Source organism: Erinaceus europaeus, chromosome 10, assembly GCF_950295315.1.
Source record: "Erinaceus europaeus chromosome 10, mEriEur2.1, whole genome shotgun sequence".
NCBI classification, from domain to species: domain Eukaryota; kingdom Metazoa; phylum Chordata; class Mammalia; order Eulipotyphla; family Erinaceidae; genus Erinaceus; species Erinaceus europaeus.
The window spans coordinates 12805263-12877351 of NC_080171.1; the positions used below are offsets into that span (position 1 = coordinate 12805263).

The 72089-nt window shown below is 46.5% G+C and overlaps 1 long non-coding RNA gene across 1 annotated transcript; it reads right to left on the bottom strand.

The window, feature by feature from the left end:
* Nucleotides 1-22756: 22756 nt before the first annotated feature.
* LOC132540828 (uncharacterized) lies at nucleotides 22757-43146 on the bottom strand. The gene is made up of 3 exons (XR_009551951.1): nucleotides 42606-43146; nucleotides 41452-41525; nucleotides 22757-23280 (listed from the first exon to the last, which is right to left on the bottom strand). It is a non-coding gene; the product is annotated as an uncharacterized LOC132540828 (long non-coding RNA).
* Between the last annotated feature and the right edge of the window lie 28943 nt (nucleotides 43147-72089).

Here is a 72089-nt window from a genome sequence, read left to right on the forward strand (position 1 = left end):
CCCCCACAACAGCCTGGAGTCTCAAACGGAACAACAGATGAGAATGGTGACATACACCCGCAAGTGTGAGGCTCGAAGCTGCAGAAGTGGCAAAGGATGAGGTCACTGGAGAGGAACCCGGCAACTCGGCGGCCTCCTGCAGCAAAGAAGCAACACTGTGGTCTGCCTCAGCCCCTGCAGCTGGTGGAAGCAGGGGACCTGTGGAGGGTTAGTCAGGATGGATGGTCTGACCCTTGCTGGGGCAGAGGGTAGCCCAGAGACGCCACCCAGCAGATGCCATCAGAGCAGAGAGCTATGAGCTAGGGAGAGCCCACCACCACCGCCCACCCTATTTCTAGGTTGGCCGACGCCACTCTGGAGTCTGGGCAAGGGGTCCACCCAGAGACCCGTGTGAGTATCTCATTTTTCTGGCCTTGGTGCTACCATCCAAGGTGACTGAGTCCTAACCATTCCACATCTCTTTTATGATTCCTCTTCTGTCTGGCACTTGCACCTGCCCTCCCCCCCCACACACCGGTGCTCCTCCCTGAGTCCTGGCCAATGTGTTTGTCCTTCTGCACTGGTCAGAGGCACACAGTCAAGCTTCAAGGAGACTGCTTGGAGGTTGGGGCCCAGGAAACTCCCTCCCCCCAGATTGGAATCTTGGCTGGCTGGCTGGCCTTAGGCAGCTTGCTAATGCCTTTGGTCCTCTGTTTCTCCATCTGCAAAATAGGGATTATAAATACACTCATCTCCCTGGGCTGAGAATTTATGGCCTAATGTGCAGAAAGGGCTTTGCCCAACTCCCGGGGAGGATGGGTAGGGCGAGAAGTTCCAACTATTTTCAGCAGCACCCGGGCCTGGAGGCACCACTCTGGAGTGGTTCCAGGGAATGGTAGAGACACCAGAAATAGTTAGGAATCTGTGGTCCCTTGACTCAGGGTTATACATGGTTTCTCTGAGGCTTCTGAAGGAACTAGCAAACGGCTAAAGGTCCCACACCTGGGGGCCCCAAATCTGGGAACTACTGTCCAAGGGGAGATTTAGAGTTTTTTTTCAACTCTTAACACCACTTTAACTGTGCTGAGGTTCAGCCAAACTTCTTGAAAGGGTCAGTGTGGCCAGAGGCATCTGGGCCAGTGGTGAGTCCAATGCAGCCCCAGGAGGGGTGAACACATCCCAGAATCCTCTCTCCCAGGTCCAGCCGCCCTAAGGAAGAGCCACACATCAGAGGGAAGCCTGCAGCTTCCTGCTCTACCTGGCCAGAAACTGGGTCCCATGCTGCCTCCAACCAATCTGATCTGAAAGGCCTGGGGTGAAGGAAATGGTGATTACAAAGTCTGGAAGCCCCCTTTGCAAAGAGGTCATAGAGCCTGTGTCTTGAGTCCCCCAAGGGCCTTCTGAGAAAAGAGAGAGAGAGAGAGAGAATGCTATTGTTTCTTTTCTTTCATTTCTCCTTCCCTCCCCCTCAGTCCTTTTTGAAATCATATATATAGCCAAGGATCAGGAGGGCTATGAGCAGAAACCTGCCCATGAAAGGCAGACTTCGCAGCAGAGCCTGGAGGAATTTGGAGGACAACATCCAGGGAGGTCCCCTCAGTGAAACCAAGCTGACAGAGCAACCTGAGACCCTTCCCTTTGTGACCTTCTTCTCTTCCTTCCTTCTTTCTTTCTAGAACTTTTCATTTATTTGATAGGACAAAGAGATTAAGAGGGGAGGGAAAATAGTGAAGAGAGAGACACCTGCAACACTGCTTCACCTCTCATAAAGCTTCCTGCCTGCAGGTAGGGGCCAGGGACTTGAACCCAGGTCCTTGTGTACTCAACCAGGTGTGCCATGGTCTGGCCTTCTGTCTTCATAGCCCTAAGACATCCAGAGCAGCCCCCCTGCCCCCCCCACACACACACCTAAACAGAGGGAGAAACAAATCCCAGGGGGTCAGGCAGTGGTGCACCTGGTTAAGCGCACACACTACAGTGCACAAGGACCCAGGTTCAAGTCTAGTCCGCACCTGTAGGGGGAGAGGAGCTTCACGAGTATTGAAGCAGGGCTGCAGTTGTCTCTGTCTCTCTCCCTCCCCCTCCTTAATTTCTCTCTGTCTCTACCCAATAAGAGATAAATAACTAATTAAAAAACAAAAAAGAGGGGGCCAGGCTGTGGCACACCTGGTTAATTTCACACATTACAGTGCACGACGACCCGGGTTCAAGCCACTGGCCTCCACCTGCAGAGGGGAAGCTTCACAAGTGGTAAAGCAGGGCTGCAGGTAACTGTCTCTCTAGCTCCCCTTTCCTCTCAACTTCTCTCTGTTTCTATCCAACAATAAATAAATACATATTGAGAGAAAGAAAGAAAGGAAGGAAGGAAGGAAGAAAGAAAGAAAGAAAGAAAGAGAGAGAGAAATTAACTAAAAATCTAGCTTGCTTTTCTTGAGTATTCACTACCAGTAATTCGCCAATATGGTGTGAAAACATTGTCTGTTATCCCACATGGTTTTACGCTAGCTCTCCAAAGTAGGCACTTTCACTGGACTACTGCCGGGCTGGCTTCACGGGCGGGAGACAGACGACCAGGGATTCATGGGCAGACTACTGTTACTATCCCCATTTTACAGAGAAGGACATGAAGGTACAAAGAGATTGAGCGAATCCGGTTGTGTCTGACACCGGAGCCCTGGCTACACCGTCCTGCCCAGGGGCCACAGAGGCAGTGGTCAGTGGAGGTGCCGGGGGTTCTGTCTAGGTCACCTCACTCCATGCTCAGTGCTCCTCCCTGGACACCCTTCTGTTTGTTTCTGTGGGGTCAGGAAGGATAACAATCTGGGCTGCGTCCAGACAGGGGCAGGTACAGAAGGAGCAGTTCTAGAAAGTAGAAGGAGACAGTGACACACACTGTGGATTGCTTCAGCAAACCTCCAAAAACAAATAAGTGAATGAAAAGCTCTTTAGAGATGTCTGGGTCCCCTCTTTGCTTTCCGTTTTCTTTTCTTTTTTTTTTTTTAATAAATTAAGTTTTTATTTATTTATTTATTTTCCTTTTTGTTGCCCTTGTTGTTTAACATTGTTGTGGTTATTAATGTCATTGTTGTTGGATAGGACAGGGAGAAATGGAGAGAGGAGGGGAAGACAGAGAGGAGGAGAGAAAGACAGACACCTGCAGACCTGCTTCACCGCCTGTGAAGCGACTCCCCTGCAGGTGGGGAGCCGGGGGCTCGAACTGGGATCCTTACGCAGGTCCTGGCGATTTGCGTCACGTGCGCTTAACCCGCTGCGCCACCGCCCGACTCCCTGCTTTCCGTTTTCATGCCACTCATTCTTCCTCCTTTCAGGAGTTAGCATCTCCTGAAAACGGATGTGCACCAGAGGCTGCGGCACGTGGTAACAGACAAGATCGGCACCAGCCCCTGTCCTTCTGGTTTAAACTCCACTGACCTCCACAGCCCTGGTAAGCTGTCCCCAAGCTCCTGATACCCAAGCCACACTGCCCTTTCTGAACCCTGGTTCAGTTCTCTTACTGAAACCCGACCTGGCTCAGGTGCACTCCTCCACACCCCGATCCTTCCTGGGACACCTTTTCTGGTATTGCCGACTGCACAGATGTGTGCAGAGAAAAGTGAAAAGTAAAGGGGAGGTGTCCACAAACTGCTTCAGCAGAAATTTAAAGAGGCAGTAGACCTTAAACTCAGTTGGAAGACCACTTTTTTTTTGCTTCCAGGGCTATCGATGGTGTTCAGTGCCAGCACTACAAATCTACAAGCCTTTCCCTTTCTTTCTTTCTTTCTTTCTTTCTTTCTTTCTTTCTTTCTTTCTTTCTTTCTTTCTCTTTCTTTCTTTCTTTCCTTCTTTCTTTCTTTCTCTTTTTTTCTTTCTCTCTTTTTTCTTTCTCTCTTTTTTCTTTCTCTCTTTCTCTCTTTCTTTCTCTTTTCCTTTCTTTCTTTCTTTCTTTCTTTCTCCCTCCCTTCCTCCCTTCCTTCTTTCCTTCCTTCCTTCCTTTCTTTTTGCTATTTTATTCAACAGGACAGATAAATTGAGAGGGAGGGGGCCGGGAGGTGGTTAAGCACACATAGTATGAAGCGCAAGGATGTGAGCAAGGATCCTAGTTCAAGCCCCCAGCTCCCCACCTGCAGGGGGGTCACTTCACAAGCAGTGAAGCAGGTCTGCAGATGTCTCTCTCTCTCTCTCTCCCCCTCTCTGTCTTTCCCTCCCCTCTCAATTTCTCTCTAATGGCCTCCAGGAGCAGTGGATTCATGGTGCAGGCACTGAGCCCCAGCAATAACCCTGGAGGCAAAAAAAAAAAAGGAAGGAAGAAAGAAAGAAAGAAAGAAAGAAAGAAAGAAAGAAAGAAAGAAATTGAGAGGGAAAGGAGAGACAGAAAGAGAGAAAGATAGACACCTGTAAACCTGCTTCACCACTTGTGAATCAACCCCCCCACAGGTGGGGAGCCGGGACTTGAACCTGGATTCTTGTGCTTAATAGGGTGCACAGCAGCCTGGCCCCAAGAGGGTCTATATATTTCCAGGGCACTGGGATATACCTGGCAGAGTGCTCACAGTGCCATCCTCACACAGGTTCCAGCCCCTGGGCCCCACCTGCAGGGGGAAGCTTTATGAGCAAAGGAGCAGTATTGCAAGTCTCCGTCTCTTTCTTTCCTCTCTCCCTCTCTCTCTCTCCTTTCTACCTCTATCTCTACCTTTCTGCTTCTGTCTCTAAAAAAGAAGAAGGAGGAGGAGGAGGAAGAGGAGAAGGAGAAGGAGGAGGAGGAGGAGGAGGAGGAGGAGGAGGAGGAGGAGGAGGAGAAGAAGAAGAAGAAGAAGAAGAAGAAGAAGAAGAAGAAGAAGAAGAAGAAGAAGAAGAAGAAGAAGAAGAAGAAAAAGAAGAAGAAAAAGAAGAAGAAGAAGAAGAAAACCACTGGGAATGGTGGAGTCATCATAGAGACACCAAGCCCCAGTAATAACCCCAATAACAAAAAAACAAACAAACGTTTTGCGCCCAGGTAAGTGCACTTAGTACTAAGCGCAAGGACCTTGGTTCAAGCTCCTGGCTCCCCACCTGCAGTGGGGATACTTGAGGAGCGGTGAAGCAAGTCTGCAGGTGTCTGTCTGTCTTTCTCCTTATCTCTCCTCCCTTCTCAATTTCTCTCTGTCCTCTTGAATAAAATGTTGGGGGGAGACCACTAGCAGCAGTGCATTCGTAGTGTCTGTACTGAGCCCCAGTGACTGGAGGCAAAAATTAATTAATTAATAATAACTAGAAGGAGAAGGAGGAGGAGGAGGAGAAGAAGGAGATGGAAGAAGAGAAGGAGGAGGAGGAAGTGGACAGATGCTATAAGTGAAGTTCTTCCCCAGGTAAGAATCTTTTGGGGGGGGGGGCTCGGCAGTAGCACAGTGGGTTAAGCGCACGTGGCGCAAAGCACAGGGACCAGTGTAAGGATCCCGGTTCGAGCCCCAGGCTCCCCACCTGCAGGGGAGTCGCTTCATAGACGGTGAAGCAGGTCTGCAGGTGTCTATCTTTCTCTCCTTCACAGACGGTGAAGCAGGTCTGCAGGTGTCTGTCTTTCTGTCCCCCTCTCTGTCTTCCCCTTCTCTCTCCATTTCTCTCTGTCCTATCCAACAACGACAATAATAATAAAACAACAAAGGCAACAAAAGGGAATAAGTAAATAATAAATAAATCTTTTTTAAAAAGAATCTTTGTGGGAATTCCCTTGCAGTCGCAGTTTTCAGCCCACAAAGTCCAGTTGAACGCTAAAGCTGAGCTGGTGTTCTTGGATTGGTCCAGTTCTACCCTAGGTGGTGCCGCCGCGGTCTGACATGCTGAGCCCCACTGCCCGGCGGTGCTGGCTAGGCTTCAGAGTGTTCTGCTCTGGTTCCCACCCTTGTAGCGTGGTCACCAGGAGACAGTTGCTTGGCTGTTACTGGGTCACGGTGTCCTCTCCACACAGTTTGTTATTACTATTGTTTTATTCTTTTAGAGTTGAGGGGTGGGGCATTAGCTGTCTTAGACCCTGAGGAATTGCACCTGACGTTGTGCAGTTTCCATGAACCTGTGTCTGGTATCTCAACAGCTTTCCCTCGGTGATTTTCCCAGCCAACCTGGCCTGTGTCCCCAGGCCCTAATGCCCAGTCCCTCACACTTGCGCCAGGCTCCTGGGACTGCGTGGTGTGTTTGCGGAGCTCTTGGGCAGTTCTGCTCAGCCAGGGAGATTCTGGGGCAGACGGGGAGTTCCTCAACACTGCACACTCATGGGGAGTAGGGATTACATCCTACTATGGTTTTCCAGTGCTGGAAGTTCTGGCACAGATCATATCCTTCCATTTATCCATTCATTTGTCCATCTGTCCATCCGTTCAAGAAATATGCACTGAGCACCTATGATGTTCTGCTACTGAGTTTATAATCATGAACAGAACAGACCGAAGTTCCTGCATTCATTTGCATTCTGGTGAGAAATTACGAGGTGGACAGACAAAAGACTGAATGATTATGCCTCGAACCCTTAAAACCCTTCTCTAGGTCCTATAGCTAGAAAAAGGCACACTTGAGAACTGTGTGTATAATCAGAGGATCAAATATTTATCTAAACTAAGTGAGCTCTTAGAGGAAGCCTACCTTCCTCTGTGGTGTGTGTTTAAAAATCACCGGAAAGAGACTGTGTTGGGATTAGTCTTTGCGAGGCAGTCCTGCTTCAGAGCTCCACACCCACTGAAGTGTTAGTCTGAGGCTTGCAGAAAAAAATAAAATAAACTTTAAGAGTCACAGAAATGATTCCATTTGAGGAAACACCAGGCCCAGGGGCAGTAATAACAAAAATAATCACAGCAAACACTTGCACTGCACAGACTGGTGCCAGCCCCAGGAGAAGTCCCTGGTTCCCGGCAGATGACAAAGCTGTGTCGGAAGGAAGGGGAGGCTGTGAGAGGAGGTGACCCTGACTGCGGCTGCCCGGCCCTTGAGATCAAGCTATTGTTCACTTGGTCTCCTACTGCCCCAATCCACAGCTAACTGGCAGACCTGGTGCCTTTGAAACTCCCAGAGAGTCAATGGGAGAAAAAAAGTTAATTATTATTTTTTTTAATTAACTTTATTTATTGGATAGAGACAGGCAGAAATCAAGAGGAAGGAGGGTGATAGAGAGGGAGAGAGACAGAGTGACATCTGCAACACTGCTTCACCACTCAGAAAGCTTTCCCCTGGCAGGCGGGGACCAGGGAGCCCAAACCCCGGTCCTTGCACATGGTAATACATGCACTCAACCTGGTGTGCCACCACCCTGCCCCCGGCCCTTTACTTTGGTGCGATACAGCAGACCCAGTCCAAGTTCTGCTTTGTGTTTTTCCTTCTGTTCTTATTTTTCAACTTCTGTTTATGAGTAAGGTCATCCTTCTCTTTCTGCCTTATCTCACTCACCGTGATTCCTTCACGCTCCATCCAGAATGAGGTGAAGAAGGTGAAATCACCATTTTTGTTTGTTTTTAATTCTTATATTTATTTATCTTCCCTTTTTGTTGCCCTTGTTGTTTTTTCATTGTTGTAGTTATTATTGTTGTTGTTATTGATGTCATTGTGGTTGGATAGGACAGAGAGAAATCAAGAGAGGAGGGGAGACAGGGAGGGGGAGAGAAAGATAGACACCTGCAGACCTGCTTCACCGCCTGTGAAGCGACTCCCCTGCAGGTGGGGAGCCGGGGGCTTGAACCGGGATCCTTCCACCGGTCCTTGGTCCTTGTGCTTTGAGCCACGTATGCTTAAGCCGCTGCACTACCGCCCGACTCCCAAAATCACCATTTTTAATGAGTAGTATTCCATTGCATAAATAGACCACAACTTAGCCACTCATCTATTGTTGGACACCTGGGTTGTTTCTAGGTTCTGTCTATTACAAATTGTGCTGCTATGAATATAGGTATACACAGAGGCAGAGAGAGAGATAGGAGAGAGAGAGAGAGACTCCAATACCAAAGTTTACTTCAGTGTGATAGGGGCAGGCTCAAACCTGGATTGTACACACATAGTATCCCATTGATACTATCCCATTGAGCTATTTTGCCGGCCTCTAGAGATATCTTTTACTCCCTGAAAAGATTGTCAAGCATATTTACTGAGCACCTGTGACAAACCAGACTGTGTCAGGGTTTGCAGTGGACTGTCCTTCCCTCACTGCTGAGTGCTATGCAAGGCCATGGCCAGGCATGGAGCAGAGGCTGTTCAATCCCAAGGCTGCCATGCAGCCTGACTTGTTAAAATATTTACATGTTTCTGGTCTAGCTGGTTCAGAACAGCTGCCTTGAGGGCCCCTCTCCCCCCTCTCCAGCTGTCTCAGGCTCTCTCCCCAAACTTCCCCCACCTTCCTGAGATCCAGTTACTCTGGGACTGATACCAGCACAGCTGGCGGCCCCTCTTCCCCCAAGTTCTCAGCTCTCAAGAGTAGCCTGTCCTGAACTGCTTAGTCAGTGCCTGATAGATGTTGTGCATATTAACTATTGCTCAGTCTGGTTTCAGGGCAAGCAGTAGTTCACTTAGCCCCTAGCAACCTTGGGGAGGGAGAGAACCGTTGATTCTCTCAGACTCCTCTTTCCGGTTCCTTACAGGCTCTGCCTTGCAAGGTTCCTCCCTGACCACTGCCTCTTCATCCTTCTTTGTGTACTCAAACCTGACCCCTGTGGTGGCTCCATCCCTCTCTCCAGAGCTGACCACAGAGGCAACCAACTGTCTGCTGAGCTTCCCCTGGAATGCTAGCTGTGTCTTCAGATCTCGGTCTTGGGGGTCTCACTCAGTCTCCCTCTCATGTAGTTACTACCAGGTTGTTCTCTGCAGATGGACAGACGTCTCTAGTATAGTTCTCAAGCTGCCCCTCCACATTCCTCATGGCCCTCAGCAGAGAGTTTGAGCTCCCAAGGCCAGCACTCACGCCTATCCTAACCTCTCTCCACTAGTAGGCCTGCTCTGGCAGGAGATGAGTGTGGGTGCCCACCACCTACTGTCTCCTTCTCGGTCAGGACACACACCCACACAGGCTCCCATTCACATATAGACACTGAAAGGCACCGATACACTCACTCCGGTGCACCCCAAGATAGAAACAAGCATCCCGTATCTACACGTGTTTAGATGTAGTTGCAATATTTTGCAAAACAAACATGCAGTTCTCAGACCCAGGGAAAGTGTAGTGGAAATACACTGAGTTGGCATGCCTCAGGCTCCAGAGGTCCCAGGTTCAATTCCCAGCACCATGATACTTAAGAGCTGAGCAGTGCTCTGGGATTTTATTCTCTCTCTCTCTATCTATCTCTATCTCTTTCTCTATCTCTTTCTCCAAAACACTACTCAATTCTGGTTTATGGTGGTACAGGGGATTGAACCTAGGACCTCAGAGCCTCAGGCATGAGAGTCTGTTTGCATAACCATTATACTATCTACCCCCCCCCAGCAACACTTTTTTTTAAAGCAAAGAAAACATGAGACTGTTAAATTTTAATTTCAGATGAACAGCAAATTATTCTGAAGTAGAATCACGTGGCAATATACATCTGAAACATTTCAGGGAACAACACAGTGCCTCAGCAGTAGACCTGCCTTCCAGGCATGAGTCCCTGATTTTGGTAAGAAGGGCTGGTACTCTAGTCTTTACCTCTCTTATTAAAATAAAATCAAACTTAAAAAAGAAAAAGAGTATTTACCATCTATCTCTCTGAAATTCAAATCTAATGAAGCATCATGTATTTTATTGGGGAATTCTACAAGTAGAGAAAGGCTAACACAAATACTGACCCCACACAGAACATGGAGTATACACCTACCTTTAAGAGTCGCGCGCGTGAGTGTGTGTGTGTGTGTGTGTGTGTGTGTGTGTGTGTGTGTGTGTAAGCTCCCTTTGTGCTCTCGTGCCTCCAAGACCAAGGGGCACCTGAGCACCTGCAGCCAAACCACAGCAGGGTCATAGCATTGCCCTGCCCCAGAGAGCTCTTCAGGGAAATGTTTACTCCTTGAATAAAGGCCTAATTGGCAGGAAGTCCTGCCTGTCCAGCTCCTGGAATGCTGCATGCCCAGCGCAATCCCGGTGGAAGCCAAGTTCCCATTAAGCTGGACACCCTGGTGGCAGGGCTGGCAGTGGGAAGAGGGCTCTGTGGGGCCTCAGCCTCACTCCCTGGTGCTTCCCACAGACTGCCAGATATTTCAGTGCCTACAAGCTCCACTTTCAAACAAGACCTTCTGGTCATGATCAGAAGCCAGAGACCCGGCAGTGGTGCAGCCTGGTGAGCACACATACGATTGTGTAAAGGGACCCAGGTTCAAGTTGCAAGGAGGAAGTATCACAAGCAGTGAAGCAGGGCTACAGATGTCTCTCTCTCTCTTTTAATTTTGTATTATCTTTATTTATTGGGTAAAGACAACCAGAAATCAAGAGGGAAGTGGGGGCTAGGGAAAGAGAGAGACAGAAAGACACCTGCAGCCCTGCTTCACCATTCACAAAGCTTTCCCTCTGCAGGTGGGGACGGGGCGGGGGGGGGGGGGGGGGGGGAGGGGGGCTCGGACCCGGGTCCTTGCACACTCTAACAAGTGCACTCAACTAGGCAACTAGATACACCACCACCAGGCCCTTCTCTATCTCTCTCCATCTATATCTTCCCCCTTCCTTCTCAATTTCTCTGTCCTATCTAATTAAGTAATGAAAAGAAAATAAAGTAAATAACAAAGAATCAGAAGGTCTGGAAAAGCAGCATATTTGAAGCTAGACAGTGTAGGGAGGTTGTGGGGATGTGGTGGAGCCTGGCAGGGTTTGAGAGGTGAGTCCGTCCTGTTAGTCTCTCTCTCTCTACGGAGGGGTTGAGCAAAAGGGGGACACAGGAACCTCAAAAGGTTGGCGGCCATGTAAGTCTTCCCTGCCCCACAAAAACATCCTGCGTCTTCCCGCCTCCGGAAGCCGGCATTCCTTGAAACATTAAGCCTGCTCTACCCTGCATTCCTTTTATTATCTACATATCAGTCTTCTGCTTTGTCTTACAAATGACTAAAGGTCTCCTTCCTAATTCCCCATAGGATTTGCTAATCCTACCAGTTGCACCCCTAGCAACAGTTGCCGGGGAGGTCCATACCATTCCCGGCCCCTTTTGCTTTTTTTCTCCGCCCCCTTTCCTAACCATGTATGGTATTGTCAAGCCACTTCCGTTCCTGTCTAGCCTCTTCCATGTCCTGAGCTGGGGGAGGGCAGGCATGCAGACCAAGAGGCTGACAACGGCCGGCCGTTTTGGTTTGCGCCAAATGGCTTAACCAGGTGTGCTACCACTGGACTCTGGGGCGTTCGAATGAATGAAGATTTGTACTGCCTTGCCGGCATGAGCTTAGTTCCTGGATCATCTCTCGCGTGACACTAGCCCGACAAGACAGGATTCAGTTTAAAAGCCTGACTTTGAAATCCCTAGGCACTATGCCTTTGGACAAATCACCTAGCCTCTCTGAGCCTCCATGAACTCATCCACACAGTGGAAATGCTCCACTGATAAGCCAAGTCCTTGGTGTTCTCAGAAGAATTATTAAACAACAGCATATGTGTGGAATATTTGTACAAAGCTTTGGATAAAAAATTAGTGATTATCAAGGCAGAACCTGGACTGGAGTTGGTGTACTGCACCAAAGTAAGAGGCTCTGGGGTATTCGGGTCCTAGAGCATGATGGCAAAGGAGGACCTACAGGGGGTTGAATCGTCAGGTGAAAAACTGAGACATTTTACACATATACAAACTACTGTATACGACTGGTGACTATAAGCAATTAATCCCCCAATAAAGAATTTTTTTAAATTAGCGATTATAAGGGGCCTATGAGGTGACTCTGTAGTCAGCCACATGTCTCTCATATGTGACACCCAGGGTGCAGTCCCCAACATTACATGGGATACACCAAGGACAAGAACAAACACAGAGCTCCATGGATGGCAGAACACTGTTTTGGTGTCCACATGGCTGTCGCCAAACCCAACCCTGCCCCTAAGAATAGAGCATTTATGGGAGCTGGGAGATAGCGCAGTGGGTTAAGCGCACATGGTGCAAAGTGCAAGGACCAGTGTAAGGAGGCTCGAGCCCCCAGCTCCCCACCTGCAGGGGGGTCACTTCACAAGTGGTGAAGCAGGTCTGCAGGTGTCTCTCTTTCTCAACCCTCTCTGTCTTCCCCTCCTCTCTCCATTTCTCTCTGTCCTATCCAACAGCAACAACAGCTATGACTACAATAGCAATTACAACAAGTGCAACAACAAGGGCAAGAAAATGGGGAAAATGGTCTCCAGGAGCAGTGGATTGGTAGTGCAGGCATCGAGCCCCAGTGATAACCCTGGAGGCAAAAAAAAAAAAAAAGAAAGAGAGAGAGAAAAAGAATAGAGTATTTAGAAATCAGTCCAGGAGGTTGGTGTAGAGGCATTGTAACTCTTGAGGTCCTGGGTTCACTCCCTGGCACCACATTAAAAAATTGTTTTTATAAAGAAAGGGGAAAATGGCCACTGGGAATGGTGGATTCATAATGCTGGCATCAAGCCCCAGTGATAACCTTGGTGGCAATAGTTTTTTTTTTCTTTATTTAAAAATTATTGTTATAAACTCTTATTGTCAGTTACAAACTTTTACTGGCAAAATATAAGACATGTTTATTTCAATTAAATTCAGAGATGGAGTGTCCCCTAAAGTGCTTATAAATGATTTAAACATTTTAATTGTCTTATTTTATTTTCTTGAGAGAGATACAGAGAGAAAGAGAAAGAGAAAGAACCAGAGCACTGCTGAGTTCTGGTTTAGGATGGTGCTGGGGACCGAACCTGGGATCTCAGAGCCACAGGCATGAAATCCCTTTATTGCATAACCATCATGCTGTCGTCCCAGCCCTCCCCTAGAGTTATAAGCACAGAAGAGGAGAAAGAATAAAACACTGTAACAATTAAGGGAAGTGGGAACGAATGTTTGTAGGTGATAGATAGATGTGATTTTTTGGAATAGAGTTTGGTGATGGCTTCCTGGGTGTGTGCTTCTCTCTGAGTTCATGAGAGTGTGTACATTAAATATGCAAAGACTTTCTGTCCATCATGCCTCCACAAAGTGATTTTAAAGTGTTAAAGGAAGGTGTTCGTATCACTGAATGCTGTACAGTCATAGCCTTAATAGGTTGGGTTCTACATTCAAAACAGACAATGAGAGGCTTCAAAACACTTAACACTTAAAAAACTTTTTTTTTTTTTTTGCCTCCAGGGTTATTGCAGGGATTTTGTGCCTGCACTATGAATCCGCTGCTCCTGGAGACCATTCTTTCATTCTTCCCCATTTTGTTGCCCTTGTTAACATTGTTGTTGTTCTTGTCATTGATGCCATTACTGTTGCTGTTGGATAGGATGGAGATCGAGAGAGGAGGGGGAGAGAAAGATAGACACAGCCTGTGAAGTGACCCCCTTGTAGGTGGGGAGCCGGAGGCCCGAACCAGGATCCTTAAACCGGTCCTTGCGTTTTGTATCATGTGTGCTCAACCCAGTGCTCTACAACCTCTCCCCCAAGTTTGATAACTCTTTTTTTTTTTTTAGGATTACATATTCCCACTGAGAATGGAGGACCACTAAGACAGAATGATGGCCAAGACAAAAAGGAACTTCTGAATGATTCAAACATATTGGCAAAGCTTTATCTACAATTGCCAAGGAGTGGAAGCAACCTAAGTGTCTCTCAATAGACAGCATACATAAGTTAGGGGACGTAAAGTCAGTGGAATACTACTCTTCAGTTCAAAATGATGATTTTTGTATCCTTCAGAACAAATGGATAGGACTGGAAGTGATTGTGCTTGGTTAAGTAAGGAATGAAATACAACTGCTGGGTGGTTTTGCTCATTTTTGGACTGTAGGAAATTGAGACACATGATAAATTACTTACTAAATAAAAAAAAGTCTCCACCTGCAAGGAAAGAAGCTTCACGAGCAGTGCAAGCAGTGTTGAAGGTGTCTCTCTTTCTCTCTTCCTTTCTATCTCCCCCATTAAAAAAAAAATCTGTAAATATTTAATTTATTTATTTATAGGATAGAGACAGTTAGAAATCGGGTAGGAAGGGGAGATAGGAAGAGAGACAGAGAGACAACTGCAGCCCTGTTTCAGCACTTGTGAAGCTTTCCCCCTAAAGGTGAGGACCAGGGGCTTGAACCTGAGTCCTTCTGCATTGTGACATGTGAGCTCAACCAGGTACGCCACCACCCAGCCCCCACCCCAAATATTTATGTGGCATTGCACCTTTTAGAGTAAGAGTAGTTCTAAGTAAGTTTGCCAGTTAAATGTGTCTGCTGGGGCTTCCTCGCAATTTTATCCTGCTCAAGTCTCCTTCCAGACAGACTGTGTGGTAGCTTAGCAAGTCAAAATATGTACTGGCAGAGAGAGAAGCTAACATAACATTGGAGGACAGAGAGGAATCCATTCGGAGAAAAGCAGGAGAGGACTGTAGCTGGAAGGTTTACCGAAGGCCAAGGATGAAAAATTGAACAGTGGACCGTGAAATCATTTAGGATTGGGTAATAGAAGTAAACCTCACCCCCACCACCACCAGCTCTAGACCAGAGGGTTGGATGGGCGGAATTAGTGTTTCTCCACTACCTTCTTTGTGCCTGACAGTGTGCTCTATGCACGGGAAATATTAGAGCTTTATGATTCTCATGTCAACTCCATGAAGTAGAGTCAGAGGCCCAGAGAGATCAGGTAAGTTATCCGAGGTCACAGAGTGAGGAGTCAGATCCCACCTCAGCGTTCATCTTGGAGCCACAGGGAGGCTGCGTCTGGCAGCTGCACACTGACCACCACGTGTTCCAGGCCAGCTTGAGTGGAGTGAGGCCACAGCTAGCACTGAGTTCCCAACAGCTCTGGCTTGAAGGCCTGTTGATGAGGACCGAGGTGTCCAGATGGCCTGCCCCACACAGGGTGGCTTTTCTGATGACTTCCCGCTCCCCACCCCTCAAAGGCTCCCAGTTCCTTGGGAACATCCTCAGCGGAGGAAGCAGCTCCAGGTCCAGCTGCAAACAGCTGTTTCCTTCCTCCTCTCTGCAGTGACTCATGCTGAAAGACAGTCGCTACTTTCCTTAGATTCCCAGCCCCCAAATCCTCATCTGGGAAAGCTGCCTTAAACTCCCTGAACACGTGACTCTGGGTGGCTGGCACAAAAGGGGGGTGGGGAGGGAGGGGATGAAGATGTCCAAAGAGAGCAGGGTCCTGAAACAAAGAGGAAATTCAGGGCGGAAGACCAGGGTTGGTTTTTGTTGTGTTTTTTTTTTTCCTCCCTGGCAAGGCTCCTACTGCCATCTGGCCAAGGGGCTGTTATTCAGACCTCTGGATCACGGTCTGTTTGTTTTTTAGGAGTTTGCGGCTGATGGTTTTAATCAGCTTCCCTACAACCAAGTGTGCTGGTTGCCCTCAGCTTGAAAGCCCCTGCAGCCTGTGTGCCCCCTCAGTTGGGCTCCCAGGCCAGCTCACAAAGAACCAGTAACATCATCTTCTAAGCCTCTCTCAGCCAAGACAGAGGCTTTATCTTTGGAAGCTTAGGCTGGTCGGGTGGTAGCGCAGCGGGCTAAGTGCACATGGTGCAAAGCGCAAGGACCTGCATAAGGATCCTGGTTCGAGCCCCCGGCCCCCCACCTGCAGGGGAGTCGCTTCATGGAAGCCTAGGCTGGTCCGCCAGGTGTTCAGCTGGAGAGACCCAAATACAAGAGGGGATTTGGGAAATCAGAAAGCCCCTCACAGCCAGACCTGGTGGCCAGACCAGCTCCAGTGGCGTTAGTGTTGTCATCTCAAGTCAAAAAAGGCAGCACTATGACCATGGACTGTGAGCTCAGACTGACAGGGACTCAGAGGTTACCCAGGCTCCTGTGCTGAATATGAATAGATAAGGGCCCTGGGTCAGACTGATGGGGTTTACAGTTAATGATATTTAAATACTTTCCTCATATTTGGGAGCTACTCTTTGCCCTATTCCAGATTTCTAGGCCTATTCTCAACTCTGACACCATCTTCCCAGACAACCCTTTTAGTCCACCTGCATGTTAGCTATCAGGCTCAGGCAATAATTACTAAAGTCATGGGCCCTTAGAAACATACCTAAAATAGACTTCCTAGCTTCTTCCTACACAAAGACCCCTAATTCATCTGCTCTAGTCCTACCTTTGGGTTCCTGTTTATTAAATAATTTTTCCTTCTTTACATTTTACCACCTTTCAGTCACAGATGAAAAGTTGCAGATGCTACTAGAACTGTTGTTAAAATTTGCAGGCTCTTGCTGGGCGGGTAACAGAGACGCGGAGACAACGGCTGGGCAGGGAAGCTGTATTTCTTTATTCAGGAACAACGATTCATAAACTAAGACAAACTAATCACCAAACAGAACTCTGCTGTCTCTTTACGGCGGCACAAGCACTCTCCCTTACTCTGCAACTCAGGAACTCTCCAACTCTGGCACTCTCGAACTCTGAAACTCTTCCACTGTGGAACTTTCTCTTACTCTGTAACTCTCGAACTCAGGAACTCTCGTACTCGGGAGCCCTCTGAAACTCTGGCACTCTCGAACTCAGGAACCCTCTCTCGGGGTTCCTTGGGGCGGGGCCAAGCGGCCCGCGAAATTAACTGGACTGATCTAATTCTCTTGGCGGGGGAGGGCTAGAACAAACCAATGTAAAGCATACGACATAGGACCCCATCCTGACTTCCTTGGGCAAAGGACCTCACCAGTATGTCCTAGAACTTCACCTCTCTAGGGCGCTGCCCCACTAGGGAAAGATAGAAACAGGCTGGGGCTATGGACCCACCTGCTAACATCCATGTCTAGCAGAGAAGCAGCTACAGAAGACACACCTAACCTCTCTAGAGCGCTGCCCCACTAGGGAAAGATAGAAACAGGCTGGGGCTATGGACCCACCTGCTAACATCCATGTCCAGCAGAGAAGCAGTTACAGAAGACAGACCTAACCTCCTTCTGCACTCCATAAAGAATTTTGGTCCAAACTCCCAGAGGGATAAAAAATAGGGATGCTTCCAATGAACAGGATGGGGCACGGAACCCTGGTGGTGGGAACTGTGTGGAATTGTATGCCTGTTGTCTTACAATCTTGTTCATCATTATTAAAGCACTTAGATAAAAAGGCAGCAACAACCTTTTTGGGGTGTCCACACTATTCAGAAATGCAAGAAAGACCTGAGCCTGGGATTCAGTGCCATTACTCCTGCTTTGTGGTAACTGGTCCTCCATCTCTTCAGGGCCCTGGGACAGAGAAGCTCGGTGACCCAGGGGTATTGTGTGCAGATGCAGATACACATAGTAATATAAGTAAAAAGCCTAGAATTCCCTTGTAAGTGGGCAATTCCACCACTCTGGGCTGACTTTTTTCCATGGGAAATTCTTTTTTTTTTTTTAAATTATTTTCCTTCTCTAAATGTTTTATTTACTTACTTATTAAATAGACACAGAGAGAAATCCAGAGGGAGAGGGGAGACAGAGAGAGAGACCTGCAGCACTGTTTCACCCCTTATGAAGCTTCCCCCCCCTACAGGTGGGCATCCTGGGGCTTGAACCAGGGTCCTGGTGCAATGTAACCACCATCTTGCCCTGGGAAGGTCTTTAAATGTTATTCCTTGCCATCTTTCAGTCCTTGAAGCATATACTTCATGACCTTTCTCTGCTGCCCAGTTGGAAGGATTGGAGAGAATATGGAGGCTTCTCACTCTGGGAAATAGGAGGCAGAATAATTGGGGGGGGGGGGTTCAGGAGGGGGTTTCTCCTAGAATTTAGGAGAAGAGACCCTGAGTTCCATGAAGTGAGAGCCACTGCTGTAACCTTTTACCCAGAGAGTAAAACTTGAAGAATCAGATCAGCTATGAGCTCAGCTACCCAGTCACTCAGTTTGCTGTGGACATGAGTCTGCCCTCAGGGTCAGAGTGACAGACTCCGCGGTGGTCATCTATCAGGAGGGGAGACCATCTCCCCCACCATAAGCGTGGTGCGCAGTTCTGTGTTCAAGTTAGCTCCTCCCACGTCTATGAATCTAAACCATGTCGGCCTCTACATTCAAAACTTTAACTTCTGTTAAAAGTTTCATATTTCAACCTCTCAGAATATTCTACTTCTGTTTTCTGAAAATGAGAAAATCAAAGAGTCTTCAAACGACTTACCTGGATCTTGTACTCCTCTCTTCATAGCTGAACAGCTGAGGTGGCCACAGTTTGGGGACCCCTTTTGCTTTGTGAGTGAGAAGGAACCCTCTGCCCAGTTGATTCCACCCACCCCCTTATTACCCTTGGGAAGCTTTCCCCTTACAGGTGGGGACCAGGGGCTTGAACCTGGGTCCTTGCACATTGTCATGTGAGCACTTAACCAGATGCACCACTGCCTGGCCCATAAAATTAGTTTTTAAGCACCCCACCTTGGTGATGAAGGGGTCAGAGAAGGCTTCAGGTAGGACATGTCCAGCTGAGTTTAGAGATAAGGCAGCAGAGGCCAGAGTGGGGCAGTCACTGAAGCTCTCCTCCTGCAGGTGGGGGCCAGGGGCTTGAACCTGGGTCCCTCCGCACTGTGATGTATGTGAACGCTTAGCCAGGTGATCCTGGCCCTGGCAGTCACTTTTTCACTGAGGTGGCAGTGACTTCTATCTTTATCATAATGTGTTCCTTCTAGGACTTTGTTTATTTTTTAATTCCTTAGTTTTTATTTCTGAACTGAAAAATCAAAGTAAAAATCCTGTTCTATGTTGAGAAAGAAAGAAAGAGAGAAAGAAAGAAAGAAAGAAAGAAAGAAAGAAAGAAAGAAAGGAAAAAAGAAAGAAAGAGGGAGTCCAGTGGTAGTGCAGTGGGTTAAGTGCACGTGGCATGAAGCATAAGGATCCTGGTTCTAGCTCCTGGCTCCCCACCTGCAGGGGAGTCGCTTCACAGGTGGTGAAGCAGGTCTGCAGGTGTCTATCTTTCTCTCCCCCTCTCTGTCTTCCCCTCCTCTCTCCATTTCTCTCTATCCTATCCAACAATGACGACATCAACAACAATAATAACTACAACAACAATAAAAATCAAGGGCAACAAAAGGGAAAATAAATATTTTTAAATGTATTTTTAAAAAAAAGAAAGAGAAGAAAAAAGAAAGAAAGAAAGAAAGAAAGAAAGAAAGGAAGGAAGGAAGAAAGAAAGAAAGAAAGAAAGAAAGAAAGAAAGAAAGGAAAAAAATAGAAAGCCGTGGATTCCCCTTCAGCAGAACACAGAGCCACCTAGCAACAGCCTGGATGTGGAGTCTTTAACCTCTGACAGAAGCCTGGCTTCTTCCTGCTTCTTTGGACAGCTCTGAGGTACTGCGTCCTCAGAAAAAGCAGGCAAATGGATACCCCCTGCTCCTCATGGGGCAGGTGGGCATCTCAGGCAGGAGGAGACAGCGACTGGAGGTGGAGCTGTTTTGTGAATGGGAACCTGAACCCTGTGCCCAGGAGCCAATGGATCCCACCCCACCCACCCCACCCCTGCCTTACTCTGGACAGATCCACTAGTTACCCCCCTACCTAAGTTGGAATAACTGAGAAAACAAAACGAAATCATTCTTAAGTCCCTTTTTGCATGTCTATAATTTTTGGGTTTCTTCTTCTCCTCCTCCCCTCCACCCCCTTCGTTTTTCCTCCAGGATTATCTCTGGGGCTCGGTGCTGGCACTACAAATCCACTGCTCCTGGCAGCCATTTTATTAGACAGACAGAAATTGAGAAGGGAGTGGTCGATGGAGAGGGAGAGAGAGACCCACAGACCTGCTTCACCGCTCATGAAGCACTCCCTCTGCAGCCAGTAGCTTGAGCCTGGATCCTTGCTCAGGTCCTTACTACGTGTGCCTAACGGGGTGTGTCACAACCCACCCCCTATAATTTCTGGATTTCTTAAAGTGTTTTGTTATAATAATTGACTGTCCCACTCTGACCTTCTGCAATCTCTTTAGACAATCCAGCCCTTTGGTCCCTGAAGCCTTCCCCAGCTTCAGGACAACAGATGCCTCAGAGAACGCTAAGCTGATCAAACATTCTCGCACATTAAAAAAAAAAAAAAATTGTTTTAGAAACCCCACCTGTATAGCAAGGACACACACTGATGGTCCCTGAGAATGAGCTCCCCTCTATGCTAGATAGGAAAGGTCAAGGGCAAGATATGTATGTGTGTGTTGGGGGGGCAGGGCCTGAGTTCTGCTTCCTAGTAAGGAAATGCTGGTTCCTCCCCTAGAAGGAGCCTCGGTGACCTCTGACCTGCTCCTGACCTCTCCAAGAGGTGCCCAAGGGAGGGTGGCCTGAAGAGGAAGTGGTTTTCAACTTCCTTTTATGGGAAAACAGGAAGGGAGTCATCAAGGCCAAGAGCAGGGGTTCTTAGAGCTGCTGGGAGGCCCATGGCCTTAGGGGCGGGAGGGGACTAATGTAAGAAGGTAAGAAGAGGAGTCCCCAGCTTCACGGTTATGCAAATGACTTTCCTGCCTCAGGATCTCAGGACCCAGGTTCAAACCCCCCAGGCCCTCAGCTCCAAACACCTTTTTTATCCTTGTACCCAGATAGACCTGGGTCTCACCTTGGGAGAAGCCAGAGGACTGGGTAACTACATCTCTAATCACTGTTCTAGAATTAACTCATATAATTTCTTTTCTTTTTCCCTCCCTTATTATCTTTATTTATTTATTAGAGACAGCCAGAAATTGAGAGAGGAAGGGAAAACAGAGAGGGAGAGAGACAGAGAGACACCTGCAGCCCTGCTTCACCGCTCGTGAAGTTTTCCCCCTGCAGGTAGGGACCAGGGGGCTTGAACCTGGGACAGCACTGTAACACGTGCACTCAACCAGGTGAGCCACTGCCTGGTCCCTAATTTCTTTCTTCTTTCCCTTTTCCTATCTTTCTCTCTCTCTCTCTCTCTCTCTCTCTCTCTCTCCCTCTCTCTTTCTTTTTTTAACCAGAGCCCTACTCAGCTCTGGCTGATGGTGATACTGGGTGTTGAACCTGGGACCTCAGAGCCTCAGGCATGAAAGCCATGCACAGCCATTGTGCCATCTCCCCAGTCATAGGCTCCCATTTCTTCTCAGCTGCCTTTGTCCTGTTCTCCCTTATGATGTTCCTGGAGCAACAGAAAGAGATCTATTGGGTGGTCTGGGTGCTGGAGGAGACAGTAGATGTCTTTGCACAAGTCTGCTCCTTCCCAGGGCTGCCCCAATAGAAGCTTATCTGAGGGAGCCAGGCGGTAGCGCAGCAGGTTAAGCGCAGATGGCGCAAAGCACAAGGACTGGCATAAGGATCCCAGTTCGAGCCCCTGGCTCCTCACTTGCAGGGAGGGGTCACTTCACAAGTGGTGAAGCTGGTCTGCAGGTGTCTGTCTCTCCCCTTCTCTGACATCCCCTCCTCTCTCCATTTCTCTCTGTCCTATCCAGCAATGACTACATCAATAACAAAAACAATAATAACTACAACAAGGGCAACAAAAGGAAATAAATAAATTTAAAAAAAAAAAAAAAAAAAAGCTTGTCTGAATGTTCTTCCTTTCTTGCTGGCTCAGAAGACCCAGGGTCATGTCTGCTGGGCCAAACCCCCATCTTCATCCTATGCCCCAAGGCCTCCCTCACCAGCACACTCTTCCCTTCCTGTCAGCCCCGTGTCTGTCTCCTCCCTGCTGGCTTTTGCACACAGATTGCAACCGAGCTACAGTCAAGAGAGCCCAGGCACGGAGTCAGGAGACTGGCAAGCACATCAGTCTGTCAGTGGCCAAATGTCTGACTCCAGAAGAGAACCTTCTCCTGGCTGAGCCTTGGCCTCCTTACCTGGCATCCAAGCCTACAAACATGATTAAAGTTTCTCCCCCTGCTTGTTGCCACTTCTCCATCTGGATCTGCTTCCTGCCTGATGATGACTTACTGGACTCATTCGACAGATGGGCTGGGCGCAGGGCACACTTCTGGGGAAAGCTCCCCCCAGTCGTCTGATGAAGGAATTTACAACCTTGTGTGCAGATAACTGCAGAATAGTGTCCTGAGAACCACCAGGCCAGTAATCAGAGGCACTGGGGCAACATTGAGACAGCTGATTCAGAATTGGGATCTTACAAAGGCTGCCCAGAAAACACCCAGCTGAGAGTTTGGGGAAATAGTCTGAGCTGGTAGAGCACCAGATTTGCATGCCTAGTTCAAACTCCAGCATCTACTGGAGTGGTGCTCTCACACACACACACACACACACACACACACACACACACACACAAATAAAACTATCTCATATGAAATAAAAGGAAACATTTTTCAAATCCCTGTATTGGGTGTAGGAGGGTAATTATGTACAAAATAGTTTCAGAGCTAGGTGGTGGTGCACTCGGTTAAGCATTCATAGTACAAAGCACAAGGACCTGAACAAGGTTTCCGGTTCAAGTCCCTCCTCTTCACATTCAGGAGGGGAAGCTTCACAAGCAGTGAAGCAGGTCTGCAGGTGTCTATCTTTGTCTCTCTATCTCCCCCTCCTCTCTTAAGATCTCTCTGTCCTATCCAATAATATGGAAAAAATGGACTCCAGGAGCAGTGGATTCATAGTGCTGACACTGGGGCACAGTATTAACCCTAGAGGCAATATTATAACAGTAATGAAAAGAAGACAGTTGTTATTATATATGTACAATTTCTTATCTCCCTGTGATAGATCTACACTCCACACCCACTACCCAACTGACAACCTCCTGAAACATAGTTCACTCACTTTTCTTTTTTTAAATTTATTGATAAAATGGAAATATCAGCAAGACCATAGGATAAGAGGGGTACAATTCCCACCACCAGAGTTACATATCCCATCCCCTCCACTGGAAGCTTTCCTATTCATTATCCTTCTGGGAGTATGAAGCCAGGATCACTATGGGGTATAGAAGGTGGAAGATCTGGCTTCTATAACTGCTTCTCCACTGAGCATGGGTATTGGCAGGTCTGTCCATACTCCCAGCCTGTCTCTCTTTTTCCCTAGTGGAGTGAGGCTCTGAGGTGATGGGGCTCCAGGACATATGGTTGGGGTCGTCTGCCCAGGGAAGTCAGGTTGGCATCATGGTAGCATCTGGAACTTGGTGACAGAGTAATGAAGCTGGAGGGTTGACATTCCATACCTGACTTGTCTGGACACAATCCGAAGTGAAGCATGCTGAGGTGCTGCTAGTTGCATTGGTTAGGTTGAGATTAGCAGATGCAGTATCAATTGGTATGAATCGAGAGACAGGCAGGAAAGTGGACCCCCCACCAGGGGCTCCAGGTCAAGTCCCTTTTCTATCCTTCCCCACCCATCCACCTGCAGGAACAGACCACACTTAATTTAAGTTTGACTGTGTTTTTCCTTTCTTTGTTTCTTAAGTCCCACTTGTGAGTGAGGTTCACTGGTATTTATCCTTTTCCTTCTAGCTTATCTCACTTAACACTATTCCTTCTAGTTCAATTAAAGATGTAGCCAAGGAGAATTGAGCTACACACACACACACACACACACACACACACACACACACACACACACACACACACACCAAATCACAACAACAAAAATAAATCTTTAAAGACCACAGAGCTTGATGGGGCAAACAGTTAAATGTATTTGTATATTTTCTTCAAATTTGGCAGGTACTCTCTGCCCTAATCCAACTTTCTAGCCCTATCCTCACCTCTGACAGCATCTTCCCAGACAATACTTTTAGTCTATCTCCACATTAGCTATCAGGCTCAGGCAAATATTGCTAGTCATAGACCCCCTGAAGAATACCTAAAATAGACTTCTTAGCTTTCTTTCACCCTTAGGTTCCTATTATCTGCTCTATTTCTACCTTTTGGTTCCTGTTTATTAATGATTTTATCTTGCTTTATATCTTACTGTCTTTCAGCCACCAAGTTGCAGCTATAAGGATAATATTATGATTCCATGCTGACTTTCCTAAGCAGATGACCCCACCAATGTGTTCCAGAGCTTTACCCTCCCAGGGAAATATTGAAACAAGCTGGGAGTATGGATCAACCTGCTAACACCCATGTCCAGTGCAGAAGGAAGGACACTCAGAGGTCGTAATAGGTGCAGATATGCCTTAGAAAGGAAGAAAAGCCAGGACCACAGAAAAAATGGGCAAGGATATACAAATATAGAGAAATAAAAGTCAACTATTATCTGTGATGTTGGGAGAACTACTGATGTTTCCAGTGGAGGGAATGGGATACAGAACTCTGGTGGTGTAGACAGTGTAGCACTATATCCCTGTCATCACATAGTTTTGTAAATCAATATTGTCACTAATAAAATTTAAAAATAATACAATGAGACCTCCTGAAAAAAAATGACCAGAGAGACATCTCATTGGGGAAAGTGCCTAGTTTATTGTCATGAGCACGGTCCAGTTCCAACCCTAATACAACATGGCGATTGCTATTACCCCAGAGCTGAGATGTCTTTCTCTCTCTGAATAAACAAATGACCCAGAGCAAAGAAATCAAGCATACATGAAGCCCCATTTCCATAAGATTATATAAATAAGTGAATGAATGAATGAATAAGAAAATCACTAAGTGAGCTCCAGGAATTAGTGTTGAGGAAAAGCAGAGAAACAACACAACAGCTCTGAATTCAAACTACCACTTTGCCATTGACAAGTAGTAACATTGGGAATGTTATTTCACCTCTCTTAATGTGCTTTCCCAACTATAGAAGGAAAGATTAGAGGGATGGGTGGTGGCACAGCCGGTTAAGCACACATAATTACCAAGAGCAAGGACCCAGATTTGAGCCCCAGCTCCCCATCTGCAGGGAGTCCACTTCACAAGTGGTGAAGCAGGTCTGCAGGTGTCTTTTTCTCCCTCCTCTCTATCTTCCCATCTTCTCTCAATTTCTCTCTGTTCTAGCTAGCAAAATTTAGAAAAAATAGGAAAAATGGCTGCCAGGAGCAGTGGGACACCAAGCCCCAAAAGTAATTCTGGTGGCAGTCATAATAATAACAACAATAAATTTAAAGAAAGATCAGTAGTTCCAGGATTATTACTTCTGGATATTATATATTCAGAAGTAATATTATATTACTACATAATATAATGTTATATATAAGTCTTGGCTCTTATGTTCTTAGGGTATCTTTAAGAAACTCATCATTTCAGGGGCCATGCAGTAGTGCACCAGGTTAAACACACACAGTATGAAGCACAAGGGCTCACTCAAGGATCCTGGTTCAAGCCCCCAACTCCCTACCTGCAGCAGGGGGTGGTCTCACAAGTGGTGAAGCAGGTCTGCAGGTGTCCATCTTTCTTTCCTCCTCTCTATGTTCCCCTTCTCTCTCAAGTTTTCTCTATCCTATCCAATAAAAATTTTAAAAATGGCCACCAGGAACAGTGAATTCATAGTGCCGGCACTGAGCCCCAGCAATAACACTGGGGAAGAAGGGAAGAAAGAAAGAACTAAGGAAAGAAAGAAAGAAAGGAAGGAAGGAAGAAAGAGAGGAAGTAACTCATTATTTCCTCTTCCACCCACACCACATTCATATTTCACAGCACTTTCTTGTTGCTAGTCTAGAAAGTATGGTCTTACTCAACAAAATGCTGCTTAATAACCTCTGGATCAGAGAGGCACTCAAGCAAGAAATCCAAATGTCCCTGGAAACAAATGAAAATGAAGACACAAGCTATCAAAATATTTGGGACACAGCTAAAGTAGTACTGAGAGGGAAACTCTTAGCCATACAAGCAAACATTAGAGAACAAAAAAAAGCTCAAATAAATGATCTTATGAGCTTAAGGACTTAGAAGAGGAACAAAGGAAGCCTAAAGCAACCAGAAGATGGAAATCACTAAAATTAGAGCAGAAATAAACAACATCGAAAATAAGAGAAGCATACAAAAGATCAATGAAGCCAAATGTTGGTTCTTTGAAAAATTAAACAAGATTGACAAACCTCTAGCCAGACTCATTAAAAAAAAGTGGGGATAAGACACATATAAATAGAGTTGTAAATGATAGAGGAGATATCACGACTGGCACCACAGAAATCCAGAAAATCATGCAAAATTTTTACAAAGAACTATATGCCACCAAGCTAGAGAATCTGGAAGATATGGGAGAACTCCTAGAAGCATATGACCTTCCAAAACTGAACCAAGAAGAAACAAAACCCAAATTGACCAATCATAGACAAAGAAATAAAAACAGTTATTAAGAATCTTTCCAACAAAAAAAGTCTTGGACCAGATGACTTTACAAATGAATTCTACAAAGCCTTCAGGAAACAACTAATACCTATACTTCTAAAGCTCATGCACAAGATCAAAGAAACAGGAACACTCCCTTCCACCTTCTATGAAGCCAACATCACCCTGATACCAAAAGAAGATAGAGACACAACAAAAAAGGAAAACTACAGGCCAATATCTTTGATGAACATAGATGCCAAAATATTGAACAAGATCCTAGCCAATGGTGTTGGGAAATTGTGCAAATGTGTTTGAACATTGGCAGGGCACACAAACCACTTTATTTCCATGCAAGTATTATTTACATACACCACCACCTTTCCCCTCAGGGTATTGCTAATCCTTCCAGCTTTCTACCTTCCCAGAATGCCTTTTTCTTTTCTTCACCCTCTGTGCTAGCCAATTCCGTCCCAACTTGCTGCTACTGGAATTCTCCTATAAAAGTCACTTCTGTTTCCACACTCCTTCCCTCTCTTTCCTCTCTTTCTCTTCCGCATCCTGACCTGGAGAAGACCTGGAGAAGTGCTGGCGTGCATAGCGAGAGGCAGCCATTTTGCTAGCTCCACGTGGCCTAAACCTGCTGTGCTCACTCCTGACTCTGGAGAGTCCAAATGAATAAAGATTTGCATTCCCGCTCTGCCACGAGTTCCTTATCTCTCTCTCCCTGGCAAAGCTAGCCCGGCAAACCAGATACAACAGTATATCAAAAAGATAGTTTATCACGACCAAGTGGGATTTATCCCAGGAATGCAAGGCTGGTTCAATATACATAAGTCAATCAATGTCATTCACCACATAAATAAAAGAAAAACCAAAAACCATATGATTATCTCAATAGATGCAGAGAAACCCTTTGACAAAAATCCAACACCCATTCATGCTCAAAACACTACAAAAAATGGGAATAGATAGGAAATTCCTCAAGATAGTGGAGTCCATATATAGCAAACCTATAGCCAACATCATACTCAACAGATAGAAGCTGAAAGCATTCCCCCTCAAATCAGGGACTAAACATGGCTGCCCATTACCACCATTACTCTTCAACATAGTATTGGAAGTTCTCTCCATAGCAATCAAGCAAGAGAAAGGAATCAAAAGAATACAGATTGGAAGGGAAGAAGTCAAGTTCTCACTATTTGCAGATGATATGATAGTATACATCAAAAAACCTAAAGAATCCAGCAGAAAGCTACTGGAAGTTATTTGGCAATATAGCTAGGTGTCAGGCTACAAAATCAATGTACAAAAATCAGTGGAATTTTTTTATGCAAACACTAAATCCAAAGAAGAGGACATCCAGAATTCACTACCATTCACAGTCGTAACAAAATCAATAAAATACCTAGGAATAAACCTGACCAAAGAAGTGAAAGACTTATATACTGAAAACTATGAGTCACTATTGAAAGAAATAGAAGATGATACTAAGAAATGGAAAGACATCCCATGCTCATAGATTGGAAGAATAAGTATCATCAAAATGAATATTCTCCCCAGAGCCATATACAAATTTAATGCAATACCATCAAAGTTCCACCAAGCTTCTTTAAGAGAATAGAACAAAAATTACTATCATTTATCTGGAACCAGGAAACATCTAGAATCGCCAAAACAATCTTGAGGAAAAGAAACAAAAATGGAGAAATCACACTGCCAAATCTCAAACTATATTATAAGGCCATCATAATCAGAACAGCCTGGTACTGGAACAAAAATATGTACACAGACCAGTGGAACAGAATTGAAAGCCCAGAACTAAATCCCCACACCTATGGACATCTAAGTTTTGATAAGGGGGCCCAAAGTATTAAATGGAGGAAGGAGGCTCTCTTCAATAAATGGTGCTGGGAAAATTGGGTAGAAACATGCAGAACAATGAAACTGAACCACCTTATCTCACCAGAAACAAAAGTAAACTCCAAACAGATGAAGCACCTGGATGTTAGACTAGAAACTATGAAATACTTAGAGGAAAACATTCGTGAAACGCTTTCCCACCTAAACCTCAGTGACATCTTTGATGATACAAACCCAATTGCAAGGAAGACTAAAATAAAAACAAATCAATGGGACTACATCAAATTGAAAAGCTTCTGCACAGCCAAAAAAACAATCACACAAACCAAGAGACCCCTCACAGAATGGGAGAAGATCTTCATATGCCATATATCAAACATGATACTAATAACCAAAATATACAAAGACCTCAGCAAACTTACAACCAAAAAGCAAATGACCCCATCAAAAAATGGGCAGAGGATATGAACATTCACTACAGAGGAGATCCAAAAGGCTAACAAACACATGAAAAATTGTTCCAGGTCACTGACTGTCAGAGAAATGCAAATAAAGACAACACTGAGATATGACCTCACCCCTGTGAGAATGGCATATATCAAAAAGGACAGCAGCAACAAATGCTGGAGAGGCTGTGGGGACAGCCTTCTGCACTGCTGGTGGGAATGTAAATTGATCCAATCTCTGTGGAGAGCAGTCTAGAGAACTCTCACAAGGCTAGACAAGGACCTGCCATATGACCCAGTAATTTCTCTCCTAGGGATATACCTGAAGGACTCCATAACACCCAACAAAAAGATATGTGCACACCTATGTTCATAGCAGCACAATTCATAATATCTAAAACTTGGAAGCAACCCAGGTGCCCAACAACAGATGAGTGGCTGAGAAAGCTGTGGTATATATACACAATGGAATACTATGCAGCTATTAAGAACAATGAAACCACATTTTCTGACCCATCTTGGATGGAGCTAGAAGGAATAATGTTAATTGAGCTAAGTCAGAAAGGCAAAGACAAGTATGGGATGATCCCACTTATAAACAGAAGTTGAGAAAGAACAGAAGGGAAACTCAAAGCAGGATTTGACTGAGTTTGGAGTAGGGCACCAAAGTTAAAATCTCTGGATAGAGGGTGAGGGTGGATGTTCAGCTTCATTGAGGTTGGGGTTGGGATGGGAACAGTCTTTTGGTGGTGGGAATGGTGTTTATGTACACTACTATTAACTTGAAGTCATATAAATCACTAGTTAATTAGTATGAGAGGGGAAAAATTGATTGAATGTCTCAAACTTTTGAATGCACAGACCATAGGCTGAGTCTTTGAAATGTTGTCTCTCCTAAAAGCTTAGACCAGGGAGAACAGAAGCAACCAGTGGCATTACTCTGTAAGACATAGCTACATAAAAATAATGTCAAAGGACATAAATTATGGTGATCCTGTGTATGGTACAACAAATCCTAACAATGGTATTTTCAAAGTTAACCCAATTGCCAAATAATTTGATTATAGCAATAACTATCTAGTCTTCTTAAACCCTAAGACAGCAGGAACCTTCCGCTTCCTATAGAGTCTATATTTTTCCCCCAGTCCTGGATCCTCTAGGGTGGGGCTCACTTTCTGGATGCTCCTCTCAGTTCCTACCAAATGATATTGCATCTGCTGATCCCAACCTAATCCACACAACGAGTACCACATCAGCATGCTTCACTTCAGACTGTGTCCAGAGATGTCAGGCATGGAATGTCAACCCTTCAGCCTCATTACTCAGGTGAGACTTTTCCTTTAAGAGGATTCTCTAATTCCATTTTGGGTGGTCCACTTCCTAATGAAGTCCCAAATCCTAGATATAGATCAGGTCCCATGAGATAGGGATGTTCACATGTATCCATAAATTAGGGTAAAATAAATACCTGAAAGTGAAAGTGCATAATATTCTGCAGTGAGTCAACATATGCAGCAATCAAGTAGAAAGACTTAAAAAGACACCATAAAATTCATAATGAAATAGTGTCTACTTAGACTTAGATACCCTCCTCACCTACTTCCTACTACACTTCCCTCTCTCACTCCAAAGCTAACCTTACCAATGTAAGGACTACAAAAGCTGAATAAGGGCAAGAGACTGTCATATTTTTAATGATGACTCTTTAATTACTATCAGGCAACCCCATCATCTGGGGCCCTAGTTGGGGAGTCCTGAGATTCCCAAACAGACATGATGGGCCTAGACCTCGAATAAATCCCTCTCTCCATTGTTACTGGTCATCTCTATCAGGAACAACACAATAGACCCCTTTGTGGGCCCCCATAGGACCTTGCCATCAACATGGATCAACAATGGTAGAGAATGTTCCATCCTCTGAAGGGAGACTGGACAACATATTCTATCTTCCACCTGAGGAAGATGGGTCCTGATATTGGGGCAGTTTGGAACATTCCTACTCGTGACCACAGAATGTGAGCTCAGATCTACAGGGATGCAGAGGTCACATAGGCTCCTAAGCTCAATATGGGCTCAAGATCAGATCAAATCATTGGGGTTTATAGTCAACAATATTTATACGCCTTTCCCATATTTGAGAGCTATTCTCTTCTTTGATCCTGTGTTGGTATGCATGAGACCCCTTCTGTTTCATTTGGTTTAAATCCCCCCTGCTTAACACTATTCTATTTACATAACCACTGTTAACAAGTTCCACCCTCCCTCCAGGGCACTGTGGTTCAGTGATAGGATTCTCGCCTGCTCTGCCCCTTCTTTGTCACACTCTGATTTTCACCAGTCACTTTTCTTTCCACCCTCTCTATGTCACATCCTGTTTCCACCCTACTTGACAAGTATATATAAAGACAGCATTGTGAGTTTTAGAGTACTGTACCTTGAGTTTAGCTTAGCTCGTCTTAGATTGTGCTGCGTCCTGCATGAATAAAGAGATACTGCCTACAACCCAGCCATGAGTTCCTGGTCGTCTGTTACCTGCCCGTGAAGCCAGCCCGGCGAAAACAACATAGCCCATCGAAAACAACAATCCTGCTCTCTGGTCCTTTTTTCCAGCCATGACATCATCTCCCCAGCCAATAAATTAGATCCACCTGCATATCAGATGGCAAGCTCAGGAAAAGAAAAAAAAAAAAAAAACTAGTATAGTCACGGGCTCTTTGGAATATAACTCAAATAGGCTTAATAACTATCTACAAAATGGAGAGCCCCAAATCTTCATCTGTAATATTCTAGCCTTTAGGTTCATGATTAGTCAACAATTTGTTTGGCTTTATATGTTAACTCTTCTTTCATCCAGCAGGTTCCAGATGCTATAATGATGCCAACCAGACTTCCCTGGGCAGGTGACCCCACCAGTATGTCCTGGATCCCCACTTCCCCAGAGCCCTGCCCCACTAGGGAAAGAGAGAGGCAGGCTGAGAGTATGGATTGACCTTTTAACGCCCATGTTCAGTGGGGAAGCAATTACAGAAGCCAAACCTTCCACCTTCTGCACCCCATAATGACCCTGGGTCCATACTCCCAGAGGGATAAAGAATAGGAAAGCTATCAGGAGAGGGGATGGAATAAGGAGTTCTGGTGGTGGGAATTGTGTGGAGTTGTACCCCTCTTATCCTATGGTTTTTGTCAGTGTTTCCTTTTTGTAAATAAAAATTTAAAAAGAAGAAGAAGAAAGTATGGTCTTTTAGACCAGGTGGCACAGCAGACAGCTGGTGGAGCTGGGCAGACCTCTGACTCAAGAGGATACCAGCAAACTCTCTCTCCCAGGAAGCTGCAATACGCAGATGTCAATAGGCACACACTAATCAGACACCTGGTGAGAAGACATTTCTAACCATGCCCTGGACTGGCACAGCGGCTCACTGTGACCAAGTAGCCAATGCAAGATGGGTGAATGAGAAGTTGGGGAGAGAGCAAGCACTGTCCCTCTCCCCTATCCTATGTCACAGGCTACCTTACAGGGCTCAGAAGGCCAATCTCCTCTCTTCTATAAAGCTGGGGCTGAAGTACCCATTTACTCTGTGTAGCACTTAGCCCTTTCCCTGCCACCTTGACAGTGCCCAGGCAACCTGGCCTCCAACACTGTTGGCCTTGAATGTAGATGGAGCAGGACTCAGGAAAAGGAGTACATGCTGATGAGTGCTGACAGATCTAAGTGGCAGGAAGGACGTTTTAAGAAACGCTTCACTTGTAACTGGAAAGGCTTTTGAACAGCAAGCAGAAGGGATCTGGCATTTTCTGTGACTGAGAGTTACCAAGAAGCAGATGTGGCCTCTTACAATGAAAAAGTTTTTTGTCTCAGTGTCCACAGGCAGAGCCACTACACCAGCCCAGCCCGGCAGTCTGTCCATACTCCCAAAGGGCTAAAGAATAGGAAAGCTATCAAGGGATATGAGTTCTGGTGGTGGGAATTGTGTGGAGTTGTACCCCTCTTATCCTATGGTTTTGTCAGTCTTTCCTTTTTATAAATAAAAGAAAAAGAGAGAGAGAGAATGATAACAGAGAAACTACTGGAAAAAAAAGAAAAACGTTTTGTCATAACTGCTCATAGATAGCATAGTTGGGCTTCATTTTTTCCCTATTTTTTTATTAGATAGGATAGAGAGAAATTGAGAGAGGATGAGAAGATAGAGAGAGGGAGATAGAGAATGACATTACAGACCTGTTTCACTGCTCATGAAACATCCCCACACTACAGGGGGGGGGGGAACAGGGGCTTGAACCCAGGTCCTTGTACTTGGTAATATGTGTGCTTAACCAAGTGCACCACTCTCTTGCCCCTCATAGCGGGGTGGGTAGCAGGGTCTAAGCAGAGGCGGGGAGCCACTCTGTTGTATGCTTTACATTGGGTTGTTCTAGTTCTCCCCCACCAAGAAAATTGGATCAGTCCTGCTAGTTTCGTGGGCCCGCTTGGCCCCGCCCCTAGGAACCCCGAGAGAGTGCCAGAGTTCCAGAGTTCGAGAGTTGGAGAGTTGCAGAGTTAGAGAGTGCTGGCGCTGCTGCGGGGGAAAGAGGCAGCAGAGTTCTGTTTGGTGATTAGTTTGGTTTAGTTTATGAATCGTTGTTCCTGAATAAAGAAATACAGCTTCCCTGCCCAGCCGTATGTCTCTGGTTGTCTCTGTTACCCGCCCGTGAAGCTAGCCCGGCCAGCTAGAGCCGCCGAATTTTAACAACAAATGGCACCCAACTCAGCAGCTACTCTAGCACTGACTGCCCTGCATGTAAGGCTGGACTAGATAACACCGAACTCCTTTCAGCTGGGAGGCTCTAGTGTCATGTTTTATTTATTCGAAAACAAGTCAAAGTTCTTGTGAGTAACAAGGCCTCTTGGAAACCTTGGTCACGTTGTCAAAAATAATTACCAAAAAACAACCGTGGACTGCTATGATTTGTCATTTCAGCTTTAATTATACATTTTTATTGATGTTGGGAAATGTTTTAAGAAAAACTCTTTTTTTTCTAAAAAAATGTTAAGGACTTGCCTATCAGCTTCAAAAGATGAAAATGACTAACAACAAAAATCATGTAGTCTGAGTGTTCATCTACAAGAAATGCAAGAAGAGAGTTCTGGCAGAATGCCTGACATGACTCTATCCTCTCTATCTCTATCTATCTCTATCTATCTCTGTCTCGGTCTCTCTTTTTACGGCCTGCATGAAGTCCCCAAGAGGACAAACTCAAGACAAGACCAAGCCAGACTGCACAATCCAGTGGGACATTGTGATTTGTACATTGTCAGCAGACTAAGGAGGAGGGATTAATTACATTCCCAAATTGCATAGCACGTTGAAATTCCCTCTGCCCTGTAATGAATGATGTCTCTCTGGCTCCCTCCCAGTGTCCTCCTTCACTCTCCACAGAAGCCCACTTTCTGAGTAAGCCGGGCAAGTCTCAGGAGAGATAGGGTGATGACTGTTGGCCTAGTCTTGGTGGGGATCCATCCTGCTCTGGTCTTTGCCTTGACACTTTTGGTATTTCCTCAGCTTCATTCTTTTTTTTTTAACCTTTCTTTTTATTATTGATTTAATATTGATCATACAAGAAGGGTATAATTCCTCAACTTTCCCACTACCAGAGTTCCATGTCCCCACTTCCTCCATTGGAAATTGCAGTAGTTCTCCCAGATCCAAGATATGGGTTGACTCTTACTTCTATAACTATCTGTTGATATATATACATATATATTCTTTTTTTTTTTCTTGCCAATTTTTCCTACTGGTCCTGATTTCTCTTCCTTCCTTCTTTTTTTTTTTTTCTCATTTCTTTATTGGGGGATTAGTGGCTTACAGTCAACAGTAAAATACAATGGGTTGTCCATGTGTAGCATTTCTCGGAATTCCACATTTCCATTCAAACCTCACTAGATCCTCCTCTGCCATCATGTTCTTTTTTTTTTTTATTCCCTTTTGTTGCCCTTGTTGTTTTATTGTTGTAGTTATTATTGTTGTTGTCATTGTTGGATAGGACAGAGAGAAATGGAGAGAGGAGGAGAGAAAGACAGACACCTGCAGACCTGCTTCACCGCCTGTGAAGCGACTCCCCTGCAGGTGGGGAGCCGGGCTTCGAACCGGGATCCTTATGCCGGTCCTTGTGCTTTGCTCCACCTGCGCTTAACCTGCTGCGCTACAGCCCGACTCCCTGCCATCATGTTCTAGGACCTGAACCCTCCCCCATTCCAGAGTCTTTTTTTAAATTTCTTTATTGGGGGGATTAATGTTCTACGGTCAACAGTGAAATACAATGGTTTGTACATGCATAACATTTCCTAGTTTTCCACATAACAATACAACCCCACTGGGCCCTGCTCTGCCATCTTCTTCCAGGGCCTGAACCATCTCCCGACCCCACCCCCCCAGAGTCTTTTACTTTGGTCCACAAGTGGTAATGAGTTTTGACAACACAAATACCAATCAAGATAAAGAACATTTCCATTATCTCAGAATGTTCCCTCCCAGAAGCCCAAAACGAACCAAGTTTAGAAAATAAAAATAACTGTGGATGTATCATGAATCCCACCTTATTTGAGTCTAGAGCAGATTCTTTTCAGAAGTGGGAAGAAATGCAAACAACTTTCAGAGAAGCAGAGATGCCTGCACTTGTCAGTCTGGCATGACAATGTAACTTTAGCTGGACAGGGAGCTAACATAATGATTCTGCAAAAGACTTCCATGCCTGAGGCTCTGAGGTCCCAGGTTCAATACTGGCACCACCATAAATCAGAGCTGAACAGTTAAGGGGAAAAAAAATGTTACTTTTCCAAAAGTTTCACGGTGTGTTGTAGCATACAACTGTGGAGAGTGATCTTCACACGCACGGTGATGTCTTTTTTCATTGTTTGTCATCCCAAGGGCATAGTAGAAAGGCAAAATTCTGGGACGGGAAGATAGTGTAATGGCGATGTAAAGAGATTCTCATCTCTGAGGTTCTAAAGTCCCAGGTTCAATCCCCCACACGACCATAAACCAGAAATGAACAGTGCTCTGGTAAGGAAGAAAGAGAGGAAGGAAGAAAGAAAGGAAGGAAGAAAGAGGGAAAGAGGGAGGATGACAAAAAGAGAGGAAGAAGAAGGAAGACAAAATTACTTAGTGCATGGGCCCCTTGGAATATACCTATAATAGACCTACTAGCCTTTTCCAAAATGGAGACCCCAAATCTCATCTGTTATAGTCTCACCTCGAGATTCCTGATTATTAAACAAGTTGTTCTGCTTTATAGCTTAATGCTTTTTCAGCCACCAGGTTCCAGATGCTACCACAATGACAGCCTGACTTCACTGGACAGACAACTTCACCAATGTACCCTGGACCTCCAACTCTCCAGAGCCTCTCCTGCTGGGTAAAGATAGAAACAGGCTGGGGGTGTGGATTGACCTGTCAATGCCCACATCCGGTGGGGAAGCAATTACAGAATCCAGACCTTTCACCATCTACACCCCATAATGATCTTGGGTCCATGCTCCCAGAGGGAGAAATAATAGGGAAGCTTCCAATGGAGTGGATGGGATATGGAGTTATGGTGGTGGGAATTTTGTGGGATTGTAGCCATCTTAACCTACATTCTTGTCCATCATTATTTAATCCACTTTAAAAAAAAAAAATCACTTAATGCACTGGGAAACTTCAAGTGCAAAGGCATTTAGCCAACTGGGAGTTAGACGTGTGACCAGAAAACACAAGTGAGGTTTCATTTATAGCATCAAAGGCATCAAGTCCTTGAGAACCCTCCGTTCCCTCCTCCATGAAATGGGCACAGTCATTAATGCCTGATGGCTCCACTCACTCAGGAGATGCTGAGGAAAGACCAAAGGAGCCATTTTGCATGGAAAAGCCATGTCAAGAGCCCCACTGTGATACAAAGGGTTATCATTACTAATAATAAACAAGAAGAATGTGTGACAATGGCCAGAATTTCCTGTTGAGACAACAACTTCATAAAAGGTAGGATGTTTGTCAAACCCACAATGAGAGTTATGCACTGCTATTGTTTCCACTGTCTCCCGGGAATCTAGGGTTTGCTGGCAATAAAGAATGAGTCAGCTGTGCTAAAGATTCTCATTCTCTTCAGCATCACTTCAGTAATGTGTGTCCAAGATTTTTCCTACCCATTCTGCTATGACTGATGAAAATTGGGTATTACTCAATTGAATTCTTTCTTTAGAAGAAACTATCCACATGGTAATCTAATAATTCAGGTCTGTGGATGCTCCACGCAGCCCTGGAGCACAATGCCAAGGCACCAGAGAACATCTCTTTCCTCAAAGACTTCAGAAGCTTCTTTTACTTAGAGGAAAATGAGAACCCGAGACCAAACTGCTCTACCAGAACACCTTACTTCCCTTTTTATCATCTCAGAGCCAGAGGCTTTCATGTAGATACCAGTTGGCACTTGTCAATTTATCAAAACAGAAGTGTGGGCAAAGTGGTCTGGGAGATACAATGCCCTGGAAAAAAAAGTAACAGAGGCTCTTTCTTCTCGCAACAGTGTTGCCCACTGATTTTAATGACATTTGGATTGTTGTCATTCCGCGTCTTCCTCCAGTAGTCAACCGTCCGTCCTGCCACACAGAGCCTGGGTATTCTGACCCCAGGTGATAGTCTAAAACCAGAAATTGGCTCTCTCTCTCTCTCCCAAACTTTTACAGAAATGATCAAAGTCACAGGGAAAGTGCTGTCACCAAGAATCCAGAAAGGATCCCCTCTTTAACTAGAAGCTGACAGCACTTTTATGAATGTTGATCTTCACATCAATCATCTGTCTTGTTAGAATGCAGACTTCAATTCTAAAAGTCTGGGATAGGGCCCAGGAATTTGGATTTCTTTTCTTCTATTTTTTTAATTGTATTTACTTAGTCATGAGAAAGATAGGAGAGATATAGAGAGAAAGAACCAGACATCACTCGGGTACAAGTACTGTTGGGGATTGAACTCAGGACCTCATGCTTGAGAGTCCAATGCTTTATGCACCAAACTACCTCCAGACCACAAAATTTGCATTTCTATCATACTGTCAGGTGATGTTAAATAACAGGTCCCTAGACTTTTTTTTTAAATTGTCAAAAGGGTTAATCACTGGGGCTCAGTGGTTACATGATGAATCCAACAGTTGTTATGACCACTTCTCTCTCTCTCTCTCTCTCTCTCTCTCTCTCTCTCTCTCTCTCTCTATCTCTCCCCTTTCTCTCTCTCTCTTTTCTTTTATTATGATAGAGACAGAGAAACATAGGGCAAGAAAGTAGGAAAGAGAATGAGAGAGGAAGAGAAACATCTATAGCCTATTCCAACAACTGTGAAGCTTCTCTCCTGCAGGTAGGGACTGAGGGCTCAAATCCAGGTTCTTACACATGGTTCTGTGTGTGTTCGACCAGGAGCAACATTACCCAGCTACCCCTCCTCCCCCCACCACCAGACTGTCTTTTGAAGAGCAAAAGTCGGAAGACAATTTTGGAACAATTCTTTAAGATCAGAAAGGAAATAATTAAAGAGATAAGATTTAAAAAAGAGTTGAGGAGAGTGCCAAGAGCTGGAATGGAGGTTCAGGTCCTATCTGAAGAGGATAGAGGAAGTGGAGGGGAAATCTGAAGTTGTGTCTGTGTTTAGACCAAAGAAAGATTCACTCCTATAATTCATCATATCTGTATGACAAAGTAGAGACAATATTACTGTGACTGTGAGAAAATTCAGTATTTCATTATTATCCACATCATAATCCCTGTGGAAAGAGAAGAAAGTTTTTTTCCCCAGATTTTATTTATTTATTTATTTATTAATGAGAAATATAGGAGAGAGTGAAAGAACCAGACATCTTTCTGGTACATGTGTTGCTGGGGATTGAACTCAGGACCTCATGCCTAAGAGTCCAACGCTTTATCCAGTGCACCACCACCCCGGCCATGAGGTAAGAATTTTCTTAAAGTGATAAAAGTGCTCTTGTAAAATCAAACACAACAGCATGTGTACTGGTGAAGCCAACAGGCACTACCAGTCACACCAGTAAACCAAAAGGATGTCCATTCTTCATCAGTGTTATTAATGATACTTTGCAAATCCTGCTGACAAAAAAATAACTAGGTTGTAATATACTCAAGAACGTGTTTACTCAAGGCTAGGAATCATGAATCAGGTGCTTTATCAAGAGGTAGCTCCAAGGTGTCTACCAATTTGTGTCAAGGTATAGAGAAATTTTTATATATTTTTAATTTATTTATAAAATGGAAATGTTGACAAGAGCATAGTTAAGAGGGGTACAATTCCATATTGCCGGGAGCCAAGGCCTTAGCTAAGTCTCTGGTAAACGGACATTCCAACCATTGGAACTGAGATGACCATCTAGCTGTTTGGAAAGTTGCTCACCCACCTCCCTCCCCCACTACCTTAGCAGAACTTCCTCCTTGTTTGTGCTTATACTGTGGCTGCAAAATAAAATTTTCAGAGCTTGCTCTGTCTTGCTCTCGTTCTTCATGTCTCTTGTCCCCTCCATTCTCTCGCCCACTACCCTAGGTTTCCATCGATAACCCCGCAGGCCGGGGCACCTGGCACCCAACATAGGACCTTTTTGGGTCTGGGGTCCAAGAGAATGTCACTCCCCAATGGTCGACCACGGAGCATAGGACCGCCATTTCAGAGAAGGAGTGAGTGAAGGTTCGCATAGGATCGCCGCTTTAGCCCAGAGTGAGTGAAGATCTGCGTGGTGATCACCGCAGATTCTCCCGTCTGTGAGATTGATCCATTTTAAGGTAAGAAAGAGCGACGCAATTATGGGACAAGCATTGAATAAGCGTGATTTATTTCTTAGGGGCCTCAAAGAGTCCCTCAAGACACGAGGAGTAAGGGTTAAGAAAAAGGATCTCAAGAAGTTTGTGTGTGTGTGTGTGTGAGTGATGTTTGTCCGTGGTTCCCCTTAGAAGGGACTACTGATGAAAAAAGATGGGCCAGAGTAGGAAACTGTTTAAGAGATAACCTTCTGTTTGTGAGTCTGTCTCTATTCCCATGCCTGATTCAGGAGACCCTGCCCCTGAGGCCACCGCAATCAAAACGGTGCCTACTAAGTCTCCTCCTGTTAAGATTTACCCCTCTTTGACAACCTTAAGACCCCCCCCCCCACCAAAGATGGGCCTGATGATAGTCTGTCTCCTGAAGAGGCCTTATCCCTTGATGAAGAGATGGCCAAATATCATAATCCTGACCTGCCACCCCTATGCTCTTCTTTGTCCAGATCGCCTCCCTATGCCACCACCCCTCCGTTTTGTGCTCCGGTCCTCGACTTGGCCAATATTACTGACTATACCACCAAGGCTAAAACTCAACTAGCACAAAAAACAGCTTCCCTTAGAAAATTAATAGAAGAAAAACGAGAGCATTTACAATTAGTTAAAGAACTGTGGGCTCTTGATTTGTTTGGAAAGTTGCTCACCCACCTCCCTCCCCCACTACCTTAGCAGAACTTCCTCTTTGTTTGTGCTTATACTGTGGCTGCAAAATAAAATTTTCAGAGCTTGCTCTGTCTTGCTCTCGTTCTTCGTGTCTCTTGTCCCCTCCATTCTCTCGCCCCCTACCCTAGGTTTCCGTCGATAACCCCGCAGGCCGGGGCACCATATAATTCCCTCTACTGGAGTTCTATATCCCACCCCCTCCATTGGAAGCTTTCTTATTATTTTATTTTATTTTTTAATACTTATTTATTTATTCCCTTGTTTTATTGTTGTAGTTATTATTGTTGCTGTTGATGTCATCGTTGTTGGATAGGACAGAGAGAAATGGAGAGAGGAGGGGAAGACAGAGAGGGGGAGAGAAAGAGAGACACCTGCAGACCTGCTTCACCACCTGTGAAGCGACTCCCCTGCAGGTGGGGAGCTGGGGGCTAGAACCTGGATCCTTACTCCGGTCCTTGAGCTTGGTGCCACCTGCACTTAACCCGCTGCACTACCACCCGACTCCCACTTTCTTATTCTTTAACCCTCTGGGAGTATGAACCCAGGGTCATTGCGGGATGCAGAAGGTGGAAGGTCTGGCTTCTGTAATTGCTTCCCCACTGAACGTGGACACTGACAGGTCAATCCATGCTTCCAGACTGTCTTTTTCTTTCCCTAGTGGGGCAGGAGTCTGGAGAGGCAGGACTCCAGGACCCATTGATGGGGTCATCTGCCCAGGGAAGTCAGGCTGGTATCATGGTAGCATTTGGAACCTGGTGGCTGAAAGAAGAGTTAACATATAAAGCCAAACAAATTGTTGACTAATCATGAACCTAAAGGCAAGAATATTGCAGATGAAGATTTGGGGGTCTCATTTTGGAAAAAGCTAGTAGGTCTATTTTAGGTATATTCCAAGGGGCCCATGACTTTACCAGTTTTTGCCTGAGCCTGACATCTAATATTACTGACCACTCTTGCCTGGATTGACTTGTGTCTAAGTAAGGTAATTAAAGGGTTCACAGTTGTGGAAATTGACAGTTGTTTCAACAGTATTTTAATCCCTGATTTGGAGTTCAGTGGCTTAAAAGCCTCTTTTGTTCTTTTTCTTCCCTGTAAGCTATGGGAGCCTGAGGGCTTTTAAACTATAAGTAGGCTTCTTAGTTTAATCACTGACTCCTGACCAAGAGATAAAGTAGGGTGGGGCAGAGATAATCCAGTGGTTATGCAAGGAGACTCTCACAGTCCCACCACTAGGCCACCAAGGTATAGATCTTCTCCTGAGTTTCCTCGTTAGTTCTCTGTGCCCTGGTGTCAACACGGGGCCTCCCCCTGCTGCTCCAGCCTCTGAGGGCAGTAGCAATGGAGACTCTCAGTTGCATTTGGTGAGTCTCAGGGGAGTCCTCTCCTCCATTTAGCTGTCCCCTTGTTGTTGAAACAGACTGGAGGTGGTGTCTCAACTGGTAAACTGCCGGACTGTTACCAGCCACTTAATCTCTCCCTAGGCTCCTCTCTGTCCACGGGCCACATGTGTTGCACTCACCAGTGACTTGGTAGGTTCCTGAAGTCATTCTAGTCCTGTCTTGTTGCGGTCCCAGGTGGTCTCCTTTGGTATTCCTAGTTGACCGGGAGAGGAGAGAAAGACAGCTGCTGCTGCTCTATAGCCCCGCCTCTGGAAGTTTCCCTCAGCTTTATTTTTGTGAGTGGAGGAAGAAGACTCAAAGGTAGAGTGCATGCACCTGCATCGCAGGCATGAAGCCATGGGTTCAATTCCCAGTACTGACCACATAAGGGAGAAAACTATGGGACTGTGTGGTAGTTCAACCAGTAGAAGGCATGTTATCAAATGCAAGGTCCTGGTTCAAGTCCTCACCCTCCACTGACATGGGCCAAGTTTCACAAGTGGTACAGCAGTACTGCAGGTTTCTCTTCTCTCTGCCTCACTCTGTCTCTTTTTCTGTATGTAGATGTATATATATAATCACTGTCAATGGTGGGGTCATGCAGGCACTGAGACCTAGCAATAATCCTGCTGACAAAAATTTATTTATTTATTGTTATTTATTTATTTGTTTTACCAGAGCACTGATCACCTCTGGTTTATGATGATACTGGGGATAGAACCTGGGACTTTGGACCCTCAGGCATAAGATTCTCTTTGCATAACCATTATGCTATCTACCCCAGCCCCTGGTGGCAAAAATTAAAACAAACAAAAAAAACCCCACCTTTTTTTAAACAAGGAATAGAACATCATAAGTGACAGAGTAATGTTCTCTCTCTCTCTCATACACACACACACATTTTTAAAACTATTTTTGTTTATTATTGGATACAGATGGAAATTGAGAGGGGAGGAGAAGATAGAGAAGAAGAGAGACACCTGAAACTCCACCACGTGTGAAGCTTTCCCCCTGTAGGTAGGGATCAGGGGCTTGAACCAGGGTCCTTGCTCTCTGTAATGTGTGTGCTTAACCGTGCATCATCACCTGCCCCCCCCCACATACATTTAAAAAGTGTATGTTACATTTACCAGCAACAGTGGATTCAGCTCTTCTCAGTTGACCCTGTCATTGCAAATATTGCCAACTTGATAACATACTAAGTAAAAGGAACTACCTTCGAGGATCATTAAGACCGTAAGGAGGCCTAAACAAATATTCAGACCTAAGCAAGATTCAGCTCAGGGAACTTTACCTCCTGATGGCCTGGGTGGGCTAGCCTGGGACATGTCTCCTCATTTTAGGATTCAGGATCCAGACAGGGTCTCTCCACTTGAAACAGCCAACCCATGCACCCACTGGGAGGTTTAATCCAGCACACAGCCCCCAGCAACTCCTGCTTTTAATTTACAAATCACAGTAAGCATATTCTGAATCTCCTGGGGGTAGATTTGGCCATCTGTGCTTTTCAGAGCACTTCTGAGCTTTTGGTTCCAAAACTATGGCCTTGAAACATCTGGTATTCTCCCCTCCACCAAAAAAAAAAAAAAAAAAAAAAAAAAGAAGATAAAACCATTTATACTACTTCCCAACAATCTCAACAACTCCCTGTCAAGGGGCCTTTTGTCAATGTAATATTATGTGAATTACAGACAGGGCTTATCAGAGACAGAAGGGAATTTAAAGATGAATCAGTGTAAACAACCCCACTTTCACCTCCCACAATTATATTTAGTGGGTGAGATCCAGAAAGAAGGGAACATTCCAAATAACCCAACAAATAAGCAAAAATTAAATTTCTTGCCCCCAGTCCAAAGCACAATGTGGTCGTACATCCAATTATTTCTGTTGCAATATTGGCCTGAGCAGCTTCACTTCCAAGTAGACAGCCTCCCACACAGTGAAAAGCAAATGAAATAGCACGTGACCAACATCAGCACAACGGCCTTAACCCTTTCAGAACACTCCTGACAAGGTTACACTTTGAAAGCCAGGCTTAGGACAGAGCCCTCAGGCAGATACTAGGGACACTGCACACATTAAATGAGCACAGTCTTCTTCTCGACTACAAAGGTATGACTAGGAAGGACGCAGCTATCCGCAGGGCAAATTTTTATAGACTCATAAAATAGTTGGGCAGAAAGAAGGTGTCTGTCTCTCTCCTCATCTCCCCTGTTGAGAAAGCACAGTTTGCTTTTGTACATTTACAACAGTTGCTCCTATGATGTCAGACGTTGATACATTCATTATTTATTCACGCAGCCAATAAATACCCCTATATGTTGACAATGCTGGACTCTTGGACATGGATCATTCATAAACCCATGTTCAACACGTCCCCATTCTCCTAGGAGATGCCTCTATAGAACCAGTCCTGGGAAGAAGGGCAGGGAAGAAACGGAAGGGAAGGGAAGAGTCAGAGTTTACACCAAGCACCATGGAGACACAGACCAGTCAGGTTTCTGGAACTATGAGGGAGACACAGACCAATCAGGTTTCTGGAACTATGAGGGAGACACAGACCAGTCAGGTTTCTGGTACTGTCAGGGAGACACAGACCAATCAGGTTTCTGGTACTATCAGGGAGACACAGACCAATCAGGTTTCTGGAACTATGAGGGCCAGGGGAGCCTTCACAAGTGTTGCTGACCTGTTGGCTACACCCAGAAGAATCTTCAGGTGGAAGAGAAGAGGGGAAAGCTTTTCTGAAACATGTGAACAAGGAGACAAAACCTGAAACTACAAAGTGTGTCTAGGACAAAAAGGGGGAAGATCAAGGTTTCTAAAACATGATGCCTAGAGCTTTCTTTCTTTCTTTTTTTTTGGCCTCCAGGGTTATTGCCGGGACTTGGTGCCTGCACCACAAATCCACTGCTCCTGGAGGCCATTTTATTCCCTTTTGTTACCCTGGTCGTTTTACCATTGTTGTGGTTATTATTATCGTTGTTATTGATGTCGTTGTTGTTGGATAGGACAGAGAGAAATGGACAGAGGAGGGGAAGACAGAGAGGAGGAGAGAAAGATAGACACCTGCAGACCTGCTTCACCACCTGTGAAGCGACTCCCCTGCAGGTGGGGAGCCGGGGGCTCGAACTGGGATCCTTACACCGTCCTTGCGCTTTGTGCCACATGCGTTTAACCCGCTGCACTACTGCCTGACCCCCGCCTAGAGCTTTCTTTTTTTAAATATTTATTTATTCCCTTTTGTTGCCCTTGTTGTTTTATTGTTGTAGTTATTATTGTTGTTGCTATTGATGTTGTCGTTGTTGGATAGGACAGAAAGAAATGGAGAGAGGAGGGGAAGACAGAGAAGGGGTGAGAAAGACAGACACCTGCAGACCTGCTTCACCACCTGAGAAGTGACTCCCCTGCAAGTGGGGAGCCCGCACTAGAACGGGGATCCTTCCATGGGTCCTTGTGCTTTGCACCACTTGCGCTAAACCCGCTGCGCTACCACTCAACTCCCTCAAGCTTTCTTATGTGGGTCTATTCCTGTGGCATTTCCATCACTAAAACAGGGGTTTCAGTCCAGGCACTGTGCCTTACCCCACACACCCTTTTGAATCACTCACACCTGGCACAGTGCTTATACCCTAGGCAGAAATCAGTCCCCCCCCCCCCCATTGACTGAGCAAGTGTTAAGCGTTGAGGCCGTCTTTGAGGCAGACATCATAAAAAGTGCCTCATAAGCATCAAATACTATAAAGTTCACAGAAAATCTTATTAATTTGATGCTACTATTATTGTGCCCTTTCAGTAGAGGAGATGACAAGTTTAAGAGATGTGAAATACTAGTCCAGGACCGCACAGCCAGTGAAAGGTCTATCTTCAAACCCAGACTGATGAACTTACTTCCTGCTTAACGTCTGCTTCCCCACTACCTAGGGTAGGCTCTGTGTATAGTCCCTAGTGTTTTCATTCTTAAATGCTGTGGTGAAGAGGGTGGAGGTATGACAGGAGAGAGAGAGAGAGAGAGAGAGAGAGAGAGAGAGAGGAGAGAGAGATGTCATATTGTAGAGGACTTTAACTAGTAGAGCGGGTTCTCTGGACTCCATCTTAGAGATGATGGAAGGTTTGTCAGAAGCCAATGCATGTTGCAGGATATATGTCCCAGTGTGCCTTCAACATTTAGCAGAGAAATAAGCCTGACTGTGGACTGAGAAGCCAGACTTTTCAAGAAGAAACCCAAAGTGTCTTTGCTCTGTGTCCAGGCAGGAAAAGCCAGATATTTGAGTACTCGTGAAGAGGGCAGAATTCTTAATGGGTTAAGGCTTTCTCTCTGTGATAGTCTCAAACATCTGGCTCTTTTTCTGTGTCCTAAATTTATAATTAGATATCCACTTCCTCCTAATCAAGATAAGCCCAGAGCCCAGAGTCCAGGCAATTGTACTAGGTCATGTAATTGCCTTCCTCTTGGAAAGCATGAGCCAGCTGTAGGGAAATGCCCCGAGCAAGGCAAAGAATCAGGGGTCAACGCCTTGTGGCATCCTGATGCATTTCACAGACCCCTGCAGCCACAGGAGAAATCACTTCTTGTCAAAGGAGTTACAGGGGAAAAAAAAATTAAGTGGATCCAGTATTTTAAGATTTTTCTAGATCATGAAAAAATAGACACTATGAACATGAAAACAACACAGAGAAATCCACATGGATAAGATTTAATTCTCATTGTCATCTAAATAAAACCAGGCAAATTCAATCAGGGAGCTGTGTCTCTTACCCACCATAAAATGATTTGTTATGAAATGTTAAGGGGAAAAACACTAACACACATTTTTGCTTCTTTTCCTGGCTGGCCAACAATTTTGTTATTAACCATATTTCTTTTTTATTTTTATTTTTTCAAAGCTTTTCTTTTTCTTCTGATTTGAAAAATAACACAAATTCAGTGCTGAAATTTTAGAAAGAGAAAAACAAACAAAATCTATTACAATCTACCATGAACAAATTATACAATGTTATAAAATTGTGGAAAGAATTAAGGTCAAGGGGCCAGGAGGTGATGCAGCGGCTTAAGTACACATGGTACAAAGTGCAAGGACCAGCCCAAGGATCCCCACCTGCAGGGGGGGGTCACTTCACAAGCAGAGAAGCAGGTCTGCAGGTGTCTCTCTTTTTCTCCCCCTCTATGTCTTCCCCTCCTCTCTCCATTTCTCTCTGTCCTATCCAACAACAACAATAACATCAGCAACAACAATAGACGACAAAAAAAAAAAGATGGCCACCAGGAGCAGTGAATTCGTCGTAGTGCAGGAACAGAGCCCCAGTGATAACTGTGGAGGCAAATAAATAAATAAATAATCAAGGTCACACAACATAGAGAACCTTACATTCTCTTTTATTTAATATGTATCAACAATCCATGAGGATCATTTCTGGAACCATCCGTTCCACCCCGGTTCCATGGCTGCCAGTTCTTAGCAACATCGCCCCACCAGATATTCGTCGGGATGCGGCATCATCTAAGTTCATTTCCCACGTCTATGCTCGACCGGACCTGCCAATATACGCGGAGATCTTCACCCACCCTGTCCAACGCTTGACGTCTCGTCACCCAATCTGGTCCCCTACGCCTACACTGAACTTCTCTGTTCCAGACTCTTGGAAACAGAGTTGGCAGTCAGCTGAGGTCAAGAACAAACACCTCATCACAGACCCCTGCGAGCGTCAACCCGGCTTTGACCTAGCACGTTATGATCGGGCCCTCCTCAATCGCTATCGAACAGGCCATGGCCGGTGCGCCACTATGTTCCATCGCTGGGGAGCCAGAGACGACCCGAACTGCCCCTGCGGCTCCAGACAGACTATGACCCACATAGTCAACGACTGCCACCTCTCCAGATTCAAAGGAGGTCTCGAAACTTGACATCAGGCTCAACCTGACGCTGTTGACTGGCTACGGAAGAAGGGCAAACGCTAGAAAAAGAAGAACAGTCCCCTACGCCATTATACTTCAAATGTCACTTCTATCAGCAATACAGGACTGCATAGTATGGAAATATCATAGCTCATTTACCTAGTCACCATCTGTTAGACTGACTGCTTTCAGTTTTCTGATTGTATAAATGGATGTGATGGATGTCTTTATAGAGATACATTTGTCTTACCCCATGAAAGTTTCTTTAAAGGGACCAAGTAGTGGCACTGCAATAAGGACCTGGGTTCAAATCCTGTCCCCACCTGCAGGGAGGAAGCTTCATGAGTGGTGAAGTGGTGCAGCAGGTGTTTCTCTGTCTCTCTTCCTCTCGATCTTTCCCCCTCCCTCTCAATTTCTCTCTGTCTCTACCCAATAAATAAATTAATAAAAAAATAAAACTTTATTTTCTTCCTTCCTTCCTTCTTTCCTTCCTTTCTTTCTTACCAGAGCACTGCTCAGCTCTGACTTTTGGTGGTACAGGGGACTGAACCCGGAACTTCAGAGCCTCAGGCATGAGAGTCTGTTTGCATAACCATTATGCTATCCATCCCCAACCCCTCCCCCGCTGATCGAGTCTGTGAGAGAATAAGCCAAAAGGTTGAGGGAAGTATGTGTTTAAGTTTGCCTCTTGCGACTGGCACTGTCTCGAGGAGGGTCGAACTGGTGGTCACCTCAGGGCTACAAGTCCGGTGCTCTCTCATTTGAACTGTTTTTCCCGGGCACTTGTTGCAGACTTCCTCAGCCTGAAAGTGAGCAGCTTCCTGCAAAGCCACCCACTATCTCAAACCGTGGCTATTTGAAGCTTCAGGAGTGTGGGGCTGTCCAGAAGTGGCAGCCATGAGTAATAGTGGTCAAGGCTGCTGCAGCCACAGACAAGTGCAGACTCAAGGCAAAGGGAGTCTGGCTGGAGCACGGGTGTTTTGTCCTGCCACATGTCAGAGAAGCGGCAAAGCCCGTGCCTTGAGAGATGGGCACAGCAACAAAAGCACCTGTGGTCGCGCAGAGAGATTCACTTGCTTTCAGTATGGAGAATGGAGGGGAGTGGAGGGCCAGAGCAAAGAGCAGGGCAGGTTAAGTGAGTTTGGAGCTTGGGAAATACACAATCCTTGTCTCCTTTTTTTTTTTATTTATTACTGGATAGAGACAGAGAGAAATTGAGAGGGGAGGGTAGACAGGAAGGGAGAGAGCCAGAGAGATACCGTCAGCCCTGCTCTACCGCTTGTGAAGCAGGTGGGGACCAGGGGCGTGAACCTGGGTCCTTGCACATTGTAATGTGTGCACTTAAGCAGGCTCACCACCACCTGTCCCCCATAATCCCTCTCTCTGAGGGGGTCACTGTGACTGTTACCAATCTGCCAAAGGCTCTGAGAAATCCCACAATACAAAAGCCTGATGAATTTGGCTCAAGCCCACATCTGCCAAGAATCACGGAGGGAGAGAGAAAGGAGGGTCCTGGGTAACAATACAAAGGGTCCTGGATAACAATACGGAGGGTCCTGGATAACAATACAAAGGGTCCTGGATAACAATACAAAGGGTCCTGGATAACACTACAAGGGGTCCTGGATAACAATACGGAGGGTCCTGGATAACAATGCAAAGGGTCAACTGGAGACCAGAGCTGGAGGCTTGGCCATGCCTGGTCCAGACTGTGTAGGACTGGGAGTACTGACAGCATATTTAGTAATTTAAAACCACAGGACTTCACTGAAGATTGGAGAGGGGGTGATGTCAAGGTTTCTAATGTAAGCACCCGGATGGTGACGCTTCATTTCTGGCGGAGGTCGGAGGCCAAGTGGGACGTGGGATGGTGGGTGGAAGGACTGGGTACTTACTAACAAGTGTTGCCACAAGTGTTTTTAAACCTCTCAGTCCCAGCAACATGCAGAGCTGTGAGAAAATTCCTTAAGATCTAGGTTCCGGGGGGGCTGGGCAGTGGTGCACCCAGCTGAGTACGCACATTCCCTAGTGTGCAAGGACCCAGGTTCAAGCCCTGGGCAGGCTCCCACCTGCGGGGAAGATGCTTCAGGCGTGGTGCGGCAATGTTACAGGTCTCTATTGTTCTCTCTCACTCTCTACCTCCCCCTGGTCTCTCAATTTCTATCTCGATCCTAAATAAATAAACAAAATAAAATAAACTTTTTTTTTTTAATCTAGAGCCTAGGTGCCAGTAGATGGCTGACTTGGTAGGGCACATATGCTGCCATATACAAGGACCCAGGTTTCAAGCCCCAGGAAGCCACATGCAAGCACAAGCGATGGAGTGATACTTCTCTCTCTCTCTCTCTCTTCTTCCCCCATCTCTACCCTCTATCTAGAAAAACAAAAAAATGGCAGTTAGAAGTAGTGAAATCATGAAGGCACCAAGTCTCAGTGATAACCCTGATGGGGAAAGAAAAATCTGTGTTCTAGAACCATTTCTTTTTTTAATATTTATTTATTTATTTATTTATTTTCCCTTTTGTTGCCCTTGTTTTTTTTTTTGTTGTTGTTGTTGTTGTTGTAGTTAGTATTTTTGTTGTTATTGATGTTGTAGTTATTTGATAGGACAGAGAGAAATGGAGAGAGGAGGTGACGACAGAGAGGGAGAGAGAAAGACAGACACCTGTAGACCTGCTAAATTTACCACCTGTGAAGTGACTCCCCTGCAGGTTGGGAGTCAGGGGCTCGAACCAGGATCCTTGAGCTGGCCCTTGTGCTTTGCGCCAAGTGTGCTTATCTAGAACCATTTCTACCAACATCTGATTTTAAAATCCCCCAGGAACTTCACTTATCTGCTTGAAAAAATGGAGATAAATTTTACTATAATTACCTCTCACCACTGTCATTTTCATCAAATAAAATCCTAGCAATCAAAATTCACCCTAAGCTGTAGACTGAAATGCAACAACAAAAAGTGGGTGATGACTAGCTCCAGCAATAGAGAGGATGACCTCGCCACAGGGCCTCCACGAAACCCAAGCAGAGCAAGGCAACAAAACAAAACAAAAAAGCCAAAGGACGCAGAGATACAGATGTAAGAGGTGGCTAATGGTATAAAATCACCCACAGGGGCAAGGTGGTGGTGCACTTGTTTGAGCACACATGTTACAAAGATGAAAGACCTGGGTTTAAGCCCCCAGCCCCCACCAACAGGGCAAAAGCCTTGTGAGTGGTGAAGCAGGGCTGCAGGTGTCTCTCTGTCTCCCTCTCTATCTCCCCCTACCATCTTGATTTCTGGCTGTCTCTATCCAATAAATAAATAAATATAATAATACATTTAAAAAAATAAAATAAAATGAACCACACAGATTGACTTATAAGCATTCCAGCAACTTTTTTAGACCAAGAAAAAAAATTTTCAACTTCTCTATTGTTGTGACCCCAACAGGAGTTTGGGACTATTAGCACACAAATGACCTTACCCTGAGGCAGAACACACACAGAGAAGGGAAGGCATAAAGCATGGACTTGGAGCAGGTCGGGCTATTTGGCACTGCTTCTTCTCCTGGTCAGAAGCATCTTGACGGAGATGCGCCAGGTATCTGCCATGGATACTTCTCCTGGGAACTCGTGTGACTCTGCTAGCCAGTAGACTTTTAGACCCCTCTAAAGCTGTGAGCAACCTTTACCAGAGCTGATAATTGTTTATCTTATAGGACTAAACTTTTGATAACTATACTCAGACTTTATGGACCTAGCGTAGTCTTAACCCTTGATGATAATTGCTTATCTTGCCTTTTACCTGTTTCACCCTAATAAACCTTGTATTGTTTAAACCTGTTCCCAGCTCCACGTTGTGAATCCTGTTATGTACAGCAGCCCCCAACCAATCCCCTTGTAAGATAAATAACAACACTCTATCACTTTATTGAATGTTAACTGACAAGATCATTGACTCCATCTACACCATGCCTCGGCCTCGCGTGAGCTTAATGTGCAGCTTGGCGATACGAGAATCCGGCATGAAGCCCAGCCAGTCTATCTTGGCGTTACTCTCGATCGCACTCTGTCATTTCACGAACATCTCATAAAAACTGCAGCAAAGGTGGGCGCGAGGAATCACATCATTGCAAGACTGGCCAGCTCCTCATGGGGCGCGAGCGCTGCCACACTACGATCATCCTCTCTGGCATTATGCTATTCCACTGCAGAATACTGTGCCCCAGTATGGTTCCGTAGCCCCCATGTCCACTTGGTCGATTCCAAATTATATTCCTCCATGAGGATAATTTCTGGAACCATCTGTTCCACCCCGGTTCCATGGCTGCCAGTTCTTAGCAACATCGCCCCGCCAGATATTCGGGATATGTCGGGATGCGGCATCATCTAAGTTCATTTCCCACGTCTACGCTCGACCGGACCTGCCAATATACGCGGAGATCTTCGCCCACCCTGTCCAACGCTTGACGTCTCGTCACCCAATCTGGTCCCCTACACCTACACTGAACTTCTCTGTTCCAGTCTCTTGGAAACAGAGCTGGCAGTCAGCTGAGGTAAAGAACAAACACCTCATCACAGACCCCTGCAAGCGTCAACCCGGCTTTGACCTAGCACGTTATGATCGGGCCCTCCTCAATCGCTATCAAACAGGCCATGGCCGGTGCGCCGCTATGTTCCATCCATCGCTGGGGAGCCAGAGACGACCCGAACTGCCCCTGCGGCTCCAGACAGACTATGACCCACATAGTCAACGACTGCCACCTCTCCAGATTCAAAGGAGGTCTCGAAACTTGACATCAGGCTCAACCTGACGCTGTTGACTGGCTACGGAAGAAGGGCAAACGCTAGAAGAAGAATTGACTCCAGAGTACATTTCCACACTGCCTTATGACAGTTGTCAGTATAACTTACCCTCCACCAAACCCTCATCTTGTTCTGCCACAGGGACTTAACTCCAGCCTCCTCTCAGTGCCTTCTCCCATAGGCAGCTGAGAACGGCTGGGCTCAGTCATTTGGGGCTTACTCTGCGACTTTCCATGTTCAAAAGGATCTTTGTTCTGGCTGTGGAGCTGTTTCCCATTGCATTTAGCTCTTACATAAGGACATGCTTTGGGTCTGGGGAGTGTGTGTGTGTGTGTGTGTGTGTGTGTGTGTGTGTGTGTGTGTGTGGTGGGGGGGAATCATTACCCATTTTACTCACTTCGAATAAACTAAAAATAAGCCTCCTCTCCATTTCCTGCAGCCAATAAAGACAATCTGGAAAGAACAGAGGAAAGAAAGATACAGAATATGAGAATATTGTTCTAGGCTGGGCATACAGAGCCTGGATTCAAAATCTGGCTCTGTCTACTACTGTACAGCCTTGCACAAGTCCCCACCCCTTTTTTGACTCTCAAGATCATGACGACTGTTCAAGGAAAATACTCCTGCATTCAAGTCCTCACCTACCAAGGGAGAGGGAAGCATTGGAACCTCTGGCCTTAGGGGTGCTCCCTTTCTGATCTGCTTTGCTGTGAGAGGCAACAGGAGGAGGACTTAGTCAGTGACTTGGCTAATGGGCTGCTTTCCGTGTGCATGATGCAGATTCGAACCCGGCCTGTATGCATTGAGGGAAACTTCGGTGCTGTGGTCTCCATAACTCTCTCTCTCTACCACTCTGCCTCCTTAGTCTCAATCTAAAAATTAATTAAACAAGCAAGACAAGGTGTTGAGGACTGTTATTTTGTTAGTGACCCAGTGGATGAGTCATTTTCATTATTTAGAAACTTTTCCAAATTACTTTGGATGTGATTCATTGTGGCGAGAACTATCTAATGTCATCTCTCTTCCTGTTCATTCCTGGTCTGATGTCCAGAAATAGTCATTTGCCCTCAGTCTCCCCACATCCTTGATTCCCATGAACCCCCACCCCAACCCCACCACAGTCTAGTTTCCAGTTGCCTGCTCCTTTGAAACCATTGTCAGAATCCCAGAGCCTTCCCCATCCTCTCCCCTCCTCCCCCAATCTCTCAGGAACATTTCAGCCTAGGTGACCTGCCGGGCTAGCATGAGGGTGTTTCTTCCCAGGCACGTACTCTCTGGATTGGAGAGAACTCGAGCAGAGCCAACCTGGGCTGCTGCTTACTCAGTGACGTGGGAGAGAGACCAGGAACTCGTGGCAGAGTGGGAACACAATCTCTCTTTATTGATCAGAGACAATGCTTTTATATATTTTGAAACGGAAGTGGCAAGTCGGAAAAGGAAATGGCTAGGAAAGGGGTGGAGAAAAGGAAAGAGCAGGAAGGTAGAAAACTTCCATAGCAACTGTTGTGAAGGTTTTAATGGGTGGGATTAATTAATACCCTGCAGATAGGGTGGGTCTCAGGAAAAACAATGATTATGTAAATAGACCATAGTATCAGCAATGGAGGATGGAGCAGAGGGGGGGGGGTGCCTTAATGCCCAACAGTGACCCTCTGATCCTCCTCTCTTTCTTGAGGAGGTTAGATCCTCCAAAACTCAGACAACACCCCATAGAGATATCCAATTCATGTCTTAGAAATAGCATTCTCGGGGGGGGGGGGGACTAGGTGGTGGTGCACCTGGTTAAGCGCACGCACATCGCAGTGAGCAAGGACACCCGTTCAAGCTCCAGGTCCCCACCTGCAGAGGGAAGAGCTTCACGAGTGATGAAGTAGGGCTGTGGGTGTCTCTCTCCCTCTCTATCGCTCTCTTTTTAATTTTTTAAATTATCTTTATTTATTTACTGCATAGAGACAGCCAGAAATTGAGAGGGAAGGGGGTGATAGGGAGAGACAGAGACACCTGCAACACTGCCTCACCACTCACAAAGCCTCCCCCTTGCAGAGGAGTCTTCCTCTCTATCTCCATCTCCCCTCTCAATTACTCTCTGTCTCTATTCAATATAAATAAATAATACATTTTTTTTAAAAAAAAAGAAAAGAAATAGCATTCTCTTGGTCAGTGAAATAGTTCATTTGGCATATTGCATGACCCAACTTCAAGTCTGACCATCACTGCAGTGAAGGAAGCTTCAGTGCAGTGGTCTAGTTCTTTCTTTCTTTCTATTTTTCAATATTTATTTATTTATTTCCTTTTTTTTGCCTTTGTTGTTTTATTGTTGTTGTTGTTATTGATGTCGTTGTTGTTGGACAGGACAGAGAGAAATGGAGAGAGGAGGGGAAGACAGAGAGAGGGGAGAGAAAGATAGACACCTGCAGACCTGCTTCACCACCTTTGAAACGACTCCCCTGCAGGTGGGGAGCCGGGGGCTCGAACCGGGGTCCTTCTGTTGGTCCATGTGCTTTGTGCCACATGCCCTTAACCCACTGTGCTACCATCAAACTCCCCCCCCCACTTCTATTTTTTATTGGATAAGACAGAGTGAAATTGAGAAGGGGGAGGTAGAGAGAAAGAGAGAGGAATAGAGAGAAAGAAAGACAGACACCTGCAGACCTGCTTCACCGCTTGTGAAGTGACTCCTCTGCAGGTGAGGAGCCGGGGGCTCGAACTGGGAGCCTTATGCTAGTCCTTGCGCTTTGCACCACCTGTGCTTGGTCTAGTTCTCTCTTTCTCTCTCTCTCTCTCTCTGTCTCATTCTTTAAAAAAAAAAAGACATGATATTCTTAGTGCCCTGTAGTAGATGACAGTTGGGTTAGGGAAAGAGGAGATGACACCATCTTGGGAGAATGTGTGGCAACAACCATATAAATCGACATTTTCTTCACATAGTAATAGTTGAACAGAAATAATATTCTGCTGTCTGCAGAGATCCGGGTGAGGCAGGCCAGACAGAAGGATACCATATGGACATACTTTTGCACTTTCCCAGCTTATTTTCACTTTTCAATTTGATTTTATTATTGTATTTACTTATTCTTGATAGAGACAGAAATTGAGAGGGAAGAGGGAGGTAGAAAGGGAGAGAGAGACATCTGCAGCCTTGCTTCACCATGTGTGAGGCTTCCCCCCTGCAGAGAGTGGCTGGGGCCTTGACCCTGGTCCTTGCACACTGTAATGTGTGCACTCTTGTGCCAACCCCTGGCCCCCTTGCTTGTTTTTAAAGGGAGAAATAGGAATATTTTCCCAGGAAGAAGGGATGAAGCCCCTTTCCTCAGAGTCTATGTGAAGGTCAGGCCCTCTAACACCATGCAGCCCACAGGGCCTTCCAACATGGCCTGATTCTGACTTCTCTAGAGACTGAGTGAGAAGCCCTGCCCTCCAGGCCTCAGAGGTAGAACTCAAAAGCCCACCCAGCCATCGACCTCTCAAGTTCTCACCCATCTGAGCATTGCCCTTGACCACCATCCAGTTTACAGACAGGAAATCGAGACTCAGAGTAAGAATTAACTTGACCCAGAACTAGAACCCTGGTCTCTAGAAACCCTTCTTCCCTCTTTGGCCTGAATCTTGCCTCCTTGTGGCTGGCAAAAGACAACCTCACCAATGTGTTCCAGAACCCCACCTCTCCAGAGCCCTGCCCCACGAGGGAAAGATAGAAATAGGCTGGAGGTATGGATCCACCTGTCAGTGCTCATGTCCAGCAGAGAAGCAATTACAGAAGCCAGACCTCCCACCTTCTGCACCCTGTAAAGAATTTTGGTCCATACTTCCAGAGGGAGAGCAATGTTAGGAGAAGATGACTAGACGGCCCTGAACTCCAGTTCCATCAGGACCTGGAGAGAGAAGAGGGGAAAGGGAGGGATGTTTGCATATAGTAGTGGATGAGTGTGTGACTTAGAAAGGACAAGAAGATGGGGGGAATATATACAACTATAGGCAGATAGTCGTAGAAATAACAGTTAACACATATCTGCAACCTTGGGAGAACTGCTATAGCTTCCAATGGAGGGACTGGAGTTCCAGGATTCTGATGGTGGGAATGGTGTGGATTTGTACCCCTGTTATCCTGTAAGTTTTTTTTTTTTATCACTAATAAGGGAGTTGGACAATAGTGCAGCGGTTTAAGCTCACGTGGCACAAAGCACAAGGACCAGAGTAAGGATCCCAGATCGAGCCCCCGGTTCCCCACCTGCAGAGGGGAGTCGCTTCACAGGTGGTGAAGCAGGTCTACAGGTGTTTCTCTTTCTCTCTCCATCTCTGTCTTCCCCTCCTCTCTCCATTTCTCTCTGTCCTATCCAACAACGACGACAAGAATAACTACAACAATAAAAAAACCACAAACAAATTTAATCACTAATAATAGGAAGGAAGAAAGAAAGGAAGGAAGGAAGGAGGGAAGGAAGGAAGGAAGGAAGGAAGGAAGGAAGGAAGGAAGGAAGGAAGGGCCTCCTACATCACCACCATTTCCACCATGGTGAGGAAAGCAATGTCTCGGTGGCCATGAGGGGATACAGGCTGCTTCCCCTGGAGCCGCTGGTGTGGGAGCTGGAGCCTTAACTCTGCCGCCTCCACTCCCAAGAACAGAATCTTCAGGAACGCGCCTTGGGCAGGAGCCCGTGGGAACAAGTCCTGTGCTCCCCTCTCCAGGGGCAGAGTCCCAGCTGCTGACTAATCTCCCAGCTCAACCCTAGTGAAACATCTGTACCACACAGGGAAGTGGAGCTGGGCTGGCCTGAGCCTGCCGGTCTGGGCACAAGGCCACTCATTCTGGGGCTGTCAACTCTGACCCTCACAGAAGGGTCTCCCAGGGTCGCCAACTGACCCTGGGAATCAGGAGCGAGTTAGGGAGTGGGGGTGAGATTTAGACAGATGCTGCTCTTTCCAGTTTCCTGTGGAAGTTAAGTGAAACCAGGAGGCATCTCTCACTCAGAGGAGATGAGTTCTGTAAGGGAAAAAAAGAGGAAATAAATACACATACACGAGGTGTTTGTTTGCAGAGCAGTTGTTTCTTCCATGCCCGGAGCTCTACAGAAGGAAGTTGACCTCCAGGGGGGCATTGGCAGCAAGGCAGATCTTGGCCAGCCCACACCCCTCCCACAGCCTCTCAGTGGCCAGTGCAGGATTCCCCATTCTTGAGGTTCTTTTTTTAATTAATATTTATTTTTTTCCCTTTTGCTGCCCTTGTTTTATTGTTGTAGTTATTATTATAGTTGTTACTGACGTCGTCATTGTTGGACAGGACAGAGAGAAATGGAGAGAGGAGGGGAAGACAGAGAGGGGGAGAGAAAGACAGACCCCTGCAGACCTACTTCACCGCCTGTGAAGCGACTCCCCTGCAGGTGGGGAGCCGGCACTAGAACCGGGATCCTTACGCCGGTCCTTGCGCTTTGTGCCACTTGCGCTTAACCCGCTGCGCTACCGCCAGACTCCCTCTTGGGGTTCTTGTACACTTCCAAACCTAGTTTGTTTTCTCCTTCTCTTTCTCCTTCCTTTTCCTTCACCCTCTCCTTCCTCCCTCCCCTCCCCTCTTCTTCTCCCCCTCTCTCCTTCTCCTCCTTCAATTCTCCTTCTCCTCCGCCCTTTCTAATTTTTATTGAATAGGACAGAGAGAAATTGAGAGAGATGGGGAAGACAGAGAGAGGAAGAGAAAGAGACGCCTGCAGATCTGCTTCACCTCTTGTGAAGTGCACCCCCCCACAGGTGGGGAGCAGGGATTTGAACCCAGGTCCTTCTGCTTAGTGATTTGAGCAGTTAACCTGGTGTGCCACTCCTGGCCCCATTTCTTTCTTTACTGTTTCTGGAGAACCTCTCCTTGACCCCGGTGGACAAAACTAGAGTCCCCATTTCTCCCCTTCCATGCCGAAGTGGTGCTGCTCCTGAGGGGGCACCTACCTCACCCACCACTCTGTAAACACCACCATGGTGACCTTGCTCCATGGACTTAGAGGTCACTTGCCATGTTATCTGTCTTCCTTGCTGGTTTTAAACAGATACTGTGTCCTTTCTTTCCTTTATTAAAAAAATGTATTTCTGGGAAGTCAGGCAGTAGCGCAGCGGATTAAGCGCAAGTGGTGCCAAACGCAAGGACCGACCTAAAGATCCTGGTTCAAGCCCCCAGCTCCCCACCAGCAGGGGAGTCGCTTCACAAGCAGTGAAGCAGGTCTGAAGGTGCCTATCTTTCTCTCCTCTCTGTCTTCCCCTCCTGTCTCCATTTCTCTCTGTCCTATCCAACAACAATGAGAACAACAATAACAACAATAAAACAATAGGAGCAACAAAAGGGAATAAATAAATCAATAAATAGTAAAAACATCTTTAAAAAATATATTTCTTTATTTGAAAGGATAGAGTGAGATTGATAAGGGAAGGCAAATAGAGAGGAAAGCAGCACTTCACAAGCAGTAAAGCAGCACTGCTTTACTGCTTGTGAAGCTCCCCTGCCCCAGCAAGGTGGGGACCAGGACTTGAACCTGGGTCTTTGCACATTGTGACATGTGCACTTGACCTGGTCCTTGGTACTGTGCCGTAATCACCTCTGTAGCCCCAGTGCCAAGGAGAAGGACTTACCAGGAAGAGCCCCAGAAATGTCAGAAGGAGGGAGACACAGAAGGAAAGGAAAGTTTACAAAGGAAGAAAAGGAAAAATATCAGTGTCTTGCATCTGGAAATCTCTTCCCCTTCCCTTTGGGCTTGAGTTAAAACCCACTTCATAGCATTAAACCACCTCAAGAAAATTCCTCTGGTAGGCTAGACTGAGTTGAGCATCATGAATAAATGGTTTAAAGGAGTCAGGCTTCTTTTCCCACTCCGATGTCATACTGGGTAGGGAGGTTGTTCTTGGAAGTCATCAGAGCCCCAGGCCCCTTCTATCTTGTTGCTCTGCCTCCCATAAGGACGCGGTTCATCCAACCGGTCCAAGTTTGCTTTGCCACATGTTAGACCTGCTACATCCACAGCCATACCAGGGAAAGGAAAGACTCATTCCTCCCTCAAAGGTCGCACTGGCCCCTCCAGACTCCCCTTACCTTCTACGGCTACAGCAGATGCAAGGCTGAACTTACAGTGAGTATTTAAGGGCCATAGTAACAGCTCTAGTTCCATGTAAAAAAAGAGAAACATATTGCCTTTTCTTCTTCTTTTTTAAGATTTTATTCATTAATGAGAAAGATAGGAGGAAAGAGAAAGAATCAGATATCACTGTGGTACATGTGCTGCTGGGGATTGAACTCAGGACCTCATCCTTGATAGTGCAATTCTTTGTCCATTGCACCACCTCCTGGACCCCCCTTTTCCTCTTCTTCTTCTTCTTCTTCTCCTTCTCCTCCTCCTCCTCCTTCTTTAAATTTTTTATTTATTTATTCATGGGAGGGAGAAGAAAAGAGAGAGAGAAAAGATATCACTCTGGTACATGCTCTGCCAGGGATCAAACTCAGGACCTTATGCTTGAGAGTCCAGCACCTTATCCACTACACCACCTCCCAGACCACAGTAGACTGCCTTTCCCTTCTTTCCTTCCTTCCTTCCTTCCTTCCTTCCTTCCTTCCTTCCTTCCTTCTGTCCTTCCTTCCTTCCCTCCTTCTTTCTTCTTTCTTTTTTATTATTATGTTTGTTTTGCTTTGCCTTTGGGTATAGATGGGGGTCTTGTGCAAGCATTACTTCAACACTTTTTCATTCATATAGAGAAAGAGTCAGAGAGAGAAGGAGAAATGCCACAACATTAGAGCTTCAGCCGGTGATGAAGCCTGTGGTGTGCTGGCTGGGGCCTGAACCTGAGCGAGGTAGGTGCCCACCCTGGTCAGCTCCTGTCCAGCCTCTCATTTCATTTTGGCCAGAGCAGCTCTTAACTCTGGCCAGCAGTGATGCTGCGGGTCACACCTGGGAGACAGTGCAGGCTGCCACTGTACTGTCTCCCCAGCCCGTGGACTTACAAACAAACAGAAATCTTTTCTAAAATAATAACTAACAGTAACAGTTTTTTTTTTCTTTATCCAGAGTCCAAAGCACTAATATTTTCATTCTTTATTTGACCATCACAACAAAACCTTGGAGCAAACTGAGGCTTGGAGGTGGAACTCTATAGGGAAAGGCAATTAAAGCAGTGACAGAACAGAAACTTGAACATGGGGTCTAATCTGGGATTTCAGTGTAAGAACCTCCCAAGTCCTAGAAAGAGGAGAAAGGAAACTCTGACTGGGCAACTACTTACAGGAAGATGCTCTGGGGGCCTGAGCAAAGTGCTAGTCAGGGTGTCTGCTGAGTTGTAGGCCTGCTGCCAGGGCTACATTAATCAAGACTAGCATCCAGAACAAAGGGTCTAGCAGCTGGCTTTATTCAGGCTGTTCAAGCTGCACCTGGAATGCCATGTCCTGGGGCCCATCCCTTAACAGAAACACAGAGAAACGGAAGGATATCTGAAGTGGAGACAGACTGACAAGGGTCTGGACAGCCCAGCCTGTGAGGAAAGAACCACAGCTGAACACTATGGGGAAGGTCAACGCCTGAAGAGGGTGTAAGGTCTCCTCTTCTCATCTGTGTCCCTGTGAGGATGAGTGACCTCATCGGAGTGGCTCTCAGGAGTGGGGCAAGGAGCAGTGAGAAGAACTCTCTGGGAAGTAGAGCCAGTCTAAAGAAGAGGAGGTGGGCTAGAGAGATAGCTCAGCCTGTTAGAGCACTGACCCACATGCCCAAGGCCCCAGAGACTGCAGGTTCAATCTCTGGGGCACAGTTGTGGTAGGTATGGTGGGTGTGATGGCTGGAGGTGAAGGTGTGGCCACTGAAGGCTGCCACCAGGGGCCAGGGCTGGGGACGCTGCAGAGAGTCTGTGAGGTAGAAGTTGATGCCTAGAGGCTCCTGTCGATCTGTGCAGGCAGGGCAGCATCTCTGTGCACACACGAGCACCCACCCAGGATGGGGGCGGTAGCTTCCCGTAGATTCTCAGAGGAGTCCAAGTCCCAGGAAGGATGCCGTGGACAGGTCTATGGGCACCTCAGCCCCCCCCACACACACACACACTCTAAGCCCCACAGCCCCAGGGTCAGCACAGGGTTGAGGGAAATAGGAGGATGCAGTGGCAACATGAACTGGGACACTCAGAGGGCAGGTGATGGTACACCCACTAGAGTGCAACGTACCAAGCGTGAAGACTTGGGTTCAAGACCCTGCCTGGATGTCAGGTTAGCGTCGCTGGAGAGAGAGGAGACCAGGAACTTGTGGCTTAGCGGGAACGCAATATGCCCTCCTTCATTAATCAGATACATCGCCTTTGATGCATCTCTTCACCAGAAGTGGCAAGGGGAAAGGAAATGACTAGGAGCGGGGGCGGAGCAAAAAAAGAGTGTGAACAGAACATAGAAAGCTTCCATCTAACCAGTGGGGATTAAACCAACACCCTGCAGGCAGGGCAGGTCTCAGGCAAGACAGTGATTATATAAATAGACCACAGCATCAAGCCATGCAGCAGACCTGGCATGATGACCAACACTTGGTCTCAAGCTGTAGGGGAAGCTTCATGAGCAGGGCTACTGGTGTCTCTCCTTTGGGATACTCTCTCCCCCTATATCTCTCTTTCCTTTTGTTTCAATTTTTTTTTTTTTAGTGATTCAATAATGATCAACAAGACTGTGAGATAACAGGGGTATAATTCCATACAGTTCCCACCACCAGAGCTCCATGTCCCATCCCCTCCACTGGAAGCTTCCCTATTCTTTATCCCTCTGGAAGTATGGACCAAAATTCTCTATGGGGTGCAGAAGGTGGGAGGTCTGGCTTCTATAATTGCTTCTCTGCTGGACCTGGGTGTTGGCAGGTGGATCCATACCCCCAGCCTGTTTCTATTTTTCCCTAGTGAGGCAGGGATCTGGGGAGGTGGGGCTCCAGGACACATGGGTGAGGTCGTCTGCCCAGGGAAGTCAGGATGGCGTCATGGGAGCATCTGGAACCTGGTGGCTGAGGCTGCAGATGTCTCACTTGTAGCTGCTGGACTCTTACTCCATGCATATGCCACCCAGAAGTGTCCTCTCCCTTTAACTGTCCATCTTTGTCTCAAACTCTATCAAAGAAGAAAGAAAGAAATAAAGAAAGAAAGAAAGAAAGAAAGAAAGAAAGGAAGAAAGGAAGGAAGGAAGAAAGAAAGAAAGAAAGAAAGAAAGAAAGGGAAAAAAACATGGCTTCTGGGACTGGTGGCATATAATTCTGGTGGCAAAAAAAGATAGAAACTAAGAAAAAGCAATAAATAAATAAATAAATAAGATACTCCTCAGAGGTGGAGATGGTGGGACCCGGTCACTTGTTGGCGACTTGCTGAGGCTAATTCACCCGATTCAAGTCTAGGACAGCCCCTCTGGAGAGCCACCTGCTTTAGCCATTGGCAGAAAGCTCCTCTGAGCAGCTCTGGTCCTTTCAACCAGAGGAGTCTGGTTACACGATGGAGATGCTGAGAGTAAAACTAGCCACCTGATCAGCAGGGCTCAGTGCCAAGTGGGAATCTAGAATTTTATTGTTCAGATCATATTGAAAACTCAGGCTGGTGGGATGGGATGGTGGCCTGGTTGATGCACCCATGACCGCGATCCTCAAGGCCCTGGGTCCTGCCTGCGGAGGGAAGCTCCACACGTGGTCAAGCAGGTGTCTTTCTTTCCTTCCTTCTTTCTTTTTCTATCGACCCCGTCACTATCCATTTCTGCCTGTCTCTATCCAATGAATAAATTATATATATATAGTCTCCAGAGTTATCACTGGGACTCAGTGCCTGCACTATGAGCAGTGGCTCCTGGAGGCCATTTTCCCCATGTTTTGGTTGCCCTTGTTGTTATTGCTGTTGTTGTTGGATATGACAGAGAGAGGAGGGGAAGAGAGAGAGGGGGAGAGAAAGACAGACACCTGCAGACCTGCTTCACAAGCCTCTGTGCAAATGGGGACCTGGGGGCTTGAACGGGATCCATATGCCAGTCCTTGAGCTGAATGCTGTGTGTGCTTAACCTGCTGCACTACCGCCTGGCCCCCCTAATAAAATATTTTTTTAAAAGAAGAAACAGGAGGCCAGGCAGTGGTCCACCTGATTAAGCACACATATTACTAAGTGCAAACACCCAGGTTCAAGCCCCCAGCTCCCCACTTGCAGGCGGTCCTCTCCACGAGTGGTGAAGCAGGTCTGCAGGCGTCTTTCTTTCTCTTCCCTTCTCTATCTCCCTGTCCCCTCTCAATTTCTATCTGTCCTATCTAATAAAAATTCACTTTTAAAAAGGGGGGGGGGAATGCCCGCTAGTGGATTTGTGGTGCTGGCACCAAGCCACAGCAATATCCCTGGTGACTATTTAAAATAAGGAAGAAAGAAAGGAAGGAAAGAAGGAAAAAAGGGAGGAAGGAAGGAAGAAAGAGAGAGAGAGAAAGAGAGAGAGAGAAAAAAAAAAGAAGACAGAAAGGAAGAACTAAAGAAAGCCTCAGGCTGGTATCACAAAACACTAAAGCAAGTTGTAGGCCCAGTGTGCATGTCCCAGGAGCTGGCCTGGCCAGAGAGAGGGATCTACAGCAAGTCAGAGGCTCAGCTCAGCCTAAACTTGAAACTTGTGACAACCCCCCACCTCCTTTCTAGTCCACCCGGTTGCCTCACTCATGCCCTCTGAGCTTGGCTGGCCGTGGAAATCAAGCAGGGAGGAGAGCGTCAGGAGTTGGAAGGAAGGCGAGGCCCTCAGAGGCCTCTCGCACCCCGAGGTCTCTGCTTCTGTGATGCTGCTGAGGGAGGCGCTCAGCACTCATGGGGCTCTCTCAGACCTGCACGGCCCTCTGGTTCTGTGCGTTCGCTCCATGTGAGCACTCTGGAGCCCCTGCCATAACAACAGCAAGGTGAAGTCTGAAGGTGTCTCCTCTTTCCTTTTTTTTTTTTAAGCTCCATTTATTTATTTGGGGAGAAGATAGTGCCAGTTAAGTAGAAAGAGAGCCCCAAAACAAGCTCTGCCAATCTCTCAACTCCTCCCCCCCCCCTTCCGTCCAGGTCAGGGACCACACACGGGGTCCAGGTCATGCTCTGCTGTGCGTACACAGACCAGCAGTTTGGGGAGTGACAGGGCACCACACCATGCTTTTAGAATTGTTACCTGGGGCCCAGCAGTGGGGGGTTGAATGCACACGCTACAATATGCAAGGACCAGGGTTCAAGCAACTGGTCCCCACCTACAGGGAGAAAGCTTTGCAAGCTGTAGGTGTCTCTCTGTCTCTTTTCCTATCACTCCCATCCCTCTCAATTTCTGGCTGTCTCTATCCAATAAATAAATAAAGATTAAAAAAAAAAGCAGAACTGTTTTCTGGAGGCTCCTGTGTTGGGGTGCGGTGCAGTAAAGTGGGGAAAAGTTGAGGCCACAGTGTGAAGAGGAGGGGTCAGGAGATAGCTTACATGCCAGGCCATGGCTTTGTCACGTGCAGTGGGTTCAAACCCACTGGTGAAGCTTTCCCTCTGCAGGTGGGGACCTAGGGCTTGAACCTGAATCCTGGTGGCCCCCGTTGAGTGTTCATGTTACCATGCACAAGGACCCAGGTTCAAGTCCCCTGTCCCCACCTATAAGGGGAAAGCTTCAGAAGCACTAGAGCAGTGCTATTTCTCTCTCTCTTCCTCTCTCCCTCTCCCTGCTCAATTTCTCTGTCCAATCAAAGAAAAATAGAGAAATAGAGCATACTACATAGTACTTAAAAAAGGAGGGAAAGATGGCAGCGTACCTAGTTAAACACACTCATTATACCAGGAAAGGTCTTCTCGGAAAGCTTTCCAAGAAGGGAGCTGATGCCTGAAAAAAGCTAATGCTACAGCTTACAACAGAGGCAGTGGGGAGACAGAACTCTGGTGGTGGGAAGGGTGTGGACTTGTACCCCTGTGATCTTGTAATTTCTTAAATCAATATTAAATCATTAATAAAATCTAAAAAAAAAATAAAGGAGAGAAAAAACAAAACAAAACATGGTGGTGAGGTGCCACAAAGGAGAGAATGCCACCAGGAGCAGGGATGGAGCAAGTCAAACACAGTGGTGAGAGACAGGGAAATAAGGAAGACAACTTTTCAAAAAAATCCAGCAAATAACAGGCCCTTGACCTTGGCAAGGGAAACTCAGTGCATGGTCGACACAGAAGCCAAGCCACACAGCGTGGTGGAATCCTAGCCCTCTGCACTCCACTCTCCAGGGACCCGTGCCCCAGGAAGTATGATGCAATGGGGGGACCCGGATGCTGGGCCAGCTGCAATCTTGTCCTGACTGTGAAGGGCTCTTCTCCCCACCCCACTCCGCAGTGTGGCACCTATCTCCCCTCCACCTCCACACCCAAGACAGACTCACTCAGGACCTGGCTTCACCTCTCCAGCCTCCTGCCTCATCTCATGACCCAGTAACACCACCGCCTGTCTGTGCCACGCCTATGCTGCCACTATCTTACCCCACTTCTCCTGGCCTGCTTAGTCTTCCAAGACAGCACAGGTGAGATCAGGGATGCTGCAGGCTCCACCTACCGCCCTGTGCCTGTTTGCAATCCCAGCTGCCTTGGTCTACCGGGTCCCCACTGCCCCGTTGGGATGGGTACAGTGCCGTGTCATTTGGCGTTTGTGAAGGGTCAGTAGCTTTGGCTGGTGGTCATGGGCCAGAGAGAGCGTGCCTGCATGAATTCCCAGAATTCCCAGGGCAGGAAGACCACCAGGCACTGCAGGGCCAGCCTGTCCCTCTCCCACCCCCACAGAGCTGGCCCTGCCCCGCCAAAGCTCTGGAAGGAAGCAGAACAATCAGCAGAAGTCTGAAGGCTTTGCTTCTCCCCCCACACACACATACCCCTGAGCCTCCCCTGAGAGCAGCTGCTTCCTTTCTCTCACTTTAGAACAAGAAGGCACAGTTTGCCACCAAATTTAGAAAGCAACCGAAAATTAAAATACAACCCATATTTTAGCGTCCATTTCCATGGCCCGGCCCACTGAAAGGAATGTCTCACAGAGCTGAGCCCAGCATCAGAGCGTGGGTGAGGGCTGCTCACCAAAGACAGACACACCTACCACCCCTGGCGAAGAGTGGGTGAGGAGACCCCAGGGGGAGGGTGGGGCCAGACAGGTGGGTCCAATTCAAGAAAGCTTCTTCTTGGCATTATTTCTGCCAGTGACTGGAAAGAAAAGATGCTTCGGGAAGCCACCTCAGAGAGCAACCTCGGGATGGGCCCCTCCTTTGCACCATGCTACTTTTAGCACATTGTTCTCTGTGTTAAGTGAGGAACAGAGGGAAAACCCAGGGAACCAAACAAACAGGGCCCCCTGCCCCACCCTCTTGTATAATAATAACAGCAAACAGGTACGGGAGAGTGGGAGTCCTGTAGCCAGCCAGGCACTGTGTTAAGAAGGTTATTTATTTATTTTTTTAATACTGCTGCCCGGAATTCTATGTTGAGCTATACTGCCTCTGAGAGACTATCATAGGCCAGAATAAAGGCAATGAATTCGTCAGGAACAACAACAACAACAAAACAATAACTTGGCTTTGTAAGTATGGCATTCAAGGGAGCAATTTTAGTAAGGCTGTCAGAAAAGCTGCTGTATCCTCTGGTTGTATTAATGAAGATGAAGAGATCAGATTAAGGGTGATACTCTTCCCTGAGCTCAGTTCCCATCAGGCCAAGTGAGAACTCATCTTCCCCAAGCCTATCCCACCAACCCCTACCACTAAATTAAAGGAAGAAAATACCTCTTTTCTTTTTCTTTTTCTTAATTTCTTTATTGGGGAATTAATGTTTTACATTTGACAGTAAATGCAATAGTTTGTACATGCATGACATTTCTCAGTTTTCCATATAACAGTACAACCCCCACTAGGTCCTCTGAAGGATCTGTATTCTCTCCCCCCGCCCCACCCCCAGAGTCTTTTACTTTGGTGCAATACGCCAATTACAATTCAGGTTCTACTTGTGTTTGCACTTCTGATCTTGTTTTTCAGCTTCTGCCGATGGCTGCCAGTTCTTAGCAACATCGCCCCACCAGATATTCGTCGGGATGCGGCATCATCTAAGTTCATTTCCCACGTCTACGCTCGACCGGACCTGCCAATATACGCGGAGATCTTCGCCCACCCTGTCCAGCGCTTGACGTCTCGTCACCCAATCTGGTCCCCTACACCTACACTGAACTTCTCTGTTCCAGTCTCTTGGAAACAGAGTTGGCAGTCAGCTGAGGTAAAGAACAAACACCTCATCACAGACCCCTGCAAGCGTCAACCCGGCTTTGACCTAGCACGTTATGATCGGGCCCTCCTCAATCGCTATCGAACAGGCCATGGCCGGTGCGCCGCTATGTTCCATCGCTGGGGAGCCAGAGACGACCCAAACTGCCCCTGCGGCTCCAGACAGACTATGACCCACATAGTCAACGACTGCCACCTCTCCAGATTCAAAGGAGGTCTTGAAACTTGACATCAGGCTCAACCTGACGCTGTTGACTGGTTACAGAAGAAGGGCAAACGCTAGAAGAAGAAGAAGCTTCTGCCTGAGAGTGAGATCATCCCATATTCATCCTTCTGTTTCTGACTTATTTCACTTAACATGAATGTTTCAAGGTCCATCCAAGATCGGCTGAAAACGGTGAAGTCACCATTTTTTATAGCTGAGTAGGAAAATACCTCTTTTCTAAGATACACACAAGCACACACATGCTGTTATAAAAAATTAATTAACATGCTGACTGAGAAATAGCTTAACTGGGGCTGGGCAGTAGCACAGGGGGTTAAGCTCACATGGCGCAAAGCGCAAGGACCAGCGGAAGGATCCCAGTTGGAGCCACTTGCTCTCCACCTGCTGGGGTGGGGGTGGGGGGTCGCTTCGCAAGCGGTGAAGCAGGTCTGCAGGTGTCTATCTTTCTCTCTTCCTCTCTGTCCTCCCCTCCTCTCTTAATTTCTCTTTGTCCTATCCAACAACAACAACAGCTATGAACAATAATAACAACTAAAACAAAGGCAACAAAATGGGAAAAATGGCCTCCAGGAACAGTGGATTCGTACTGTGGCACCAAGTGATAACCCTGGAGGCAAAATATAAATAAATAAATAAATAAATAAATAAATAAATAAATAAATGAAATAGCTTAACTGAGGGACCAGGCAGGGTCACACCTGGTTAAGCACATACATAACAGTGCTGGAGGTTTCAGGTTCAAGCCCCTGCAGGGGGAAAGCTTCACGAGTGGTAGAGCAGGGCTACAGCTCTCTGTCTCTCTCCCTCTCTATCTCCCCCTCCCATCTCAATTTCTCTCTGCCTCTATCCAATAATAAGTATATATATTTCTATTTATTTATTCCCTTTTGTTGCCCTTTTTATTGTTGTAGTTATTGATGTCATTATTGGATAAGACAGAGAGAAATGGAGAGAGGAGGGGAAGACAGAGAGGGGGACAGAAAGACAGACACCTGCAGACCTGCTTCACCGCCTGTGAAGCGACTCCCTTGCAGGTGGGTAGCCGGGGGCTCGAACCAGGATCCTTACGCCGGTCCTTGTGCTTTGCTCCACCTGCACTTAACCCACTGAGCTACAGCCCAATTCCCAAATGTATTTTTTAAAGAAATAAATAGCTTAACTGATAAAAGTGCTTGGTTCGTATGCCTGAGGCTCCTAGCTTGACTCCCCAGCATTACATGTACCACAGTGGTACTCTGTCTTGTCTCTTGCTCTTTCTTATGCATATGAAATAATTCTAAAAAAAAAAAAAAAACACTCAGCGAAACAACGCACAAATATCTACAAGCAATGCACCATCAAGTAGATCACTGATCATAAATGGTGTCTAAGTCTAAACCTCCTTGTTCAAGGCAGAGTTGAGGTTTATTCCCAGCAGCAGATCTATTCTGATACATATTATCTTCAGATATGTGACCCCCCCCCCCCCCGGTGTGGAAAGAAGAAATGAACTGTGCATTTCCTCAGATGAGCTGTACTCACTTGGGAACACTTTAGCCCAACAAAAGGAATGATGACTACAAAAGAAAAGACTAGGAGGAAATTCCTTCTTTGGGCAGGAAGAACGCAGATGATTCCTTTTTCTTTCGCAGGGTCTGGTGCCTGTGCTCTGCTGTGAAACCACCCCTCCGACCCCATGTTTTCATCTTATATTCTTATAAGGGGATGGAGGAGAGACGCAAAGGCCCCGGTGGTCCAGCATTCTTGAGCGTTCACTGACTGTCCTCGGTGCTCTCCAGGGAGTCACTCTGGCCCCATGACTCCTTCTCTTTAGAGTCTCATGTAGCTTTCAAGCTTTCCTCTTTGGATGTGAGGGCAATCTGGCTGCGACATGTGTCACCCCTCTGATCACCAGGGTTGATCCGGCTGATGTGGCTGGCTAGGCGGGTGTCCCCTTCCTCCCTCACCGCTCCATGTGCGTCCTTCCCGAAGCTGCGCGCTTGGTGGAAGAGGATGGCCTTCCCCGAATAGAGAGGAGCCGGTCTTCGGTTGAGGGTATAGGAGTAGCTGCGCTCCCCTGCTAGAACCTCCAAACAAGCTCTCAAGCTTTCCTCTTTTTCTAATAACATGGAAAAATGACGTATGAAAGAGAAACACCCCCCCCCCAAAAAAAAAAAAACACAACAAAGCACACCAGAATATGTCAGCAACACTATGGTAGGATTAAGAGATTAAAGGATCAGATCTGGGAGTCCGGCAGTAGCGCAGCAGGTTAAGTGCACATGGCACAAAGTGCAAGGACCAGCTGAAGGATCCTGGTTTGAGCCCCTGGCTCCCCACCTGCAGGGGAGTCACTTCACAGGTGGTAATGCAGGCCTGCAGGTGTCTCTCTTTCTGCCCCCCTCTCTGTCTTCCCCTCCTCTCTCCATTTCTCTCTGTCCTATCCAACAATGATGACAACAATAATAACTACAACAACAACAAAAGAACAAGGGCAACAAAAGGGAATAAATAAATAATTTAAAAGTAAAAAAGAAAAAAAAAAGAGACCAGATCTGATCTGGTCTGATCTGAGATCCTTGCAATGCTGCTCTCATTTCCAGCTATAAAAGAAAATGACCAGAAGGCTCTGAACTCCAATTCCATCGGGACCTAGAGAGAGGGGGCGGGGCAGGGAAAGGTGTGTGTTGGGGGGGGGGGCGCTCAGAAGTAGTAGATGTGACTTAGAAAGGAAGAGAAGGCAGGCCCGTGGGGGGGGGGATATGGACAAATATATATATATATATATGTAGGTAGTTATAGAAATAATAGTCAACCCATATCTGTGATCTTGGGAGAACTAATGCTGTTTCCAGAAGGGCATGGAGACACAGCACTCTGGTGCTGGGAAAGGTGTGGAATTACACTTCTGTTATCTATCTTATAATTTTGTAAATCAATATTAAATCACTTGAATCTCTGGTTTTGATCTGTGGCCCTGCACAAAATGCGATGGTACTCTGGTCTTGCTTCTCGCTTTCACTCTCTCAGAATCAAAGAATTAAATAAACAAAACCTTTGACTCGGGGCTAGAGAGCTAGGTCACTGAATAGGGCAGCTGCCTTGTCATGTGCAAGGCCCAGAGCTGAGCCCTAGCACAAAAGGGAGACGCCATGGCTCCAGGGGACATTCCACTGCTATGGGGTCTCATCTTCACTTCCTGTCTGTCCCTCTGTCTCTCTACCTGAATAAAAATTGTGCCTGGGAGTAGTGACATAACTCTAGGCACCAGCTCCACAAAAAGAAGAAAGAAAGATGGGGGGGCCAGGTAGTGGCACACTTGGTTATATGAGTGTATTACCATGCATAAGGTCCTGGGTTTGAGCCCATGGTCCTCACCAGCAGGGGGAAAGCCTCACAAGCAGTGAAGCAGTGCTGCACTTATCTCTTTGCCTCTCTCCCACTCCTACCTCCCCGTCCCTCTCAATTTCTCTTTGCTATATAAAGTAAAATAAATTTTAAAAAGCTTAGTAAACAAGTGAGGGGGGGTGAGAAAAGGAACACCTGAAATTCATTTCTAACCAAAGCAATACAGCAGGACTGCTTCCTGCCCTCCGGGTTACCCCTGACCCCTAGTGACAGAACAGGCACCTGACAAAAGTAGCACTGAGTCCAGTCCTAGGAGAGCAGAGACCAACTGCTCCAACAAAAGGTATCACAAGGTCTTGCAAATCCCATGAGTTCAGAAGGGAATTTCCCCAGGAAGAGGCTCAGTGAAGCCTCCTCTCCAGGCAGCTCCCCAGCAGAAGGCATCCAAGCTAACCTCCCTCCCCCCTACTCTGCTCCCTATTTCAGACTCTCAAGGACTGGAGAGGTGGGGTGGGTGGAGGAACAGCCCTAGGAACTGGCAGCAGCAGGTGTGAGCCCCTCCCCAGTCTGATCTCTCCCTTCGCTGAGCCAATCTGGGCCATTTTCCAGGTTGGAATTAACAGCTGGAACTACAAGCCCTTGGCTAGGTCTTCCCGGAGTCTCCGTGGTCCACTAGGCCTCAGAAGTCTCTCAGCCCCGTTGTTCCACCCAGCCTTCCCTGCAGCCACATCTGGAGTGTATCTCCTCTGATCTCGGCTTTGTACAGTTCCTCACAGCGGGTGGGGTCACCAGAAATCAATTTACTCTGCAGACAAGTTCCCAGAACTGTCCAGAATCTTACCCAGAAAAAGACAGTCTTATTTCCCTTCAGTTTCTGGTTCCAAAAGGAAAGAGCTGATGAGCCCAGTCCACTTCAGGACACACTCTTTTGACTTTCAAACCCTGTGGCCAGCTTGTGTTGTGTAGAGTGGCTGGGGCTGGCTCCCAGGAACGTCCCTTACCTGTGGGCACAGGGTAAGAACTGGCCTGCCACCCCTTCTTGGCCTTCCCAGTGAGCAATCCTCCTACAGGGAAAAGACTGCACTAAAATGACACTTAAAAAAATTTTTTTTGGGGGGGAGTCAGGCGGTAGAGCAGTGGGTTAAGTGCATGTGGCAGAAAGCGCAAGAACCCGCATAAGGATCCCGGTTCGAGCCCCCGGCTCCCCACCTGCAGGGGAGTCGCTTCACAGGCGGTGAAGCAGGTCTGTTGGTGTCTATCTTTCTCTCCCCCTCTGTCTTCCTCTCCTCTCTCCATTTCTCTCTGTCCTATCCA